Source organism: Mercenaria mercenaria, unplaced genomic scaffold, assembly GCF_021730395.1.
Source record: "Mercenaria mercenaria strain notata unplaced genomic scaffold, MADL_Memer_1 contig_3906, whole genome shotgun sequence".
Lineage (NCBI taxonomy): Eukaryota > Metazoa > Mollusca > Bivalvia > Venerida > Veneridae > Mercenaria > Mercenaria mercenaria.
In genome coordinates, this window is record NW_026462092.1 from 13,019 (window position 1) to 78,762 (window position 65,744).

Sequence of the window (65,744 nt, forward strand, 5' to 3'; positions counted from 1 at the left end):
GCAAGTGAGTGACTGGTTTAATAAGTGGCCCCTGTCCTGCTTTGTCTTGCCTTTATTGGTGTTTTTCTTGATATTCTGGCTTTTGCAAATTCACACAGTACATAACGCGCATACAGTTCGGATTTTTATATTTTTAAAAGAGCATACTTTAGCAATTCACTTGCAGGGAAGAAATTTTATTCTAAATTACACAGTCGTGTAACACAGGAACATGGTAGGGGTTAAAGATCGATGTTTGTTTCTTTTTCAACTGTGTCTCTGTTTTTTTCTTACTTCTCAGCTTTATTGTTTCATCCATGTTTATGTTTGCACGTGCCAAGCCAATATGTTTTTATATACATTTACATGTCGACTTCTAAATGTTTGTGTATGTTCTATGAATGTGTTTTTTCCTACTGGATTTTTGCCCTTGTTTTCTTTAAGTCTAATGCATTTACACCACATACAAAAATATACATAAAAGCATGGTTATGAACGTAATACCAGTCATTGTGATTATAGGCATACACCTATTAAACGGTAATGGAATGTCTTAAGTAGTTATAGACATGCATATATATCTATACTAAGTATAGTCAATACAAGATTTAAGGTCTTTGTTGTAAGTCGTTTAATTAAATGTTTACCATATACCCTTACACAATAACGAGAACGAGATTGTTTCAAATTTAAATCAGTTTATCCTTTTGAATAACGACGTTAAATTGACGTCCCAAACAATAACGTTCCAAAACCGTTATGCACGCTTTCAACTAATTACTTAGGTTATAGGATACTGCTACATACAAATTGTTATTATTCATAATACAATTATTAAATAGCCTGACTTGAGTGATTGTTGGCAATAAAAACTCTTATTTTGGCATGAATGCTAAACCCGAGAGCTTATAAAGTTCTAGGAGAGCCAATATCTACTTAAGATTATATTCCTCAACACCTAAATGGTTACTGAGCACACTTCAAACAAACAAATTCATGGTAATGTTAAAGAAGCAGAAATTTGCAAAGACATTATTTGTAAATAATAAGAATGCTAAACTGAGAACGATATTGAATCACATTAAGTGTATGTGTACATGTTAAAACATCATACTGCTTTGCAGCATTTTATGTATCTTGCCTGTTTTTGGAAGCTTTGATCAGATATACAGAACTTTTATGAAGAAATGAATTAATATTTAAGATTTATTGTATATGTTACGAAATATACACTCAACAAAATTCCTAATCGGTCAGTTTATATTTGTATTACTATTTCGTCAATAATGCAGGTATTTACACGAAATTTCACACGCCGACATTTGAATAGCTACTGCAGCTAATTATTAATTCATTTTTGGTGACTCATGGCCAAAGTAACCGCATTAGGCGTTTTGTCTAATATTGGATATTTTGCACGTGCAGTGCATGTGCACCAACATGCACGTGTTTGTTTACAATTTTGGCAATAATGATGAAAGTCCAACTAGAAAAACACATATTATGGTGAAATTGACAAAAAGGCAATGGGATCGAGCTGTTGGAATGTTGCTAGCTAGGACACATTTACGGCACGTGTGTTATTGTTTTTACAACTTCAATAGAATTTTGATGTTATTTGTTTGTAATTGTAACTTTGATGGTTATTTCCATTTGTAACCTTATTTCCGTTTACAAGAACCTTCATTCATTGGTCATCTACCATCCGCGCTCTTTTTTCGAAATTTAACCAAAGTACAATTCATTGAAATGGCCGATTTTGAATTCTGTTGTATAATTCCGACAGCCCGGGCGCGTTGCTCTTGTGTCAATGTAACGATGATATGTGTTTTTCTAGTAGGACTTTCATCAGTAAAGCCAAAAGTGTTCACTAACACGTACATATTGGTGCACATGCCATGCACGTGCAAAATATGCTAAATTGGCCAAAACGCCTACAGCGGTTACTTTGGCGATGAGTGGGTCAAAAATAAATCAATAATTAGCTGCAATACCTATTTAAGTGTCGGTATGTGAAATTTCGTGTAAATACTTGCATTATTAACGAAATAGTAATACAATAAAATCTGACCGATTAGGAATTTTGTTGAGTGTAGTAACACATTTTCACTGAATTTAAACGAGTATGAGAAGCGTGAGTCTGATATTTGCGTTCTTGTGAGCTGGTATGCCTGATATCGATATCAAGCACATTTCCGAGTGTACGAAAAATCCATAGCACACATACATCCGGTGTTTGAGCACCTGCTGTCCGGAACGATAGACCCATTGCACGTGAAAATGGCGACGCAATTAGCAACCAAGCTAGCTGTAGAGCGTACGTTTGAGTCCGTAGCTAACAGACTTTTATGTCTGGACAGTTTAATTCATCCTCGGTCTGACAAAGAATCACCGAAAAGGAAAACCAAAAGTGACATACAGAGGGTAAGGACATGGCTTGAAACTGTCGGTGAGTCAAAATGTTTGCATGTAATTCCGCCAGACGAATTGCACATCATGTTAGCAAGATTATTCTTAAATATTAAGAAGAAAGATGGTGAAGATTATGAGCCGGAAACCATTAAATGAGTCAGAGTAGATTTCATAGACTCTTGACGGACAAAAGCTAAGGCGGTAATATCCTGAACTATATGGCCTTCAAACACAGCAGAGATGTTATTTGTAGTAAGAGGAGGCTTTTCAAGCAACACGGAAAGAGCAAAAAGCAGAAGAAATGCGATCCATTTACAGATGAAGAACTGAAAATACTAAAAGATCAGGGCCTCTAAGGAGGAGGTAAGAAAAATGTGTTCGTAGACATCCTTACTTCGTCTATAGATTAAGTGACATTAAGTCTTAACTTGTTTTTCAATCCACGACCTAATCAGTGAACTCCATATCCAAAATTTAATTTGATTTAAAATAAAAACATGCGTTATTTATTATTTATTTTAGCTATAAACATCCAACACACAACATGTTTCCTGTTTCCCTGACTTCACTCGAAAAGTGATGTGAACGTTATTGAATACGCACCGTACTGTTAGGATCACTATTTCTATAACACATGGGTTTTCAATAATAACTTTAACTAGCCAAAGATTATACATTACTCTGAAGGTATCAACTGGCGACAGATGGAAGTTTTTAATCTGAAAGATACCCTTTTTGTATAATGTCAAGGTTCTACGAAGTATTTTAAATCCATGATACAAAACACTAAAAGTTGCAATTAATATTATGACTATATTTAGACAATTTGATACGTAAGTCTCTGTAGGCTGGTGGATAGGTCTCATATTTTTTAAACTTACGTATTTTTTATGCGCGGGTTCGAACCTCCCCAGAACCTTTGTTTTCTATTTTCTAAACTTTTAAGATAATATAAATTGTTTTATTGTCGACTTTATCTGAAATTAACACTTTGAAAACAAAATCGGTATTGTAATAAGTTTTTAAGGATTTTCTTTTTCATAAACATCTGATTTTCTTCTTCCCGAGGCACTCTCGTATGCAATGTGGCTAAATAATACCATTTATATCGGACTTAGAGGTCGTCAGGAGCATACGACGATGCTTTTGGGTGATTTTGAGCACCAGTAAACTTCATCCGGAGACGAATACTTGGCCTTCACGGAGAGGCTGACTAAGGCTAGAAACGGCGTGTCAAGCAAACCTAAGACGTTCGCTGATCTTAGTATGTCAATTCTTAACTTGTGTTCATATACGGAAGATGGGTGTTTCATGTAAATCATGAACATTATAAAATCTGAACGTCAATATTACTTAAAACCGCATCTTTGGCTGCTACTTTGTATACTTGTTGTAAAGAATAATTTTTAATTAATTCATTGTGCGCTTTACAGGTGACGACAATTTTCCAGTTATTTTGTATAAACTGTATGCAGAGGAAAGGCCTGTCTCGATATAAGGTTTCATGTAGCTGTAAATCTGCAGTTTGGTAATGGCAAAAAACAAATGAGGATAACAGGTTTATAATTATGCATTTGGAGAAAAATAAGTTAGGACAGATAGGAAATGTAATGAACGAGCAAGCCAACTTACCAGGAAGACGCTCAAGCCACAGTGGAAGAAAAACCTGTATTACGAAATTGTTAAAAAGTAATGTGGCCCCTACTGATGTTGCTCAGTCTTCAGGTCATAGGAATCTGTTACCACTGAACCAGTATAAGACTGTCTCTATAGAGAAGCAGAGAGAAATGTCTACCATTATGCATACGGTCAACACAACAAGTACAAACAATATTTATATCACAGAGGACATGTCAAATTCGTAACTAGTAGCAGCAACACTGGAAATCAAAGAAGCCCTGCATGCTATTAAAAACTACAAACGTAGATCAAACGAAAGATGTTCAACGGATTGACACACCTGTTGTGCACAATCATGACGGTTCTTTGTCTATGCAATGACATTTCGACCCACAACACTTCAGTCTCTGTTAATTGCACATTTAACGGCGCTGTTAGTTTTGTAATGAAGTAATAGGCAGGCTTCGTCACATCGAAGACGTGGAAAATGGTACTAGTAGCTTCCTCGTTTGGTGTTACGCATTAAAAGAATAGTACAGGGACTGGTCAGCTAGCTCGGTGTCAAAACCTCGTAAGGCTGTAACACACTTTGCTGATTAGTCAGAGATTTTATGTTGAATTTTACATCATGGACCCAGAGGACCCAAGCTACCACTGCATTTATAACACATATCAACAGAAGAGATGTAGAAAACAGACGTTGTTAGAATTGCGTCAGTTGGTTGTCATTTAGTAAAACTGCGACCGATCTTATTGCAAATAACATTGTCTTTTTTCTGTCTGCTTCAATTGTAATTTTAATAACAGTTACTGATCATCAAGACAGTAGCTATTAAGTATTTTGTGTTAATATTCAATTCAAATTGGTTTAATTTATGCATTGCTTCAACCGGGAGACAAGTAGTTACATACTTATTTCAATTACTTGTGTTTAATCAGAAGACTTTTTGGTGATAAATTATTTCATTTAATTTCTTGAGAGTAAACAAGAGCAAATATGTTATTCATTCAAGATAAGATTGTTGCACAGAAGGTGTGACATGCAACGTTAAGACCTAAGATTTAGACCTCTTCACAATAATTGCCTGATAAGATTTATAACTTAATTTATGGTCTAAATCTAAGATATTTTGTATTTTCAGTTATCTGCATGATAGTTTAACTACAAAGTAAAAAGTAACGTATATGTTGCGTTATCGGGAACAGAAAGAAGAAAATCACAGTAAGTAAAAAATCAGTTTAATTCGATATAATTATGTGAATGGAAACAAACACATACAGATTGTTTTTTGGTCTTCATATCTGTCGGATAGTGGTTTTTACTGTAGAATGTTAAAGTTGTTTTCACTTCAGGAATTAAGTCACAAAAATATATGATATCTTAACGTTCGCTCTGTAGGAAACGATCCGTCATCAGTTGACAGAATTAAGTCATGTTTATAAAAATAGTCTTTTTATGCACCGAAAACATATTTGCTCACACGGCATTTGTTGAAATTTCATCGTGACATTTACAACCCGGTCCTATAATTAACATACTGCAAAAAGAATTGTATGAATTTGCAAAAGTATAGTATGCGTTATGTGCTGTAAAATTCATAAAATTGTAGCAGATGTTATTAAAACTCTCCTTTGCAGCTACTAATGATTAAAGCCAAATCAGCTATTAAGCATTTCATGTAATGCGATTCATATTTAATTTGTATCGTGTCGTTTCAACATAATTAATCTGTGATGTCACTTCGTAGAACTTAAACTAATCTAAACGAAAATATTATCACCAAGTCGGAACAAATGTTACTTTTAGTGTACAAGCACCAAGGTTATACAGGTAGATGATGATAAGACGCCTTGAGATTTACCCAAAATATCAAAAACTGTACATGCGTTTATCAATTAACTTGTGATAAATAGATAATAATTGAAAACATAGAGAAGTCGGTATGTTCCAATCTTATTGAATGACATTTATACTACAAAGTGAAAAGTAATACGAATTTTGTGTCATTACGGAACAGAAAGGAAAACACACAGTAAGAAAACCCTTAGTTTGCTTGTAGTTATTGTTAAAAAAGAATTAAATAATGTATTACTAGTTTTTTTGAAAGAAACATATTCTTGTATAAATTATTTATATTTTGAGATGAATTGAATTCCTTTAGTGGAAACTAATATTCTAGAAAAACTGTGAATAAACAAACAGTCCATTTACGACCTTTATAAAAAATATCATGGAAAGTAACTTGCCACTAGAATGGTATGCTTAATGTATTAGGTTCTTTATGTAGATCTAGGATGACAACTTAACACTTGTGTGCATAACACAATACCAATGCTATAACCAAACAAACCTTAAATATCCCCAAATAAGTAACTAAGGTATACCTAATAAACGCAGCCTGGATTATCATTATTTAATTTTCTAAGTAGATTACTCTTCTACTTTTTCATGTACTAATAGCCATCTAATGAACCATCCTGTATCTGTAGCAATCTTACTGTCACAATAATGCTATCCACCATTGAAAATGCAAATACCCAAGTTATCAGAAATATAAATTAAGTATCCAGTTATTTATCCTTATTAAAATTTTTAAAAATAATAATAACTGTCGGTTAATGGTTGTTTAACAATTCATTAAAAACCACTGCGGCACTTGGGTGCAGTATTCTTTATGCCAGAGAGCAACTCGTCAGGTTTATAGAAGTCGGTGGTTCTACCAAGGTGCTCGCCCGTGCATTGAAATAATATGTGATATTCCTCTACTGTCAAATGTCGTCATATGACCTAAACTGTTTCGATGTAAATCTAAACTCAACAACATAAATACATATAGTATGGTGGCTGATTTATGCGATTTCGTGTTGGCGCGTTGGCGGGGCGAAAACACGACAACACAAAAACTCGACAAAAACTAATTTGTCGAGTTTTCGGGTTGTCATGTCGGCGGGGCGAAAACACGAAAAATTTTAGGCGAAAACTCGACGTTTAAAGGGCGCCGACAAGACAGATTTATCTGTCGAGTTTTCGTGTTGGCGGTTATAAATATGTCGTGTCGGCGCTCTTTATTTGTCGAGTTTTCGTGTTTTCGCCCTGCCGTCACGAAAACACGAAAACTCGACAAATGTTGTATTTGACGCGTTTTCGTGTTGTCGTGTTTTCGCTCTGCCGACACGACAACATGTAAACACGACAAATTCTTTTCAGACATCTCTTATAAAATATACACTTATTCTGTATGATGGCTGATTTCTGCCATTTCGTTTGTTCGTGTTTGCGGGGCGAAACCCGACAACAAGAAAACTCGACAAAAACCTAACTTGTCGAGTTTTCGTGTTGTCGTGTCGACGCGGCGAAACCACGACAGTTTTTACGCGAAAACTTGACGTTTAAAGGGCGCCGACACGACAAATTTATCTGTCGAGTTTTCGTGTTGGCGGGTATAAATATATCGTGTCGTCACCCTTTATTTGTCGTGTTTTCGTGTTGGTGGGCATAAATACGTCGTGTCGGCGCTCTTTCTTTGTCGAGGTTTCGTGTTTTCGCCCCGCCGACACGAAAACACGAAGAAAACGACAACACGTAAACACGACAAATTCTTTTCAGATTATCCCCCTCCTGACAGTGGAGTCACAGGGTTTTTCCCTTGTCATTGGCATGCGTTTTAGCATTAGGTAAATAACAGACAGTAGCTGCGAAAGTGTGACCGTATACCAGTAACTGCAAACAAAAAAAAGAACTACAAGTGTCAAAAGGTTCTATATTCCATCTTCTTTAAAGAGAATTCCTATAGTTTTTTTCCTTTCATAGAATTTTTTTTAATTCACATATATGATATGAAATTTTGTGCTGAAAACAATGAACAAATAAAAACAATAGGTCACCAGGCTCGTTTTTGTGAAAAATTGTTTTGAACACACCAACTGTTGCTGAAACTGCCAGCGATCTTTCAACATTTTCATAATTTTGTGTTTTTTTTATAAATACCAACCAAAATATACATCAAGACAGCACAATAAGGTTTTTTTCTTTTTACAAATTTTATTATATACTTATTTGATATTATAGCCATATTTGTAATACTCTATCCTTACAGTAATTGGTACAAATGAAAAAAAAAATATTGTTTCATATTTACTTTTGTGAACTTTTTTCAATGAAAAATATCCATAGTGAAGAATATTTTTTTTAAATTTTGAAAAAACTCTTTCATAGAATTTTTTCCTGTTTTTCCCGTGTATAGATAATTGTATTGTGAACATAAAAAATGGCTAAAAATGTATGGGTCACCAGGCTAAATTTTATGTTAAGACCGCTAGAATACAACACCTGTTAGGACGGAAAGTGGCGCGAACCTGGCCAAATTGATTACATGTATGTGCGCTAGAAGTTAAAAAAATGTTTTAAAAATTCTTAATTCTTTCTATAATTGAATACTAAATAATCTGAAAAGTGATACTGACTTATCAGTACTAAGTCAATTATCTTACATTATATGAACAACACTGTCTTTGTACTAAAATGCGATGTGAAACACAACCACAAAAATAGCAAGAGATCTGTCAGGCATGATACTTGTCAATACAACATAAACCGGTATCAACATTTGATTACTGATAAAACTAAGCAAAAAATGTTAATTCATTCAAGAAACCTCATATTTAAGATTGTCTGTAACATGTTTCGACAAATGTTGACCTCAGTTCAGTTTTCCATAGAAAGTGTCGGCTGCGCAGAAAGATGCGCATAAAAAACTATAGGAATTCCCTTTAAGTCGACGGGTACTCTTGTAGAAATTCTAGCACCGTCAGGAAAGTCAATCACTGGAAAGTTTAATACAGGCAAAGTACTGTAAGCCGTGAAAACAAAATAAAACACAAGAAAACATGCGTCAAAAGACTTGTCTTCGTTGCCTATAGTTGATCCATGACAACGCTGCAGCTCATACCAGTGCTAGCGTTCAAAATTTTCTGAGAGATTAAAAAGAGGTACAAGTTATACTACATATCCACCTTGTATACCTGACAGCAACATATGCCCACATGCTATCATCTTAAGGAAATGATGTCTACTGCTACATTATGACTGATTCAGTGGATTGTAGCTTTCATTGTAAAGAAATAGTAATAAAGTAATTATGAACTAAAAATCAGAGTTATTTGATATTGAAGTTGCTGTTGGTGTATATCTATTTCATACAAGAACTGTTTTTATTTTCTGCGACGAAGCAAGTGTGTACTAGTAATTCAACTGTAATTTAGTCAATAAATTAAAAGTTCGAACACTTAATAGCAGCATTCGGCGAGCTATCTTCCCAAATCATTTAACAGGTGTCGCTACGGGCGAATAGGTCCTATCATGCGGTGTACTCTCGGCTCATCCCCGTGTATCAATGCTTAACATTGGGCACGTGAAAGAACCAAACGAACTGCTTTAGTTCATTTGTATCTCAAACTTTCTTCACTAAAATTTTACCAACGCGAGTGAAATGTTGGGCGGACCGATATTTGTACACATAGACTGAAATGAACACACCGAATGTTTACGCGTAGATTGAAATGAACGCGAGTGGGATGTTGGGCGGACCGAAATTTGTACGCGTAGACTGAAATGCACGCGACCAAGATGAAATCATTTCACGATCGCGCAAATTATTTGTGAGCCGTTAAGTCGTTAACAATATTTCCAGATTTTTTCGTTCATTGCTTCCGCGAGTTCATTACTTCCGCGAATCGGCTTGTTATTAGATAAATATATCCGCAAATCGGATTGTTGTAGATAAATGTATCCGCGAATCAGAAATTCTGGAAAGGCTTTTCTTTGGAAAGGGACATTTCCGATGACCGACGCTAACGGTAATATCATAGTGTTAAAAACGTGATTAAATTATTGAAAAAGATAGAATCATGTAATTTATCAATATCATCTATTTAGATAGCTGTTTCTTCTGTTTTTAACATGAAATTTATAGCCTCACTTCAAAATGCTGGCCATTAATATATAACTGAAATAGTGTCGTAGCATTTATTTTTAAGTGAGTCACATTTCTATTTAATTTGTGAGCAAAGCGGGGTTAGCTAATTTAGCTAGTTGAAAATATTGCTAAATTTACCCCTGTATGGATGCTTTGTTTCACACAGACAATGATTAAGTTTGCATAAAATTTCCTATCCATTGGCTGCATACTGATTGTTATCATAAAAATGTGCATGCCATGTGTCCTGTTAACTCTAGGGGGTTAAAGAATATGTCCTTGAAGCAGACTTAACACTTCCTGCTCCCACGTGGGTGTTACATATTGGACAGTCTGATGTTAATGTAATGTGTATAATAAGTTTTCTTAATACTTTTTACACTGATTTGACATAATGTCTAATAAGTCTCACATTTTTTTTTATTTCCAAAGCTCTACAAATTGGTGGTCTGTATATTAAAAATCCTCCGGGTGTTTTTATAATATGTAAAGATTCATATTTTGACATTATTGTAATATTTCTACTTTGTTTTCTATAGTTAAGAAACAAACGTGTCTGTTTTTTTGTTGATTAAAAACATTTCAACTATTTGTTGGGGTGTTATTTCAAGAGGCGATGCTTTAGCCCTGACAAAAATCTGAGATTGAACCAATGACCATTTTATTGGAAGTTTGTATTTCACTTTATGTGGGCAAGTTGCTGTGAATTTGAACTGACTGAAAATTAAAGAGGCAGCACCATAAAATTAAAATTAACACGAGATATGTTAATTTTCAATAGAGATCATTTATGCCTCATGGATGATATTTTCATAAAATATATGAGAAAACAGCTGTAATAATTAACTGGGCTGATGGAAAATTGAAAGGACATCTTATCACAAGGGCATATATTTTAACGTTTTACAATAATTATTATTATAATTTCTATATTATTCAAGACCTCATTGCATTAAGCTGTGTATGCAGATCTTTCCGATTAAATTGTAACTTTAGGAATATATACTGTCTATGCTGATCCTTATTTAAAGAATATATTCTGAATACTTGCAAAATGATAAAAGGATTTTCCAAGGAGGGCATTTAATATTGAAAAAATACTTAAAGCTAATTAAAGCATTTATTGCCACAATTAACAAATATGACAATAATACAGTTCATAAATAAACTGACACACAGAAAAATGCACTTTAAAACAGTCCATACAGCTACTAAGTCTGTTATTTTTCAAGGCATAGAATATCAATAGATATAAATAAAGCTCTTCACTCAAATTTTGCTCAAGTGATTAACAGCTGAACTTTGATGACATTGTCGGATACTTTCCAAATCTACTAATATTTTGAAGTGACAGCGACTGAATAACGATGTAAATAATGCATACAAACTTTTCTAGGACCTATTCGCATGTAGCGCCGCCTATACGCGCACCTGTTTTATCAGGGGAATTAACTGACCGATATCGCCCTTTAAAACCAATCCAATTGTACAGCGAAAAAATTATTATCTTATCAGTTGCAAAATGTGCTGAATATCTCTTTGTATGTACACTGTCAAACCGTCACAATTTTCAAAACATGGTCCGGGGTATATTTATCAGCGTTATCAAAGTCGGTTTATAATCTCATTGAAATGTATTTAATATCTAAACTAAACATTCGTTAAACATTGTGATTTAAAACTATTGTTATTTGCATATGAGTGTCTTTCAAAGGGATAGCTTTCTGTTTTGAAACCGGAAAATAATTCGTTCTACAGTCATTAAAATAGAGGTAAGATTATTGTACATAAAATAGCATTGTGTATGACTCTTTCGTTTGTTATTCGAAAAATTAATCTAAACATGTCGTCGCTGTTCTGTTTTCTCTGGTAAAGGAAAGATTTTAAGTCACCAAACCTTTGATCTAAGACATTTTGTATAGCTACAACAGAAAGAAAAAGAATTTGTCAAAATGTAGCGTTTTAAATTAATTTCAGAAACATTTAACTTAGGATACTATTTAAGTTAAAATATTCCACCAAAACATTACGTGATATGTATTATTTCAATGAATTTGGTAGACCATTTTATATCAACCTTTAACAGAAAGGTTTGATTATCTCCTACACTCGTAAGGAGGTAAGGTTGTATGTGCTTTTTAGAGAATCAAACTCTGTTTTCATATTTGCAAACTAAGGGCTAACTATACTTATACTTTAATAAAAACAAAAACGTTCATTAAATATTTCTGAAAAATATAACAACCTAAAGTATATATTGTATTTGTTTTAGGTCAAAAAGTATTATAGTCATCAGATGCAAGTTATTTACCCATAATGTGTCTTTCGAAATGCATTTACATTGCATATACAGTCGAGCCCACTTAATACGAACTCGCTTGATACGAATTTTTGGCTATAACGAACAAAATCCGGATTCCCCGGCTGAGCCCTTCTATTTCTTTGTAAAATTATTTCGGTAATAGCGAACTCGCTTTATACGAATTTTCGGGAGATACGAACACATTTTGGAAGTCCCAATGAGCTAAAATGTTATAAGTTTCCATTTTTTGATACGAACTAATTTTAGAAGTCGATGACCATTTTTGCTACGCTTGATTTTTTTAACAGTTATAATCTGTACAGTACTGATATTTAATCGAAGTAATTATCACCTGTAATCGATAAATACATAATAAAGAGATTAATACTATGTATGCAGTTTTTTTATTCATTACAATCGAGTCCAAGTAATAATGTCTTCAGCAACTGAGCGATAATCACATTCATTTATACACCTGTCAATAAAAATATAATTTCATTGTATGTTTTAGGGCCATGTAGTGTAGTTTTGGTATCAAAAATGGCTACGCTTAAGTCTGGCATAAAAAGAAAAGCAATTTCTTTCAAACATTGTTCAAAACTAGAGGAATTTGGGATTCAGGAACTAAATAATAGTAAAATTCAACCAAAATCTATCAGTTTTTTTTTTGTTGTTTTTGTTTTTTTCAAGTAAAAAATTGAAATATCATGTGTAAAGTACCTGTTGCGAAAAGGCATTGACGTATAGACGTTACTGTATTCCTATGTATCTATAAGTGCTAGATTTATATGTGCTATAAACACTTGATTCAATACATTTGTACATTAAATTTTATTTTCATACATTTTTACGTGTTAAAGTATGAATTTTGTTGAGTTATTTTATTGTAACATGAATACACTCACTTAATTAGTTTAAAACTCCCAATGAATATCTATTCACTACTGTTTATTGATTCATCGGAAGCTATTCACTGGCGAAACCGGTGATACTGCTCAACTTGCTCGGGAAAATTATCCGGGTGTCATTCATTCGTTAATACGAAGTTCGTTTGATAAGAATACATTTCCCAGGTCCCGAAGAGTTCGTATAAAGCGAGTTTGACTGTATATGTAATAATCATTCACTACAACTACAAATCCAAGTGTATAGTCACAATGAGTTCAGTAGGATCAGACTGTGAACTGAGCTAAGTATTCATACAAATATTACAAAGTTATATGCCATCAAAACTTTGCTGTTCAGTACTTACTGCTATTGAAAACTGATTAACTACCTACATGGATCCCTCACAATATTAATGGGTTACATGTTAAAATACCATTAAAACGCCCATTTTTGACCATGAATTATGCCATTAAAAATTTAGTTTGGTAGCTAAAATAGTTAATGGCTTTGAAAAAATAGTGAAATTCTGTATATTTTGAAATTAACAGGATTATTCATGGTCCTTAAATTTGATTTAATGCCCATTAAATTTTCAGGTTGTGTATGATTTTATTTAAGAGTAAACTTAATGGCCCTTAACAGCAATGTAATGCCCATTAAATCCTACATTCTGTAAAATGTGATTCGTATATATTATCTTATTGGTGTTTATTACTTTGCTCTCTTATTGAATGCTTATAATTCCAGTCTAATATTGTTCTAAAATGAACTTTAATCACAATAAATACATACTACGCAAACATCGTCTATAATATATCATGATGTTATATTTAGTTGCATTAAAGTTATTTCCCCTTGATGCAGTTACGCCATTTTTTTCAAATGTTTGCCAAATTGTGTTCCTACAAAAAATCGGATTTATTTCAATGAAAGTCGGATGAAAACGTATTAGTTTATTTGATAACATCAATCTACAATATTTTGGTAAGGGTAAATACGTATTGATGCATGCCAATTCTTCTGTTCTTTGTTTTACTTTTCCAAATAATCAGCATTTGTATAAGAAAATGGGTGGGGTAAGGAATTTACATTGAAAAATGTGTTCAGACTAGTTTAGATTTTCAAATTTTTCAATCCTTGAGTAGAAACTAAGGTTTATAGAGAAGAAAACAGTACACATAATTGTGAAGATTTACAGTCTGATTTAAATTCATTTGGGACATGGGCAGATCAATTGCTTCTTCGTTTTAATGAATCAAAGAGTGTGGTACGCTTGATTAGAGATGGGAGAAGCTACTTGTGATGCAATCCCTCAAACATTTGCTCTTAGCTGTTTAAGTGCATGCACGTGAGCACAAAGTACTGAAGTAGAGCTAAATTGTGATTGCCCATTGTGCACTGACATTGTCATCAACAGTTGCTTTTTGAATACACCTGATGCCTAATGCTTGTCAATATTATAATGTTGAATAGTTAAAACTACCCACATGGTCACTTGATCTATTAAACCGGTACCTGTAAACCCTTCTCAGTACAACTCAATACAATACAATATCCATTTATTTTCTCATTTCATATGAGCATATGACAGCATAAGGATACAATATAACAAATGTTTGTACGAGGCTGTTACATGTGTTTACATTACAAAATAATAAGAGAAAAAAGAAGAAACAAATATTCTTCTAGCATTTTACAAAACAGTACATATGTATAGATACTATTACATGTGTAGTAATACGCAGTTTAAATCAATACGGCAAATATTGATACGAAGTTGATTATCATAAGATGTCTAATTCTGATGGCAAATTTTCATGGCCCTTAATTTGATAAACAATCAAAATATTATTAAGCCATTAAAATTGAATCTGACATATTTAATGAGACCATTAATCTTTTTTTTAATAATTAACGACCATTAACAGAGTATTAAAACAATTAATGACCCCATTAGTTCTTACTAATTAATGTGGAATTAAGGGGTACTTTTTAATGGCACATTAATTCTATGCCAATTAAAAATGTTCATGGAGTTTTAAGGAGCCTGTTAACTTATTTTAATGGTTTATATTAAACAGTTTTTCATGGGCATCAAAGTCATTTTTAATGTATGGCATTAAAACTATGGTCATGAAAATCCCCTTAAATAGTAAGAAGTAATGGGTGAATTTTAATGGTGACCTGTTAAAACTCTGTTAAAAACGTTTGAAAAAATTAAGGCCAATTTCTTGACCCTTTTAATGGCATGTGCACCCAGTAGCGATAGTAAATCACAGACTTACAACTCCTTTATACTTCTATCTTACAGAACAACAAGTAAAGCAATAAGATGTGGTTTCCACTCCTTGCTGGTAAGTTGCAAACTTTTTATTCGAATTCAATTTAAGGTATTGGACACCTAATAGTAATGTTTAAAAAATGGCATTTGCTTGGTATATTCTTAAAGTTGACCATGTTTCGCACTGTGTTGCAAATTTTATACAACCTTTACCGTGCCGTTTTTTGTAAATTTTGTATAATTTATGGTATTTCCTCAAGCTCAAGTGGAGACAAATTTAAATGTGATGGCCACTATCTAAAACGTTTTTAGAGAATTCATTACAGCATTAATTTTGATAAAAGAAACATCAAAAGAATTATAAAACACAAAATAAAACTGTAAATATCATTTTTTTTCTAGGGTACCTCAAGTAAACAGATTTGATGGGACAGAATTTTAACTCCAACATTGAAAAAATAAGGTCGAATCCTGCGGGTCTGTTTTGGTTTTGGCTCACTTCATTCAAAAATAACCTTTGGGCATAAGTAAAACTTAACTGCATTTCTTCCACAGTATGTAATCTAAAGAATGAAGGCAAAATAGAGAACTTTTACCGCATGTAACTCAGTATTTTCAAAAATTTCTAACTCTATGTGACAGGAAAGGCCGTACCGGCGACAGTAACCATCAGAACAAATCAACACCCTTTACAATATTTACAAATTGATTTACATAAGATGATTATTAACAATGAATAGATATGAAAAGAAAAAAAAACTGATTAGAAGAAAGAAAAAAAAAAGAAAGTTCAGTATCTCTAGATACAAAAGTTCTTATAGTCCATTCTAATCTGACGTGACACAGGTCTTTAATGTAATTGTGAACTTTAAGTAGCACAAACAAAACAGCTTCTAAATTCAAAATACAGTCCCTTTAAACCGTGAATACGTTGATTCCGTATTGGCTCCCTATGGTGGTAGGTGATTGCATCCCTGAGCTGACTTCAGAGGATAACAAAAATCATCGTCTTTGCGGTTTACGGCACAACCATGGGACGAAAGCTCTGCGCTGGGAATATCACATCCAGGCGAGTGAAGACAAGTGAACCTCGGGCATTGTACTTCCGGGTTATGACATCACCAGGAAAATCGTCTGGCGGAAGAAGCTCGATCGAGCATAAATTTCTAGCAAGAAAATAATTCAGACATAGATTCGTCTATAATGTCGGAAGGTGGTGTGCGCAAGGCATATCTAGTCCAGTCTATCTAAAGGGTAATGTCCCGCCAAATACTAGATTTCATGGGATTCACGGCTAAGCCGTGAGCTATGACTATTGTCATTTTCACGGGATTCACGATATAGCCGGGAAATCTAACTACTTTGGCGCGAATTTAAATTGACAATTTGAGGCCCATTATAGTGGTTTTGGGGATAAAAACATAAATTACTGAAGTTTATAAAATATCAACTTTCTTATTACTGAACAGAATTTAATGAAATTTACATGGAAATTTATGTTATGAAATACAGAAAAATATAAGAGGTATTTCATGCGTGAAATCTGACATTTACCTCAATAACTCAAAAATTTACAAGAAGATGATGCAATACCTGCATTTACAATACAGATAAAATAAGGCCCGTATGTCAATTTGTGACACACGTCCCCCCTTAAAAAGAAAATTTATAATTTTCTTAATTGAAAGCAAAATGACATACTGAAAATAGCAAACACAAAAAGAAAACACACACTGTCACTATCTGTACATCATATAATATAGCCACCTGTCTACACTCTACTCAAATAATCTGCGCCTACATTTTCTCTACCAGGAATTGCTCTAATACTGATCCTATATGGCTGCAATGCCAATGCCCATCTCATCAGCCTGGAGTTGCTAAGTTTCGCTTTATTCAAATAAGTGAGCGGCTGATGATCTGTCTCTAATACAAAGTCTTTACCGAACAAATACCGGTGAAACTTAGCTACTGCCCATACTATCGCTAAACACTCCTTCTCTATCACTGAGTACTTTTGCTCCCTAGGTAGCAATTTTCTACTAGCATACGCTACAGGTAATTTTTCTCCATCACTTTCCTGAAGTAATACTGAGCCTAAACCTACATCTGAAGCATCTACTCTCAATGTAAAAGTCTGATCTAAATCTGGCAACTTCAAAATAGGCGGACCCATTAAGCTAGCCTTCAGAGTCTAAAAAGCCTTTTCTTGACTTTCACCCCACTCTACAAGATTTGGGCTGACCCTTTTTCGTCAAATCTGTGAGCGGACTGCAATGGCGCCGACATTGGAGAAAAACTTAAAAAGTATCAATAGAAGTATGCATACAAAATAAATATCTGTCAATACCTTTGAGAAATTGTCAAAACAAATTTTACTACTTCCTGCTTACATTCTACTGGTAACTCCGGATTTATCTCTACTTCTTTGTACTTTCTGTACCCTGCTTTATAGGACACAAACTATTATCCTTTTTCTACTTACTCGAAAACTCATCACTACTTTCATTGGGATCTAATCTTATCATAATCTCTCTGATCCCCCTCTACAATAACTGCCCCAACCCTTACTTAAAATACCTTTATGGTATGACTTACTATCATCCTTCCTTTCACAGTACTGTTTCAGCATGTTGCATGAAACGTTTTCAACTTTTCCGTCTACTCTATCCTGTATCTAGTCTATTTACAAACCTTAGTATTACGTAAGGACCCTTCCAATGTAACAACAACTTATTTGTTTCGTAGGTAACAATCCCAAGTACCTTACTACCTGCCTTAAACCTCCTATCTCTAGCCTTCTATTGTAATACTTCTTGTATCTAGCACTACTTTTTGCTAATGTTGCTGAGCTACTTCCCACGTATCCTCCAACTTTTTTTGCAAATCCAAACAATACTGGTAAGTGGTTTAACCTCATCCATTCCCCGTCTTACCGCCCATAATCTTAGCACAGTTATCGGTCCACGGTTTGGGTTCTGCCGTAAAGTAACTCAAAGGAGAAAAATCCAAAACTTCTTGCGGAACTTCACGGTAAGCAAACAACATACATTCAAATACCTATCCCAATCTCTAGGTCTCTCACTACACATACGCTTCAACATTTGCTTCCAAACTACCGTTAAACTTCTTACTAAACCATTACACATAGGGTGATACGGTGTTGTAGTTAACTGCCTTAATGACATAACCTACTAACTTCTGCCATAAGGTCTGACGTAAACTGCGATCCAAAATCGGTAAGCTTTTCCCTCTGGCACTCCTAATCTACTGTACATATCTACTAATGCCTCTGCTACTCTCTCAGTTTCCAAATACTAGGTAGTGCATAGCTTCTGGATATCTAGTAGCATAATCTACCATGGGTCAAGATGTACCTGTTTTTCCTATAAAGTCATAGGTTCGATCGGACCAACGATATCAAGGGCAACTCTCTTAAACGGAGTATCAATCAAAGGCATTTTTTCCTAACGGAACTTTATTTACTCTACCCTTAGCATAGTACGTTGAAAAATTTACTACATACTGACAGTACTCCAAACCCTCTGCCATTACTCTGGCCAGTAAAATTCGCCTAATACCCTATCACTAGTTTCCTTAAAACCTAAAGGGCCCTGACTACAAATCATGTGCAACTTTCATCACAGTTTCTCTAAGACATTTGGGTTTACAATCAACTGTCTCTTTTGTCTAAATTCTGGGCGTATACTCTCTTATAACAATCTATTCCTTATCCAAACCTAACTGAACCTTTACCTCTACACTGCTTAATCGTACCTTCCTCACCTTCTTTCTACACAGATCTAACGTGCTATCTTTTGTTGCTTTTCTAAGAATTCCTCTCTAGATCATCTAAAATCTGAGCGGAACTTTAAGCTTTACTTGCTTCTTAATTTTGGCTTGCGCCCTAGTTTCTACTGCTGACGCAAAACTACTAAACTGAGGTTCTACAGCTCCCTCTACATTACCAATTATAACATCATTGGTAGGATTATCTAAAACCCAACGCCTCTACGTACCCTTGAAATAGGGACAATCAATATCTATTCTGCTACATCTAGCCTATGTTCAACCCCCAATCTTGTCTTACATCTACGGGTTTTCTCTAAAAACTGACTTGCTTCTACTAAGTCCCGTTTCACTATCACACAGTAAACCTGTATCCCGCATAGCGATTACATCCCTACCATTACAAGTACCGGGTTTGTAGGACATGTACTTACACTAAGCATACCTAACTCCTCAACATCACTTAGTTCTATAATGCTATTCCCTCTTGACTACTTGACTTACTCCTATCTCTATCTCTATTTTTCCTCTCCCTCTACTCCTAGATCGTCACGGCCTCTACCTCTATTTCTACTTTCCTACTATTTCTATTCTCCCCTTTACTACTTTCCTGTTCCTGCTCTATTCAAAATCGGCTGTTTGCATAGCACTTTTTACCGCCGTACTTTCCCTCCTACAGTAATATGAACTATCCCCTATTCGACCACACTTATAACACTTCAGTACACCAAAGGGTTGATAACCTCTACCTCTATTAGCAACATTGCTACTACCTCTATTATAGTGCCTACATTACGATAATGGATACTGTCTCTGAGGTGTTTCATAGGTTTATGGCTCCGGTCCTTATTGGTTCGATTCAGGGACATACTTGGGACCTCCACGATCTTTGCAAACAAATCTGCATCTCTGCTACATCCCTAGCTTTAACTAACTTCTTACTACTCAAATTCTGGTATATTTTCCCTATTAAACATCTAAAAATTGGTCCCTAAGAATAAAATCTAACAATCCTTCGTACTTTTTATCTACCTTACTCAATCTAAGCCAACCATCTAAATATCTACTTATTCTGGCTAGAAACATCACAAAGGTCTCATTATCCCGAGCCTCTCAGTTCTAAACTTTTATTATAGCCATCGTCAGTGAGTTCGAACTGACGTAGCAAAGCGGCTTCAGTTTTTTTCATAACCCTTTCCTATTTTCCAACGGAAGCCTATCAAAAACTTCTCTTGCCGTACCTTTAGAAGGAACGGTAAGTTTAAGCGACCATATCTCTTTATCCCAACCCTGCGCAACAGCGTACGTTTCGTACCATTCAAGTACGCATCCTGGAATCAATTTTTCATAAAAAGGGAGACATCTTAACCTTTACCTTTTTCTTACTCATCTTTTCTAAGTCTTTTCTTAAACTTATGCTCTGTTTCTAATTCCTACTTTCTCTTCCTCCTTTTCTGTTTCTAACTTCCTAGCTAACATTAATTTTCTCCTTTTCCATTTCTAACTTATCTAGTTCTAACTTACGTTCTAACTCTAACTTTTCCTTCTCAGCCTCTAAGCTACTACGTCTTTCATATTCTATCTTTTCCTTCTGCAACCTAACTTCTAACTCTAATCTTTCCCCTATCGCTTCTAACCTTTCCTTCTCTCTTTCTCTCTCTGTTTCTACTTTTTATCTCTTGCTTCTAAACTACTTTGTTTTTCATTTTCTATCTTTTCTTTCTGAAAACCTAGCTTCTTAACTCTAATCTATCTTTCTCTGCTTCTAACCTATCTTTCTCCCCTCTGCTCTTAATTTCTCTGCCTCTAATCTATCTTTCTCTGCCTCAAATCTATCTTTCTCTGCCTCTAATCTACTATGTCTCTCTCACGTTCCCTAGCTGCTCTTCCTTAACAAAGTTAGTAACTCCTCTCCTTCAAAACCAAACTCTTTTCCTACCTTCGTTAACTCTACTACACTGGTCATGATACACTACTTTAAACACTATAAACACTACAGTACAACAGCTACTTAACAACCTGAGACACTAGTTAAACAACGTGAGGAAAAATAGACTACACTAGTTTACACTAAGGCTCTAACAGTTACCACTGAAGCCAAAACAAAGTACTATACCTACGTATATACTACACAAAACGTCCTCCCCTAAAATAATACCTAAGTTGTGCAACAGTACTATGTGTCAATCAAGGTTGCATAGGCAACAATCAACAAAGGACAGTGATAGTAGGCGCAAACAAACCCTAGCCTTATCAAATATCAATCAACTGTAACTGGTGTTAACACTTTAGTGTAACAAATAAAACAAATATAAATCAAAGTGTTTTATCCCAATATTTAAGTTAGGTAAACACAACGTGTAGCACTAAAACTTAAAAGTAGGTAAAAAGTATATGCAAGTAAAAAAAGCTTGCTAAAACACCAAATTTAAAAAAAATTACTGTATCTGGTATGTATACAGTAACTAATACAAAATAGGATCACTGGGGGAAGTAGGGCGACGCACAATTAAGAGTGAGTAGGATAACCCCTCCTTGTCAAGGGGATCACTCTCAGCACAGATATATGGTGGCTTAATCATAGAGTGACACAAAATAACCAAAAGAAAAATAAAAGGAACGAACTCACCCCCGAATCTAAGTGTCGTATGCAACTGTCTATCAGTCTGTGACCACCTAAAGTGGTTAGCGAAGCAATGGATCGTCTTGTCTTGTCTTGTCTGAGGTAAGACTCACTCTGAAAAATGAATAAAAATATTATATGTGTACCAAAAGAACAAAAAAAAGAGGAATCTTTACAAATATTGCTGCAGTTAAATGGGTGTTCATAATGTTCGAATAGCTACTGGGGTCTGGTCGACCAATCCCACTTTGGGCACCCATTTTGACAGGAAAGGCCGTACCGGCGACAGTAACCATCAAACAATCAACACCCTTTACAATATTTACAAATTAAAATTTCTAGATGATTATTAACAATGATAGATATGAAAAGAAAAAAAAAACTGATTAGAAGAAAGAAAAAAAAAGAAAGTTCAGTATCTCTAGATACAAAGTTCTTATAGTCCATTCTAATCTGACGTGACACAGGTCTTAATGTAATTGTGAACTTTAAGTGCACAAAAAAAACAGCTTCTAAATTCAAAATCAGTCCCTTTAAACCGTGAATCGTTGATCCGTATTGGTCCCTATGGTGGTAGGTGATTGCATCCCTGAGCTGACTTCAGAGGATAACAAAAATCATCGTCTTTTGCGGTTTACGGCACAACCATGGGACGAAAGCTCTGCGCTGGGAATATCACATCCAGGCGAGTGAAGACAAGTGAACCTCGGGCATTGTACTTCCCGGGTTTTGACATCACCAGGAAAATCGTCTGGCGGAAGAAGCTCGATCGAGCATAAATTTTTAAACAAGAAAAAAATTCAGACATAGATCGTCTATAAAGTCGGAAGGTGGTGTGCGCCAAGGGTATCTAGTCCAGTCTATCTAAAGGGTAAGTCCGCCAAATACTAGATTCATGGGATTCACGGCTAAGCCGTGAGCTATGACTATTGTCATTTTCACGGGATTCACGATATAGCCGGGAACATCTAACTACTTTGGCGCGAATTAAATTGACAATTTGAGGCCCATTATAGTGGTTTGGGGATAAAAACATAATTACTGAAGTTTAAAATATCACTTTCTTATTCTGAACAGAATTAATGAAATTTTCATGGAATTTTGTTATGAAATACGAAAAATATAAGAGGGATTTCATGCGTAAATCTGACATTTACCTCAATAACTCAAAATTTACAAAAAGATGATGCAAAACCTGCATTTCAATACGATAAAATAGGCCCGTATGTCCAATTTGTGACCTCTACCCTCTTGTTCAGAGGTAATTTACTTTTGAACGCAAGAAAATCGCTTATAAAATGATTTTTTTCCTTTTTGTACAATACATCCATATAAGTCTTGAAAGAAGTAAAACTTCCCAGAAAAAAAGGAAATATGGAGAAAAAAATTTGGTTCCCAGTGGGGCTTGATCACGCCCCCTAAAATTGGAAATCAAGTAAGTTTTGGTAGGGAAATTTAATCTCTTCAGAAGGGAGGTACTCTATTACGGGTCCAATACCTTAACAGTATAACTAAACATTCTGTAATTGAAAGTGACCAAAAATATTATAGACAGATCCATTTTTTATATTCTGTTTTCGAAATACATTGCACATTTGGTCAGTATTGTAAGACAGAGTAATCAATATCGTAAACAAACATTATTCACGGAAATTAATTAACTTTACTGGGCAAAGCAATAAAAATGTATTTGTCAATTTTAATGTAAGAGACTGAATATAACCTGTCACTTTAGACCGTTCAGAAGTGTATGTTTTACATTATTTTGAACTTCATAATTATGGTGAGCACAGTAGTTGGTGATATCGTCATTCAATAAAATAACACAATGCAAGCATAAACATATCTTAGTATTGCTTAGTACACAACAGTGGTAAACTGGTTTTACACCAAATACAAGAGTTGTATTGTCAGTTGTATAAATTAATTGTGTGTATGTGTCTCTAAATCAAATTTTCATTCGACACAGTTTCACGTAACGAAACACCATTATGTCTTGAAAGATCCGTAAACAGCCTGAGTTAGTTAAAACAAGAAAATAGTTTGCCTTCATGTAAATCCCATCAGCCCTATACCACCTTGTTATCCGGATAATCGAAATGATGTGATAATTTCCAAAATGCTACATACTGGAGGAAATGTCAAAATTGGTATGGACAAATTTTTTTTGGTCAATGTTTTCTTATTACTCATTCTGACTGTTTTTTAAAATATTATAACTGATTCAACATGGTTTAGAAGCTGTACCATTTGCACTAACAAATTTTAATTTGGGACTTATTGTTCGTATGGAGAGCCCCCAATAATGTGTACATTTGCTTTGAGAATGAGTTTGGCGATTCAAGCGTTGTCAACCTCATTAATGGACTTTCGGTAATGAATATTATTTGTATTATTCAGTTATTATATAAACAATGATATGAACATGTTCAAAGTTTTTTATTTTAGTCAAATAACCCACATTGACAAATTATAAGCATATGTACAGTCGATGGATACTGAAACCCCAAATGTTCATAGAAAATTTCGAAGGTAAAGCCCGAAATGTTATGAGGATAATAGCCAATATTGTAGTTTTTAAATTTTGCATATGCGGGTTTTAAAGGTACCGATTGGTTGTAATTGAAGAAATTATACTCATAAATGTGGTAACCAATGGCTGTAGCATGCCCAAGGTAATGTTTTATGTCAGTACCAGATGTTCCTGAAGATTTATCAAAAGGGTAAAAGTCTATATCTTTTTAAAATTCTGTTTTAAAACTTAAGTCCGCTGTCAGAAAGGTTCTAAAGCTAAAACGGGCCCGTATCTTTTCTGCTAGATTTTGGTGAAAAATTCAAAAAGCCAGAACAGTAAATTCAACACCTGAATCTAAATGTGCTGAGATTCCACAGGGGGAGCGGGTACACCCATATTTGAAATTAAGTATGCTAGGGGTATGTTAGCATTTTAAGAGTGTGAAAATAATGGGACTTAACAGGTCAGTTTTGCTGGAATATGTTGAATACTGCTGTGAATTCATAGAAGTACAGTTTTTAATCCCTTATTAACTTTTCCATATAAAGTTGTCCCCCTACAAAAAATTCATCTGCAATACAAGACTCACATGCATTTCTATACTGAAATATAAAGAGTTGGTCCAAGTGTATAGGATAAGATCTACGTTCATAAACTTAATATTTGTTCAATATCCCCTTCCCTCTTTTTCTGTAAGTTAAATACATTATTTTTTTTTTGCTTTGGGCTATAATAACCATGCTATTTTGACTGCTGTTCAAAATCTGTGGTATGTTTTGTAGTGTTGAAAATCCTGGGCATTTTTGAAGACAGTATTATACGTCTCGTAGATCTTGGTAGGTTTAAGATAACCTCCAGCCAAACTCCAAAAGCCATTTCTAAAGGAGCCAACTATCTGTAAAGGTTGACTGTCGGGTACCCCCACTAGCACTGAACCAAGCGCCAATATATGGCCATATCTTGTCGGCATTCTTTATCGGGTCTTTATCCAAAGTCATCATTCGGACTATCTCTGTAATTGTAAGAATTAAATTCATGGGAAGCGAGTGTTAAAATTTCTTTCCGATTACATTTGAGGCAAAAACTATTAATCTGCGATGGTTTTCATATGCTCTACTTATTAGGTTGCTGTGCCTGCTACCAGTATAACAAGAGCTGTCGGAGGACAGCAACGCTCGACTATTCAACAGCCTTGTCAACTGAATGAATACAAAAGTCGAAAAGGGGGCATAATTTTGTTAAAATGGGAAAGAGGGTTATGGAACCTTCACAGTGCTTATCAGCTCATGACTGATACTCATGACTGAGTGTGTGAAGTTTCAATCCTTTCCCATTAGTGGATACTGAAATGTCAGCTTACATACAAACAATTTAAACAAACAACTGCTAAGTTGAAAAGGGGTATAATTTAAAAAAAATGCAAAATAGAGTTATGGGACCTGCACAGTGCATGTCAAATCATGACAGTGAACAAGTGTGTGAAGTTTCAATCCATTCCCATTAGTGAAAACTGAGATACCAGCTTACATACAAAACCTTAACCAAGAATTTCTAAGTCGAAAAGGGGGCATAATTTTGTAAAAAAGCAAAATAGAGTTTTGAAACCTGTGCAGTGTAGGTCAGTTTATCACAGTGAATAAGTGTGTGAAGTTTCAATCCATTCCCACAAGTGGTTACTGAGATACCAGCTTACATACAAAACCTTAACCAAATCGGGACGCCGACGCATGGGTGAGTCCAATAGCTCTACTATTCTTTGTCGTTAACAAGTTCATATCGATATCATCATCTTGATACAAACTCATTCACCAAACGTGTACACACACACAAAACTTGTCAATGTGTAATGGTATGTAAATGAAAGAAGTCAATGACGACTATTATCCACTTTCAAAGACAACACATGTAGGGCATTATCCATGGTCATTTTCGGCTATTATCTATTATCTACACAAGGACCAATATAAATGGTTTTGACATAAAAACGGCAAACGTAAACAACTTACTCTAAACTATGTCAGACAGTGAAATGGTAGAGCTGTATATACAGTGAATTACAAGCATAAAAAACAATTCTAATTTTTTTTATGAATTTTCAAACTAAACTTTCATGGATATTGTAAACTATTTAACATATTGTGTATTGTCTTCACAAAAATAAAGTAAAATAGTTGACTTCCATGGAAACAAATCACCATTCGTTCTTTTTGCAACATCTGGTGGTTAAAATCCACAGCAATCTACAGAAAACCTGAAATTTTCAGAAGCGTCCATCTGTCATTTTGTAGAATTTTGGAATTATCACAGCATTTCGTATTATCCGGATAACAAGGGTGTGTACTGTCTCGCCTGATTCTAGTACTGACTATGTCAAAGTTGTGGATATCTAAACGTACCGTTAAGGAACACGTAATCTGCGAATTTTAAGCAGTTTATTACTATCTTAAGATAACACAATCATACAGTACACATGTGTTTCGTGTGTTCCATAAATATGAACGATTTATCTAATACTGAAAAGTATGGAAGCGTCCTGGTGCCAGCAGGGAGATTTAAATTTGTCTTACGTAGGACTTACTATCTCCTACGTAGAAGTTTGTATTTCCTATGTAGTACTTAGTATCTCATACGTAGGACTTACTATCTCCTACGTAGGACTTACTATCTCCTACGTAGGACGTAGGACTTAGTATCTCCTACGTAGGGCATAGTATCTCCTACGTAGTACTTAATATATCCTACATAAGACTTCGTATCTCCTACGTAGGACATAGTATCTCCTACGTAGGACTAAGTAACTCATACGTAAGGATTTCTATTTTACGTCGCTGCAACTTTCTGTGGTCCTACTTAATTGCGTTTCCAGTACATGTGTTAATTGAACATTGCTGGTTGACTTTTTATTTGCGTCCTGATAAAAGGCATTTATTGCAATATTTAATATATTTTCTAAACTATTTATAATTTTGTATTTTATGTTTTATCTCGAAAAGGGGCTTAAATAAATAAGTTCATTGAATTCAGTGAACAAAGAATGATTTTATAAAGACCTGATTCTATACGTTTCTTTAGTAAGTTTCAACTAGCCAGTTATTCTTTTATCTTGTCTCTCTGATCAAACAAAATTGTAAAGGTTATTTCGCGTGAAATTAGCTCTAATATTAAAAGAAGTAGTAGCCTCTACTGTGAAGAGCAATAAAGGGGAATAAATCATGTTTACCAAGCTACTCATCCTTATTTTTTTTTCTCTAGCCATAAAACAAAACAAAGGATAAACAGATTCGATGACTGAAACATACGAATTTGCCGTGATATTCGGTAATTAAAAGATTGTACTGCCGAAAAATGCTTCACTTTATTTAAATACTATTCTATTCGTCCACTTTTTCACAGCACAATATATAGAAGATACACACTCCATGTAGATGAAAACAAAAAACGTCTGCCCACAAGTTCATTTGACATAAGATTTTAGGACCACTATCATTGAGTGTATTCTCGGGAATAGATCACAAACTTCAGTAGTAAAAAATATATAAAAATTAGCTCAATATAGTACTGTATTTAAGAGAAAATATATAGTATTCAACACTCAGAGAGTGAGAGAGAAAGAGGAGAGAGAGAGAGAGAGAGAGAGAGAGAGAGAGAGAGAGACGAATATTTGAATTTCATATGAATAATGAGACATGTGCAAGACCCACACACCTAGCTGAAAGGTCAAGGTCACTTTCAGCCGAGACAGAACTATTTTTGTCTGTTCTAGATCGGTATTTAACCACTCGGGTGTTCATTTCATACGCATCTAAAATCTGTCAGGGTTCCCACGGTCAGGGAAAAGTCTGATTTTTGTAATTAGTCAGGGAAATTTGGACTTTGAAGTCAGGGAAAAGTCAGGGAAATTTGGAATTGTAGGTCGAAGGTTTAGGAATCAGTTTGTAAAAAATCAGAAAGGATGTAGTAAAAGGCTATAGCAGTTCCTTAAATTTTCGTCTTCACTTAGCACTTTTACAAATATTTCTGTTAGCACAATAATGTATTCTGTATTTCATATCCAAAAATTATAGTCTATCATTAGGTCTATTTAACAAAACTAGAATAGAATTTTAACAGAAAAATCAAGACTGTAGAACATAATTTTGTAAAGCAAGCTTACATTCCTTCTGTTTGCTTTGCATAGTATAATGTTCTACGAACACTATTCTACAAAAATTAATGCTATGAAAGGTTTAGTCCTTCATGGTTGAAAAGGTATTTCATCGTAAAGTGTACCGACATAAACTAAAGCAGTTGCTGTTCTTTTAAAATGTATGCTTACATGGGAATATTACTGAGGAATGGTCATTACACATCATTCTTAAAGTTTGATACTTATTTATTATTTTTTTCTACTGCTTATAAACATCAGCATCTTAATTTTACCCTGTCATACTGTAGAATTCAAAAAAAAAATGAAGAACTGTAAGATTAAAAGAGGTGAACTGATACTTAGGGTTGAATGAATATAAGGACAATTATTCGACATCATGACTTCAAATAATGTAAAGGGAAAATTAAACAAAAATTAATCAAAACACTGCTACTCTCTTGTATATACAAAAAGTGTAAGTAAAGTTCTTTCCAATTTGAATAGTAACTCAACATTAGAAATAGTCGAAAACTAAGTCATATATAGTTTTTAATCATATTAGATGATGATATGTTTGCATATTGCATTTGCAGCAGTTTGGTTAATTTCAGATTTTGTTTTTGGTGAAAATATTATTTATTCTATACACTATTTTTTAACTTTTGAAATAAACAGGCAAGTCTTCTTTAATTGATTTCATGACTGATTTTATTATTATTGTGAAAATGCAAACTGAACTGCTGTTACAGTAATGAAAAACAAATCAAATTTCTTCTAAATATATTGCAGCATATATGACTGTGTTTTAAAGATGCAAGGGGCCTACCAAAGTAACATTTAAATTTAGTGAGAAAATGCTATTTTCGATAAAAATCATGTCTGAATAAGAACAAATTTTCACAGAATGCCATACATTCGTCTGAACTTATGTAGTAGTAAACCCAAAACATGATCATAGGTAGTCTTTCAGTGACCTTTCTTATTGTTTGTTACATCTAACTAAAATAATACAGCAATTTGTTTAACTGAAACAAACTTTCTTACAGCAAAGAAGGTGGTAAAATGAAATTGAGGCCAACATTTATTGTTCTATGACCAGCTAAGCTTCTGTGAATGCGGAGCATTTTGGTTATTGAAAATTGGACTTTGGTCTTGGCAAAGTCAGGGAATTTTATTTTGGTTATTGCATAGAATCATTTTGAATTATTCCAAATGCACCTCCTTCACGTAAAAGAACTACAATGTACTTGAAATCTAGTTATATATCTTTAAGTATTAAAGGAATTTATAACACTACAGTTATAAAATCTTAGACTAGATGTATATTGGGTCGTTTTGAAGATAATGCTTTGTGAAAAAGTGACATATCTTTATGTGTCTAGCGCTTACAGATAAAGAGAGGTCTCTTTAATTGTAAGAGATGACATTAGCTTAAAAGATCTATCAGTGTTTTAAAGCTACGGTACCTCTGTGGGCAAAATTGCTAGCACCTTATTTGAAAGATATAGCTTGTAAACCTTAGCTTAGGGTTAACCCTCAGACTGCACTGCCTGGTGGCTACTTTTGTGGCCCGACTAATTAGCGTACTTAAATTGACAGAGGTCCACATCTTGAGTAAAAACTAGATCACTAGTTAATATCATAGAAAATGCTTGTTTAAACTCAAGAGATCACATTTTTGGTCCAATCATAATGAAAATTAGCCAAAATATTTGTTTCCATAAATCACTAGGTCACATAAAAATTATGTTTACACTGTTATGTTGTGTTTCTCAGGTGAGCGACCTAGGGCCATCTTGGCCCTCTTGTCATAAACAGTTACTAGTATATTACGTTTTATTTTCTCTGGTTTTTTGTCCCATAGGAACCAATATATGTGTAATTATTTCTTCAATAATTGTTATGACTGGATTTGGTAGAACTGAAAAAACGTAAACACGTTTTTGTAATGTGAATGTTTTAACGACTGTTACTTTACCTAGAAGTGTAAGGTTATGTTGCTGCCATTGTTGTAGGCAATTTTAGAATTCTAAAAGTTCAGTCTCAAGGTTTAATCTATTAGTAAGTTCAAGATCTGTATAGATTGTCCTTCTAAGGGATTTTTGCACAATCATTCGGATGTCCAAATAAAATGGTTGTATTTGGAAGTCACTGTGTTTGAGTTTTTTAATGTTCCTGCTCTTAAAACTATAGATTTTGTTGTGTTAAGTTGGAGGCCGGATTCACAACCAAATTCAGCAGGGCCGGATCTAGACATTTTTGTCTGGGGGACTCCAGTCTTGAACGTAGACGTCACCGCAGAGGGGCATAGCAAGGTTTTGAGGGGTGCCGTTACCAATGTTAGGGGATTTAGTGTGGGGGGGGGGAAAGGGGGCTCCCCCTGGATTTTTTTGTAAATACAAGTATGAATGATATCCTCAGGGTGCATTTATTGGTGGGTGTACTCCCCTCACATTAGGGAGGTCAGCGGGCACTCCACCTAGAAATTTTCAAATTACAGGCTTGAAATGGTGGCCTCTCGTGCATTTGAGGTATACGTTTGGAGATAATGGAGGGGTACGTTACTACCCTCTTGATTGGGGTGTCGTGGGGGGGGGGGGGGGGGGGGGGCTCTGATCCTGGAAAATTTTGACATACAGGTATTAATGGTGACCACTGGTGTGTTTCTGGTCTAAATTTTGAGAAATATTCCTTGGCCAAAATAGTATGGTGCATCTTTGATAAGTATAGGTCACTTCTCAGCCAACATGGGGCGGGGCACGGGCATGTTCAGAGATGATTTTAATGAGACTTTCAAAAGAAGAAACAGTTATATGCGAAGAAACAGTTCTATCATATTTGAATTAAATTTTACAATATACATATTAGAACCGGAATAGTTCGTTGCAAAGCTGTGTTTGAACACTATACACTCCGCAGATTATATGTCGTTCGAAAACATTTCTCGGTATACGCCTCGTAAAATTGTTACGCTCGGCGTATATAAATAGTGTTGAAACACGGTTTTGCTATAAATCATTTCTTATAACTCGCGACGGAGCCAGCCCTACATCGACGCCTGGACTGAGTACAATAGCCCTCCTTATTCTTCGAATAGTCTAGTTAAAATGTTTATATTGGCGTCCGTTAATATCAAAGATATAACTAATATCCATGTACTTTTGGATCAATTCTCGCGCATGAGCAAAGGGTTACACTAGATGCGTTTACTGGTTCTTTTAATTGTTAAACATTGAAATTGTTTCTGCTTTACTAATACTGAGATTAACAATGAATTGATTTAAAGACACTATTTAATATGTTTACAACAATCAGTTAACAGTTATATGTCACTTTCATGTTTTACAAACGAACATGGTCAGCTTGTTTAAATAAACTTGTAAATAACGGAGTAGGGTAAGACAATGAATAATAGCCTTTGCGTTGACAGACTACGTCTTATATTGGTTGGTCTTGCATTTAGGCCTAGTCCTGGTGAAGTTCGTTTCATATTTCCCGTCGGAGAAATTGGTAAAGCAGTGCAGCATCGTCTGCTGTTTTGGCAGACATCAGATTATGGTCAGACATGATGATGGTACACAGTTCAAATACCGTTTCGTCACATGTAACATGTCCCTTTTGAATACTTTCCTCAACACACAAGTTCACCTGTGCTTCAGACGTACGACAAAGGTTATCCTGACAACCGAATATACCAGGACAATGATACATCAAAAATAGTCTTCCGTATGGCTGGTTTGGATTGCTTGTTGGTCTTACATGATGGTTATTCCACAGTTTAACTATAGAGTTAAGTTATTCCTGAAAAAATATAAAGATAAAAGTAGGGGAGACCGGGGATAGTTGTTACATTTTTTATATTTTATATTGTATCGGATGAATTATTTAACCGATTTTGTCCAGCTTACTATCTTTGTAAAGCCCATTCATTGCAATTTTCAAATTTGTACTATTAATTCTAAAACGAAGAATATTACTATCCGATAAAGATAGTTGTACCATGTTGGTGAAATGTAACAACTTACCCCACCGTTGGGGTAAATTGTTACAGCGTCTGGGGCAAATTGTTACAATAAGCAATTTTACAATTTTACAAAGAATTTACATTTTTACAACACAACAGTAAACATACAATGCTTTCCAATCTGTTTATAATATGTATAACACAGCATTTTCATTTCACAAATGAATCATTTCACCGAGTTGTAGTAGAGCCTTGGAAGTTAAACAAAACCTTGCGAATTTCAAACCGTACAGGTCCATACTCTATTTTTTCAGCATTAATGCAAGCCTGAACAATGCTATAGGCCCCTACTATTTACTGAAACTGCTTCTTGTATTTTTTTTGTATCTGTTTGCATGTATATATGCAATACAATATGGTTAAATCAAAACATCTCTTCCATTTCTCCATCATATCCACAATGATGACAAATAGGACGATGTTTACATCTGTTTACATTTTCTTTTGTTTTGTTGCTTTCTGTTCTTTAGTTCTGAGCACTTGTTTTGCTCATTTTTAGCAAATTTTCCACAGTTTCATGGTGAATTCTTATTTTACTATGTTAGCACTCTTTTTGGGCGTATCTGTCAGAAGAGCTCTTTTACATTCTTTCGCCATCCAGCAGTCATTCTAAATTGGCATTTCTTATCTGGAGAAAACGCAGGCCTGTTGTAGTTGTTCGCTGCTCTTAGTGCACTATTAGATTTTATTTCATTTCTATTCACACCAATCAGGACAAGATATTTATTTCTCCACTGAATACGACATCTTCATAGACAAATTGCAATAATGTTTGTATCGCCGGAGGAGCTCTGATGATTTAAAATGGCAGAGGTGCCAATGCAGCTACACAAAGTTGACAATATAAGGTAGCGCTTAATATCGTCAGTTACATTTTGGCCATTTGAAAAAATCTATATAGTAACTTGCATGGTCATTTCACTTCATTTTCAGTAGTATGCGCATGGGGTAGTTGTCATCTCTGCTATTCAATGTAACTACAGCATAGAGCCAACAATGTCCATCCCCATATGCAGCTTCCTGGTTCAATCGGGCATTTACTATAACAAAAGTAGTGTTCTGGTTTCCCTTGTCTCAAACAGGAAGGTCTAATACGGTTGTTCCAGTCTCAAATAAAGGTTCTCTTGTGAATCTTCTCTTTGGGGTCAACTGGTAGTATGTATCAACGTGCCCCGCACTAATTGTAACAACATGCCCCGACCCCACAACACGTGACAATATCTAAGGTAGACAACTCGGAGAAAGCATGTAACCTCTTGAGATTTTACGATTTTTAGCACAATTCCTTGCTTAGTCCAACAACATTTTTAAAGTTTTATATATATTTCAAGTGTGCACGTGAACCGAAAATATATGAAAAACTCGAAAATTTACTTACGTGGCCCAAAATCTAGCTCTTTGTTCTATTTTTCAAATAACTGTCACCAAGTTAAACAACGCATACGTAAAAGATGGCGACTTTTAAAACTAACAAACACACATAATCTGTGACTTTATATGATGCGTCATCACTTCGATATTTGCAGTGTAACAACCTACCCCATGTAACAACTATCCCCGGTCTCCCCTATAATGGCAAAAGAAAGTAATTCAGGTGCACGCTACATATAGGCCTGTATTTACACTTTTTAAGACTTCGCACACACTAATAAACGTATTTGTTAACACTCGTTTTAAAGCTCTATTAAGTTTGTGGAATCTGAAATGTTAATGTTTTTCCATATTGACGTTCAAATTTCATACCGGGTGTGTGACGCCAGTTTCAGGTATTTCGTCACGTTTAAGTTCTATAGCTATGATATATTTTCAGCTTCGCTCATGCTTCATAAAAAGATGTGTACCATGTATCTAATAATTATAAGTGAGGTATGCGTACGTAATAAAAATACTACTGTATTAGATTTACATAGGAAAATATTAATTTGTTTCTTTGCGGAATGATATTGCGCTCCAAAAGTCGACCACTATTTCCGTTGCAGAACTCGTGCATTAGGAACTTTATTTCATACATATCTACACGTATAATGTAAATATGCAAAGATAATAACCTTTTTATTACATGCATATCTACATGTATAAACAAAATGTGAATATTATAAATTTGTTTAATAGTCTGATTAAGACTGACAGTACTGAAATAAATAAAATAATTAATGCAACGGCACGCTGTAAATTACGTTACGCACCCGATATGAAATTCAGGCGTCAGTGTATTGAAAAATATTTAAGTTTCTGTTACCATTGTAACTTACTGGGAAATAGAAACGAGTACGTAATAATAGTGCGTTATTAGACTTGGATCGAGAAATATGTACGAGTTCTGCATGAGAAATAGATCTATCGTGTGAGTTTAGGAGCGCAATATTATCCCATGAAAGAACGTGTGCAGATTTCTCGAAATGTAAATTATCTAATACAGAAGAGCAGGATATTGCAAAAATACTTCAGTTGATGTTATAAGCATCAAATTTACAGGACAGTAACTACCTGGCATGCGCTTTAAATTTTACATAAGATCAAGGGCCACTTGAAATAATGTCGTTTTCAAGATGGCCGCCGCGAAAACAAAATGGCCGCCATTTTGTATTTACTTTTCAGTACTTTATTTGAGGCAAGCATGTAATACATTAAAACGATAGCATTTTATTCCCCCAGCATCTACTGATGCCGGAGACATATAGTGATTATCCAGTCCGTCCGTCCTTTCGTTCTTCTGTCCGTCCGTTCGTCCACACGAGGTTAACCAAATGGGACCGTTTCGACTTGCATCAATACCCCTTACTAGAATGATTTGATACTAATACAGATGTAACCTGTGACAATTCCTCATCTTCAGACATCACCTGACCTCAGTTTGACCTTGACCTTGACCTCATTTTGGACTTAGGTTGCTTTATATGGGCCATCTTTTGGTTAACCAAATGGGACCGTTTCGTCTAGCATTAATACCCCTTACAAGAATGAATTGATACAGATACAGATGTAGACTGTGACCATTCCTCATCTTCAAACATCACCTGACCTCAGTTTGACCATGACCTCGTTTAGGACTCAGGTGCAAAATCTACCGACAAGGATGCCACTGGGGGCATCAAGCGTTTATTGAACGCAGCTCCTTGGTTTTATTTATACACTTTCGTTTCAGTTTAGAATATCAATCTGTAGTATTCATATTCTTTTAATTTGTAATCAATTTTGTATGACTAAGCTCATGGCTTAGACATCTCAATACTTAAGTTTTTATAACTTGCAGTTTTGTTTTCGAACAATGGTAAAATCTGGAGCACACCAACCAATATAAGTTTTATATACATTACACTCAGATTACATTCAATGCAATAAATTAACATCGTTAAAAAATGCGTCTTATAAACCACGAGGGGATAAAGAAATAGGACAGCGTGAGCACTTGCCAGTCAAGAGCAACATTTTCTTATAAAGTAAACCTTAAGAAACTATTTCTGTTGATTTACTATACCCATGAAACTACACACATCGGAAATAATGCATTTAGTCATTTTCGTAACAGTGGCAACATCAAATTGCTGTGCATAACAGACCTAAGTGGTGGCACTTGCAATTTCCAGTACAGGAAGTCCTTTTGCAGCCATAGTTTTGAAGGACCTGGAAGCATTCAGATATAAACGACAATTCCAACCGATAAGGGATCCACACATTGTTCTGCTTCAGCCAGTTTGACGGAGGCGGCAGTTGCTGCATGGTAACAGCTGCTTTACCCCAGACATGGCCTGCCTGAAAAAATGCTCGCTTGATGAATTGTTTCAGAGCACCTTTTGTTGGTGGAATCGCATTATACGCTCTTTGTTTCCGGGCAAATAAATCAAGTCGAGCTTCATCCATCTTGCATGTCGTGTTTGATCGAGCATACAATATAACTAAAATTTTTTCCTACTCAGTTATTATATATTTGGCAACACTGAGACTATGAAATACTTTGAACTATAGCTATTTCACAAACATTCCATTCTTGCCCTTGTCGACAAATGCAGAAACAGTGTCGCAACGGGTAAAAGCAAGAAACAATGGCAATGCCTCTGAGTGAGGACCAAGTAAGCAAGCCACAGAACATCAATACACTGCCATAGCAAGAACTAACTAATAATTGTAATTGTTCGGTTTCCTGTCAATGAGGCATGCTTTGCATGAACAAATATACGATTATCGGCTTCTTCGTGATTACAAGGAGCAAGCGCATTTCTGTTTATATATAACTTGCAAACAATATCGGCACCTTTTGTTACTATGATCATATATATATGGAAAAAATGTCCGCGCTACTTATCAGTCATAGTATGCCTTTTAAGATATTGCCATAAAACTCGAACCACTTGTACAGTTTTGAACAAACAAACAGACCTTGAACTTGACCTACTTTCTTCTTTTTAAGGTACAGCCGTGAAGTATTTAGATCTTATACAGTTTTGCACACCATTTTTTGTGCGTCTTTGTACATTTTCTCCCTGTACAATATACAAATCAATGTATCATATTTTCAATAACCCTGTTCCTCTGACAATAAGCTGATATCTGGGGGTATTCATCACCATTAGTGATACGTCCTGTTTTATCCGCACGAAAACTAAATAGTTTAGTATTATTTTCAACGCATCTAAGAAAGCTATTCCATAGTTTAGGAGGTCTGCTATTAAATTCTTTTCAACATTATCCAGAGTTTGAAATAGAACATAAACAAAAGCACAGATACTTAAACTTACAATGATATATTCAAATTTGGTATCTCTTCATACAAAGTATGTACTATTATACTTTGAAGGCCAAGGGACTATCCTTTTACCGCCTTCAATATATGAGCCGTGCCATGAGAAAATCAACATAGTGGGTTTGCGACCAGCATGGATCCAGACCAGCCTGCGCATCCGCGCAGTCTGGTCAGGCTCCATGCTGTTCGCTGACAGTTTCTCCAGTTCAAATAGGCTTTAAAAGCGAACAGCATGGAGCCTGACCAGACTGCGCGGATGCGCAGGCTGGTCTGGATCCATGCTGGTCGCAAACCCACAATGTTGGTTTTCTCATGGCACGGCTCATATATTTTAACATTTTGCTGTATGGGATACGACTTTTTTTTATATATATACGTATTAAAGTTGTCACTGAACCCCATGCTGAGTAACATGACATTATGAACTATATCAGTGTGCCGTTGTAGTGTTTGTAGTTCATTCTTTAGAATCATTACACATATCATTTAATTAAAGATTTCGTTTCAGCTAATTAGCAATAGTTCAGTATTGTCATGATTTTGAGACTGTTTCTCAGTGAAACAAAGCAAGAAATGAAGGATAGAACAGAGAAGAGATTGAAAAGAAGAGACGTCCATATAAACCATATTAGCTTTTTTCAGGCCAGTATCATAATAATATGCTTTCAGGTTTATCTGGGACAAGGATCTAATCAATAGTCGATGGTTATAGCGCTGAAAGTAGAAGACTCATACTTGGCCGTGATAAGAACGTTATCTAATAGTCTGGTGGTCATTTTAAAGATGGCGACCTTCTTAAATGGGTCGATATTTGGAAAAGGCAACATTAAAAATAAAACTATCAGCTTATGGGAACAAATTGATAGGGAAAAACATGTTACATCCCAACAAATATGATATTTTAGAAACTTAGAGATCCTGATTATATGAAAAATGTCTCAATTCTGGCAGCCATTTTGAAATTTGGAGGCCATCTTGAAAATGGATGAATTTTAGATGGCCCTTGATCATTTTTGAATTTGGGCCATATGATGAACATTTAGTGTAAATTTCATACTTGTATCATCAAGTGAAGTATTTCCTTAGATTTTCACACTAAGCTGCTCCACTATGTAGCTTACGTTGGGATGGGTAAGATGCAACGTAATTAAAACATGTGTGCAGAACTTGTCCTTAACAGCAGGAAATTGGACAGCTCAAGACAAGCATTGCATAGCTTACATTGGTTGCCGGTGAAAGCAGGCTTGGAGTTTAAGATCCTTTCTTTCGTGTTTAGCTGTCGCATTGGCAGAGCACCTATGTATTTAACAGAACTGCCAACTAGTCTAGTCCCATTTTGCAGATGCAATGTATCAGCTTATTTAAGAAGTTAAAAGCATTATGCGATTTCCAAGTCAGAACACTTAATGAGTTTTCCACGTGTATTCAGAGAGGCAGAAAGTGCACAATCACGCTTTAGCGCTATTCCGGAAAAAATAATGAGTTTACCACATGAACTCAGAGATGCAGGAAGTGCACTTTCACGCCTGAGTGCCAAATGGAGAATTTAATGATATTTTCATCCGGTACAAATTTACGCATGAATACCAAAGCTCAACCATCAAAGACTCGTTTGATTAATGAGCATCGCTATGGGTATACAGTACCTAATAATAATTGCACCGAGGTCGGAAGTTCATTCTAAAATTAGACTATGAGTTCATTCGAATGACGTCTTGTTAAAACAGATACATGGTCATTTACTTAGTGGACGCCGAGGGGTACACATCGTCGACAAAAAAGTAATCGTCAGTAAATCTTGCTTTTTAAACATGTATTTACCTTAAACAATGCTTAATGTTTTAGTTTTAATGTAATAAATATTTCGATTTGGATCAGTAATGTTCTTTGCTTTTTAATATAATCTGTTTTAATTTAAAACAAGGGGGCCATGAAGGCCCTGTATCGCTCACCTGACCTATTGACCTAAAGACCATCAAGATTAACATTCTGACCAAGATTCATTAAGATATGGTCATAAATGTGGCCTCTAGAGTGTTAACTTGCTTTTCATTTGATTTGACCCCGTGACCTAGTTTTTGACTCGACATGACCCAGATTTGAACTTGACCTAAAGATGAATAAGTTTAACATTCTGACTAACTTTCATGAAGATACAGTCATAAGTGTGGCATCTAGAGTGGTAACAATATTTTCCTTTGATTTGACCTAGTGACCTAGTTTTTGACCCACCTGACCCAGATTTAAACTTCACCTAAAGATCAAGATTAACATTCTGACCAAGTTTCAATAAGATATGGTCATAAATGTGGCCTCTAAAGTGTTAACTAGTTTTGCCTTTGATTTGACCCGGTGACCTAGTTTTTGACCCGACATGACCCAGATTCGAACTTGTCCCAAAGATCAAGTTTAACATTCTGACTAGGTTCCAAGAAGATACAGTCATAAATGTGGCCTCTAGAGTGTTAATAACCTTTTCCTTTGATTTGACCTAGTGACCAAGTTTGTGACCCCACCTGACCCAGATTTTGACTTGACCTATAGATCATCATCAAGATTAACATTTTGACCAAGTTTCATTAAGATATGATCATAAATGTGGCCTCTATTAAGATCATCACGATTAACATTATGACCAAGTTTCATGAAGATACAGTCATAAATGTGGCCTATACAGTGTTAACAAACTTTTCCGTTGATTTGATCTGGTGAGCTAGTTTTTAACCCCAGATAACCCAATATCGAAATCATGCAAGATTTTATTAAGGGTAACATTCTGACCAAGTTTCATTAAGATTGGGCCAAAAATGTGACCTTTAGAGTGTTAGCAAACTTTTTCATTTGATTTGACCTGGTGACCTAGTTTTTGACCCCAGATAACCCAGTATCTAATTTGTCCAAGATTTTATTGTAGGTAACATTCTGACCAAGTTTCATTAAGATTGGATCAAAACTGTGACCTCTAGAGTGTTAACAATCTTTTCCTTTGATTTAACGTGGTGACCCAGTTTTTAACCCAAGATGACCCAATATTGATCTCATCAAAGATTTTATTGAGGGAAACATTCTGACCAAGTTTCATTAAAATTGAGCTAAAAATGTGACATCTAGAGTGTTAACCGTCAAATTGTTGACGACGGACGACGGACGGACGGACGACGGACACAGGGTGATCACAAAAGCTCACCTTTGAGCACTTCATGCCCAGGTGAGCTAAAAATGTATTTGTTCATTTAGGTCTAAGATGAATTTATATGGTTAAATATAATTAGTATTCTGTTTGATTTTCTTGTAATATTTTGCATTCATGTTATCTCCCCGTCTAGGGATGAGCACCTGACCCTCAATGTGCGCGACCACGCCCTAGATAGGTATACGAGTCAGCTCCGTATACTTCTGGCAGACATTTTCTATTCATAATACATAAAGTCTTTTTCAGTATGACAGTCATAAAATAGATTTATAACGATCGTTTCTATTTATAACGTTGTGAAGTCATTCTTAAAATAGATTAAAAATGGCCGCCGCGCATGCGTACTGAATTCATTTCTTATATGCAAATGAATTACTATTTATAGTAACTAGGTCATCCAAGATGGCGCCCGTTTGTTTACACACAAAGAGGCCCCTATACTATTTCTGACTTGAAGCTTAACAGCATCAAGGCATAACATTTCTAAAACAGTGTACTGAATCAACATAAAAAAAAAACTTAGAGGTTATTCTAACTATGAAGCCATTAGTAGAATTGAAAAAAGTAAATGTAAATGACAAAATACATTGCCATAGGAAAAAACTTTTGTAACTCTTCAGTCAAGCCTCCAGAAAAAATCAGATAAAGCTGCATCCTCATAAATCTTATCATATACTCCAGCAAGGAGATGGTTAAACCAATAAATTGCGAAATAAGTATGTTCCTTCAAGACAAAAAAAAATGAAAAACTCTTTAACATAACTACCTTCCAAGTCAGTGATAGTATTTTAAAGGACGCTAACCTTGATAGCACAATGCGATTGCGACTGACTGCTGTCAACGACCGTGTCACGGTACGGACTTGGCCACATAAAGGGAGATTATGTGTCAGACAGCCGGTTAGCTCAGTCGGTAGAGCACTCGCCTTGTAAGCGAGGGGTCCCGGGTTCGAGCCCCGGACTGACTGCACATTTGTCTCACCCTGTGACATTTGGCGCCCAACGTGGGGCCGTGGCATGCTTGCTTGGTCAGTCTAACAACGCTTGCATTATTATGTACCTCCGGAATTCGAGGACGAATTTCCAATTTGTGGGGTGTAATGTCGCGGTACGGACTTGGTCACATAAAGGGAGATTATGTGTCAGGCAGCCGGTTAGCTCAGTCGGTAGAGCACTCGCCCTGTAAGCGAGGGGTCCCGGGTTCGAGCCCAGGACTGACTGCACATTTTTCTCACCCTGTGACATCCGCATAGCTGCAGAGGGCAAATTTCATAACAAATATTTAAATTCTTTTAGATACGGAGTTCGCAAAACCAAGTTAGACAACACAAATACAGATCTTACCATGATCATTCTTACACATGAGTTTGAGAATGCTTCATCAAAATCGCAAATACTGCAACTTTCAGACATTTGGAACAGATACCGCATAAATGCTGAAAGGACTTCTTCAACAATTCCTTTGTCATGTAATTCAAGAAGATCATCATTCAAAGAAGCCCTACAACTGAGAAACTAGGTAACCAATTTCAGTTTGTAACTCCAGTACATAGAGCTTCTGATGAAAGGAATACACATCTTGTTCCATATGGATGTGCTGTGTCAATGCCCATTATAATACTACTGACAATAAAGTGATGAACGGCTGAAATACTGAAATATAATTCCAGTGACGATTTCTTGTCATTTGTACACGTTGCACTTAAATTAAGGGATGATCTGTTCTCTCGCCATGCTGTTCACTGCAGTAAACGATCAAATTGTAATACTCTTGTTGTTTCTGCCAGAGATACTGATTTTTGTGGCTTTTACTTTACCGCCTGCTTGAACTGCATGAACTAAATGCAACAGTATGGTTGATGGCTCGAACAGTGAAAAAGAAAAACGAAAATACATTCAAGTCAAGACAGTGTCAGTCATCAATATCTGAAGTTGCATAAAAATATTTGCCTTTCATGCCTTTCATGCACTTACTGGCTCTGACACAACATCATATTTCTGTGGCATCTCTAAAAATCTGCATTGAAAGTTTTTACAACCAATGTAAAACTGATAGAAGGTCTTAGATAGTGACAACTGTCCGATGAAGTAATGAAAAGCTGTGAATATTTTATTTGCAAAATGTATGGCCAATATACTGTAAGTACTGACAGTGCTCAAAATGTTACGTTTGGCAGGTCTACAAGTCTAGAACACATGCCGCCAACCAGTGATGCTTGCTCATTTCACATAAGAGGAGCTCATTATCAAGCTCTGGTATGGCACAAATCAACTGTTCCCAATCCAGACCTGCCTGCACCTACTGACATGGGATGAAAGGTGGCAGATGACACATTTAATCCACAAATTTGTACCCGTGATCCAGTTCCTCAAGCTTGTATGGAGTTCATTGCTTGCTGGTGTACATCTGGGTGCAGGACCCATAGATGTAAATGTAAAACGACTGGGCTCTTATGCAAAGATATATGTAAATGTGATAAAAACATTACCAGCTGTATGAAATCGTGGCAGTAAATTAATATATCAAATTGGACTGTAAAGGCGTACCTTAAGGTTCAAATATTACAATCCATATTATTTTGAAATAATTATAAATATGATAAACAGTTTATGGATTTGCCTTCTGTCCTGTAAACTGATTCCAAATATAAAATTACTGTACTGTGTTCAACAATAGCTTTGCAATTATAACCAGCGTGAATGACCATGTTTTTGTCGAAACTGTCAATTCAGAGTGGTTTTTAATTTTTTTCTCTCTTACCGGAGCATACATTTAGATTAAAAGTTATTTATCTGTGACAAAAGATGTTGTTTATTTAATCTGTTACTATGTTACACATTACTTTGATCAAGAAAATCACATATTTTTGGATAATAGCAATACTATTACATATTTATATTAGAAATATTTTAATTTTGGCGGCCATTTCGTTTTCCGCCATCTTTACCAATAAAAATCATTTTTCAGATGGCCAACAGATATTTTTGAATTCAGCTAAATTGTATTGTACTGAAAAATATATAGGACCAAATACTAACAAATTTGAAAAACCCATACCTCTCACATTTATTGAGATCTGGACTACTCTATACATAGTATGTTCCTAGTAGACAATGTTTGAGATCATCAGAAAAATCTGAAGATCGTATTTATGGTGGCATATTTCTGCCACGAGATAGCTATCACGATAATTTGTAAACTTTTCAGAAAATGTATGCATTTTTTCTTGAAAACATTTCAGCAATAAATGATTATTTTCTCGATATTTTTATTCATTTCACGAAAATGTTTTAGCGCAAAATTTCGGCTTAATGCTTGGGACTGTCACAAAATGCTATAAAAGCATTTTTTTTAAAGCATTAGCACATTTGAGATTATGTAAAAACAGCCACACTTTTCAACGTCACACTTTCAATCAATACCTCGTATGTTTGCTGTGCGCAATAATAACTCCTCGACAACATGATGTATCTCTGAATGACACCTTTTGCGATATTCTGCCACTTTACAAGTATTTTTATTAGAAAAAACTGAAGTCTTATTTCATTGTTTTTATTTCCTTTTAGTAATAACTAATAAATAAACGTTCTTTCTGAATTTCGAAACTATTAATAAATTTCAATTTTATTGACTGAACATTTTCCTATTATCACTTCCGAAGAGGTACTTTCTCACATTTGAAAGAAGTGCTTGTTTGACATGTAACAGCAGCTTTTTGAAACTCCGTTTTCATATTACATTAAACGTCTCTCGTACTTGTGCAGAACGTATTCAAACTTGTGTAACTGTTTTGACTTACAAGTATTTTTACAAGAAAGAAGAATGGATTTTGTTTTTGAGAAAAAATATTTATATCTCCGTCAAAGATGCTGGGCATCTTGAATTCTGTCATTTGCCCTTCAACTAACTGTTGTCCATGTATTTATCTCGGTGTTATATCTTATTACAAGTACGAGTATTTTATGTTTTTGATTTATGTTTCATTTTATACATGTAACACTGCAACAGCCTCGTCCGCAGACCAGGTCGTTAAGAGTTATTTCGGCTAAGAATAACCAATCACAATAAATAAAGAGCAAGGTCTTATTTGCATCGTGGTCCGTAGCATTAGCGGTACGACATAGAGAGGCAATTATTAAAATATTATTAATTTATTCTAAGAAAAGTTACATCTTTATCACTAATTGAAATTATCAAATACTTGTAAACCATATATTCTCTAACATTTGCTTGCAATGTGATATAACAAAACAACATTAAAACAGTTTTTAGCATTTAAGTCATTCTCACAACTACTACGTGTAGCTCACTAGTTCAAATCAATTTATTATCCAATTCTATCAAGTAAATATAAGACTAAGAAATAGCATGTTAGAATGGCGGGTCACGGTTCGTGATTTTGAGAAGAATTTAACAGTTTGAGAAAATAAAATAAAAAGTAAAACAACATATAACTGCTAATATAATGCAGAATACAGAAATATCCTAAGGATAATATTCGTTGATAAAAGGGGACCTGTAAACATACTTAATAATACTGAACATTTTAAAGCAAAATGCAAACCTATCTAAAAATACATACAGAGAAAGTTTTATAGATTAAAGAATACCAAGCGAAAAGAATTTTGGATCCCACAGAAAAAGTATTCAAATAAAGATAAAAATATATATAGTACTTTTTGGTCCGTGATATTGTTACACCTGACACTTATTTCCCTGTAATCAGGAACGTCAGATTTTCATAGTTAAACTGTAATGTTTTGTATTACTCATAAAAGTAAAAATAGAAGATATTGTTAAGAAAATTTTATTCATTTTCTAGTTATACTTCTGTCAAAGTAACCTTAATATTACAGCTGAAATTTAAAATATCTTACTAAATGTCTTTCAGTAGCAATATGAATCATCTTCATTTTTTATTCCAGTCGTCATCGTCGCGATATCAGTACCAAGTCAAGCTGCAGAAAAACGTGATTTACATGGTGCAGCTAACGGAACGACTACTAGAACGATTACTATCGAACCTAACGGAACAGCTACTATCGAACCTAACGGAACAGCTACTATCGAACGTAACGGAACAATGACTATCGAACCTAACGGAACAATTACTATCGAAACTAACGGAACAGCTACTTTCGAACCTAACGGAACAGCTACTATCGAAGCTAACGGAACAGCTACTATCGAACCTAACGGAACAGCTACTATCGAACCTAACGGAACAATTACTATCGAACCTAACGGAACAGCTACTATCGAACCTAACGGAACAGCTTCTATCGAACCTAACGGAACAGCTACTATCGAACCTAACGGAACAGCTGCTATCGAACCTAACGGAACAGCTACTATCGAACCTAACGGAACAGCTACTATCGAACCTAACGGAACAGCTACTATCGAACCTAACAAAACAGCTACTATCGAACCTAACGGAACAGCTACTATCGAACCTAACGGAACAGCTATTATCAAAGCTAACGGAACAATTACTATCGAACCTAACGGAACAGCTACTATCGAACCTAACAAAACAGCTACTATCGAACCTAACAAAACAGCTACTATCGAACCTAACGGAACAGCTACTATCGAACCTAACGGAACAATTACTATCGAACCTAACGGAACAGCTACTATCGAACCTAACGGAACAGCTACTATCGAACCAAACGGAACAGCTACTATCAAACCTAACGGAACAGCTACTATCGAACCTAACGGAACAGCTACTATCGAACCTAACGGAACAGCTACTATCGAACCTAACGGAACAGCCACTATCGAAGCTAACGGAACAATTACTATCGAACCTAACGGAACAGCTACTATCGAACCTAACAAAACAGCTACTATCGAACCTAACAAAACAGCTACTATCGAACCTAACGGAACAGCTATTATCGAACCTAACGGAACAATTACTATCGAACCTAACGGAACAGCTACTATCGAACCTAACGGAACAATTACTATCGAACCTAACGGAACAGCTACTATCGAACCAAACGGAACAGCTACTATCGAACCAAACGGAACAGCTACTATCGAGCCTAACGGAACAGCTACTATCGAACCTAACGGAACAGCTACTACCGAACCTTACGGAACAGGTACTATCGAACCTAACAGAACGACTATTATTAAACCTAATGGAACAATATCTTTAAAACCTAACGGAACGACAGCGATCAAACCTAACGGAACGACAACTATCAAACCTAACCGAACGACTACTATCAAATCTAATGTAACAACTACTTCCAAACCTAACGTAACGACTGCTGTAAAACCTTACACAACAGCTGCTCCAGCCAAACCGGAACCAGGTGTTACAGCAAAACCGGAACCTGCCATTATTAAGTTAGGTAAGTTCACTCAAATCTGGTTATGTGGAAATCATTATCCATTTGATAAAATTCCGGCTTAAGGCTAGGAAATAAAATGCCATTAGGACAAACTTGTAAACTCCAATTTATTCATGTATTCATTTATTGTTTTAGGTTGACACATCGACAAAGTTTAAGACATATTGCGATTTTCCAGTTTTAATGGTGAAGGAAGACCCTAGGTCAAGCGGAGCATTATGCATACTTTACATCCGCATTTAGAGCATTTTGCTAAAAATAAAACGCAGACGACACTATTTCAGCTAGTCAACAATATTTTGCATGCTTTTTCCTCATTAGATAAAAATCAAGGTCAAACTCACAAACAAGCATATTATCATCATTATCAAACTTAATGTTGAAAGATGAATAAATTACTGATAACACGTTAGAGCTATTTTCAATTAGTAAGAATGCAACGTTACCAAACGGCGGCAGCGTCAATGGGTCGCATTTTGCATGTCTGAACTTCATTTCTGAAATATCAGTTATCATAATGATATGGAATAAAACTTGAAACTATATTCACATGGTCAATTAGAAATAGCAAACTTTCCTGACTGATATAGCTAATTTAAAATTTGCAACAGAAAAGGAACTTTCAAATAGTTCTCACGCACTTTTTATTGCATACCTCAGTATTCAAATATGCTTATACAAGATGTGATTTGGATGCCAGTAAAAAGGACTTCTGCAATTTAATACCAAAATTAGCTCACCGACAGAAGCAGATGATATGATCCTAGTACTGTTTTCCAAACATGAACTCACTGAAATGTTGTTAATTTGTTACAAATACTCGGTACGGTGGCGATTTGAGTGTAATGGTTACCGTGTTTAATGAAAACAGCGTTGGAAACTGGCAAAGAAAATGGACACTTGGTTCGCAGAAAATTAAAAAATTAGATGATTACATCCATCTTGGAATTAGTTGTAACAGTTTCCTAACCGTGCAGACGTCCAGACACGACGGATGTGTGAAACTGCGTGGAACCTACCTAAGTGTTGCAAACAGTGGCCTCCATCCGAACTTCGTAATCCACTAACATCAAAAACTATGTACAATTCAATTGTTCCTAATACATTATATGTATGTGTGCTTTGGTTTAACTGTACAGAAAACGATATGTTTAAACTTGAAAAAGCGCATCGGTTTTTGTGCGACAGCTATTCAGCAATTTTAAAATTAACATATGTATAGACTTTACACTTGCGTCACTAAATATAAACTCAGTGGACAATGGAACATATAGTGCACTGTAAACATAACGTTCCTAGGACAGCTATGTCGACTGCCATGTAAAAACCTGGCTAAGAGTGTGTTTGTAAACCGTCTAGTCAGTTTTCTGAGGAACGATATACAGTTTCTGGGATTTATACCAGATTTCTACAAACAGAGCAGAGCTCGTTGCAGAATCAGAGGAATTTTTTTTTGTAAACACTGGTGTATTTCCATCGAAAGTAGTTTGGAGAAAGAAATTGAATAGACAAATCATTTCCCCAGCAAAGCAAGAAAGGGCCGAGAAAATATATCGGTACAGAACGTCTGCATTGAGTTATCTGCCTACGGTCGATAACCTGTCTTACCTTTGGTCTCTTGCTTTAACAAAAAAAGATTTTCGTTGCTTGTGTTATATCGCTATTTCTGTAATGTAGGCATTAACTTCAAGCAGGCAGTATCTATTTCAGATATATATGTAGCTAACTGTATCAAAGTACACAGTCTGAAAAAATATTTAAGATATCGTTTTCTGAAAAAAAAAAGAGTTATTTAAGCTGACAAAAATGACCCTGGGTACAATATCTGGAAAAAATGGAGACAACTCCACTAAAATTTTAATGTAGGCTTAGGTGGCTATGTACATAGTACCTTATGCTGACAATACACATTTTACCTTTAAGCACGAAAGAATCATGCATAATTACTGTAAAGCTCAGCATTTTGAAAAGAAAAATGTGTAAAGAGAAAATCATTTAATGCCCTGGGGGAAAGTGTGACATTTTTATGGTGGAATTTGTCAACAAACAGACCCGAAATATGAGAAAATCAAAGAAAACAATTTCAGGACTGTCAGATGTATGACTGTGTTATCCTCATTGCAGGTAACATAAATAGCTTACTTTTCCATTGCACTTAGATAACATTGACAGGATTATAATTGACAAACGGTGTTTACTCAACAATTTCACTCTGTTACCAGACTGTCTCCCTTGCGTAAAGAGGACTTAGGGTAAGTCTATATGTAATGGGTAAAGTTCTATCGAGGAAATTTAACAAACACTGTCAAGAATGCTTTATCTTATGTGAAAATCTGATAAATCATATGATGAACTTCTGTCAGGCAGCATATACAGTACGAAAGTCACTGTGGAGCTATATCATAAACGTTCGCGGAATTGTTTGCTACAACGAATGGATATTATTTACACGTGATAAACAAACTAGGTTAGAATAGATGTTATGTTTTATAACTGTTTGATTAAATGCATTGGATGGTAAATATTCGACCCTATAGGGAAGAGCTTATTAAAATGTGATTTCCTTTTAGTGACCATCTCCTGCACTCAAGTGGAACCATTTGGAAAAATAAAACAGTTCTACATAAGAATAATATGAAATAAATCAGTTGTATGTCAATGAGGTTCTAACGCAAAAATGTAAAAATTAAAACATTCCCAAGCAGAGAGTAGTAGACGTACCAATTAATAAATTGAGAGAAAAACTTTGTAAGTCTTTCTATAGATACTGATATTCATATTTACAAACTACGCTGAAGTGGCCAGATGAGAGTATGACACAAAACGTTTGCTGATGGAACCGTCACTTTCTTTAATGAGGGAACGGTAAAACTTCACATTTAACTGACTGTAATAGTACGTTCTTATGAACACTACATGTACAGGGATATAGTAATGGTATGTCCATCAATGATAGGTTTTCTTCGTGAAAAGTCATTGCCCATTACGTCTTGATTTTATCAATCATTGTTCCCCGTCGCCTGGACTAGGGGATAGCATATAAAAGGAGACGTGGGTAGTGTAAAAGGCTAGTAATCATAATCCATAAAAAGCAAACACTACGGAGGTAATTGTGATACACTGAGGAAGGAAGGTTCGTGTGAAAACGTCATGTATCATATAAACGACGGTATCTACATGCAGCAGTGAACCCAAATTTATTGCGCTGCGTCCCTTGAATATCTAAATTTATCATCTTAACGCTAAGCACCAAGAGAGTGAGCTACTTGTTTCATTTTTAATCTCTATGGTATGGGTATAACGTGACCAGGGAGCGAACCCACGGCCTCCGGCACTCGAATACAGCGCTGCACCACATTGCTACCGAGACAATATCAGAAAGAAGAAGATATTATTAGCAACACTCACAGGCACTTTACAAGGTGTTTATAACCTCTTTTATGAAACAAAAAAACAAAACTACTAAAAGAATGTCGGATCAAATAAAAGCAGATACAATGTACGGAAGTTATATCAAAATAGTTCTGTCTGGTACCTAAAAAATCTTCAGTGATTTAGTCGTTAAAGTTTTTATGAGAAACTACACAGAACATTGGAGGACTCATTTTGGCTTTACTTTTGATTGATTTGCAAATGATGTTTTCTTTATTGTCGCTTCAAATATTATCACCGCTTTGCAACTGCATCAACTAAATTCAGCAAAAATGATAACAAATACATCTGAAAAACGAAATTTAAGTAGAATTGTAAACAACTCGGAGCGCTTTGAAACAACGGCGGTCTGGCGCGCTAAATACAAGTACTCGCAATGATCATCGTACATCAGAGATTTCGACGAATATGTAACTTTTTTGTGATGTCGTTCAAATGTTGAAACAAGTCAAACATTAGGATCGCCCATCGTTCTATCTTACATGTAAAATGTTTGCAATAATTTTGGTAGTTAACGATAATGCTGATTCTTTAAATGGACTACTTGTATTTTAGTGCTATGTCTTAGTTTAAGTTCATTATTATGGGAAATATGCAGTGCTAAACATTTGAATTAAGAAAAAATCTTGTTTATGTGTTCATGTGCTATTTACTTTTCAGATTCTCTGAACATAAAAATTGACTTGGAAATAAAACTAGATAAAGCAAATTTTAATGACAGTTTAAAAGATAAATCGTCAGAACATTACAAACATTACGAAGCAGCTTTCAAGAAAAGGGTATGATTTTTTGCTTTTAGTTCTTGAGAATGTAAGCTAAAACATATTATAATTAACAATTATAATTAACTTTAAACGTGTTTCTATGTTTTAATACATAATAAAGAATGAAATGCATATTATGTCAGTAAACTAAAGACGTCCCAGTGTTATTATTATTTTATTTTGCTCTGTTTCTCAGCGAGGGTCTCGTTGCATATTAAATATTGATTAATTATTGACCACATATTTCTACATGCATACTGAAAAGTATTTAATGTTAATTCGTTTATACATCTTTTTTATTTAATATACATGTGGACGTTTGTATATTTGTAATATACATGTAGACGTTTGCATATTTGTTATATGCATGTAAACGTTTGTTTATTTGTATCTGGTTGTTACTAATAATAGTATATCAATTGTATTTTTGCAATTTAGCTCCATGACCAGTACAAAAATATCGAAGGTTTTGATCACGTGCGCATCAATGGATTCAGGTAAATATTGATTATATGTTTTTTTCTCAACCGTCGCGTTAAAATGTTTATCTAGTTGTCTAGTTATGCTGTCCCTACAGTACATTTCATACAAACGGCATTTAAATATACAATGTATTCATTTCCAGCAAATTTCAAAACTTTGTCTGTAAAAGCACATGACATGCAATATAATGTTGATAATGTATATGCTGCATTGGTTTTCAGAAATGGTAGTATTGTATGCAACTATACCATCGTTATGAAAGCTGACACGAATATCTCTTCCGTACAAAATGACATCGTAGATCAGTCAAAATCATTACGAAACATGACACTAAATATAGAAGGAGAGAAAACAGCCTTTTCTTTGACGATGAATATTTCAACAGTGAACACAATCATTGCACAAGGTAACAATTTTACCAGATACTTCAATGTTTCAAATTGGTAGAACTCGCGACGGTTCGTGGGCTTTCAAGACATGGCACATGATTGAAACGGGTTCAACCTTTGCATATGTACTCAAACTTCTCTTACCATGCTTCGCAAATCAGAAGTGACATTTAAGTAGTTTGAACTTACTGGGAACAGAGAACCTACATTCTCTGAAAAATGTGTTGACTTTTGCACATTACAACTTATAACAGATTATAACGCTTAAATGAGAATAATGATAGGGAAAAAATAGATCTACAAATATCTGTAAAATATGCTTACATTTTTTTGATGTTGTAATAAAACATTATTCTATCAATATTTCTCAAAAGAAAATACACTGATGTAGCTTATACATAACGGTTGTTGTTAAACAGAGTCTTGATAACTAAATTCAAAGTATTAAAATCATTCTCATTAACTGTCATTCTCCTTTCTTTTATTAAATATTTATGAACTATTCCAAAATATGTATGACATCCTGTTTTATGAATTTGAGTATTCTTTGACTCTGGTATTATAAACATGTTTTTATTTATTGAAATTCCACGAGTAAATTAACATATTTACCATTTCTTGTACGACAAACAGTGGTAAAAGATCAGAGTAAGAATATTTGCAAACTCCTTGACAAACCATGTGACGCAAGTAAAGACTGTGAATCTTCAAGAAATGCAATAAAATGTGTACATAAATGCGAGCAATCACGATATAAAGATAAATGCTTTAATGGTGGAACTTGTTATTTCGACATACGGCTAAAAGAACCTACATGCAAGTAAGTTTATTTGTGGATACAGCTGTATGGCTTCTTATTGCTAGACATATCTCAGATATATTATTCATTCTAACACGACCAGTGAATAACCTACGAGGGGTGTTCCAAAAGTAATGTCACTTGCATCGGTTCTCCTATACTGCAAATGTTCTGATCATTTTAACTTGCTCTGTCCTTCAAAATACTCTCCGTCAGCCTGAATACATCTTTTGAGCCGGTCAGTCCTCTTTGGAAGCATTGTTCATACTCTTCTATGGGAACACCCATCAGATACTGATAAACAGCAGATCCAAGGGCATTTCTCGATTTATATCTCTTTCCAGACAGATGATATTTAAGTTTGAGAAACAGAAAATAGTCGCAGGGGGGGCAGGTCTGGCGAAAACGGAGGGTGTGGAAGGACGGTAACCTTCTCTGTCTCCAAAAACTCGGTCACAGTGCGTGCCTTGTGAGCGGGTGCATTATCATGCGAAAGTCGGAGGTACTTAAGTCCTGTTTTGGGGCGGCGACTTTTGTAGTAGTTCTTCAATTTTCTTAGAACAACTTTTTTATAGAATTTTCCTATGACCGTACTGCCTTTTGGTACCGGAATTTAAATGGTTGGACCCTTATGAGTGAAAAAATACATACAAAACCTTCTTCGCCGTTCGTATTCGTTTGGCAATACTTGGGCGTCTCGCATTTTTGGTGACCCAAATTCGGTTGGAATACTTCCGCGTTGGTTCAAAATAATAAAACCAGGTTTCATTACCAGTAACTATATTATCAAAAACCTTTTTGCTGTATTTTAGGTACATGTTCTGAAGTTTTTTTGCCATTGTTACACGGGTCTTCTTTTGTTCATCTGTTAACAAATGGGGTATCCATCTTGTATTTTTTTAAGTTTTAGGTGTTTCTTCAAAATTCCATGAACTCGTGCTAACGACAAGTTTGTCATTTGGGCCAGTTGCCTTAAGGTGAATCGGGCATCCTTTTTTAGCAAATTGAGGATTTTTCGATGTTACCTTTCGACGTAGTTGTTGTAGGACGATCTGTGCGAGCAGCATCTTTGAGTTGCTGCTGTCCGGTTTTAAGTTTAGCTACCCACCTACAAATAGTCCTGTGAGACATTTGACCCTCCCCATAAATGTCGCACACCTCACGGTGAATATCTACAAGCTTCATGCCGAGTAGCGACCTACCTTTTATGTAGGCCCTAATTTCAAGCACATTTTCAGCTCTTTTCCCAGTCATTTTGTGTAAAGTGTAATGAATACGCTATAAAGCAATGTACACTGTACCAAGGTCAGTGAACGTGTGAGCGCGATATTTACCTATGTTACGATTCAGTGATCATTCTATCGACACGAGGTGGTTTTGTGTACACATGACACGATTTCCGCGAAATAAAACACAAATGACATTATTTTTGGAACATTCCTCGTACGTACATGCAGAGCAAAATCTGGTTATTCTGCAATAAATTTTTCGGGTGAAAAATCGTCATCCGATCCAGGTGTGTAGCACGGTCGTAAAAAGTAGTTACCATTTTTTCTAACTCTGTTGATACTAGTATTTCGTGTTAGAATAGAAATAAAAAGTTCCCAAGTGTGACTTATCGTATAATAATCCTAGCTTTTCGTTCTTATGCGAAACAATATATGACTCTAGCCTACGGCCTTCGTGATATATTCTTACGCATAAGAACTCAAAACACGGGTTATTCTACGATAAACCAAACATAGGAACTTATTATTCCTTAATTAACACAATGTGAAAGAATGTGCAACTCTACATAACAATAATGCATGCATTCGGAATGTCCAATAATGGAGTAAAAATTCATAATGAAAACATGACCAAATACTACATAATTATAGTTTGTGTATACATAAAAATTAACATGTTTACTTGTATAGATTGTACTTTGCATTAAGCCCGCCCGCTTAGCTCAGTAGGTAAGAACGTTGGTCTACGGATCGCGGGGTCGTGAGTTCGATCCTCGGGCGGGGCGTATGTTCTCCGTGACTATTTGATAAACGACATTGTGTCTGTCATTAGTCCTCAACCTCTGATTCATGTGGGGATGTTGGCAGTTACTTGCGGAGAACAGGTTTGTACTGGTACAGAATCCAGGAAAACTGGTTAGGTGAACTGCCCGCCGTTACATAACTGAAATACTGTTGAAAAATGGCGTTAAACCCCCCAAAAAAAACAAACAAAACTTTGCATTAGGTTAAAATAGTACGCGCTATATACATGTATTGCTGAAAAAGTATAAACATGGGTGCTACCACTATAACAAATAGGTTTTATTTTTTATGTAGTCGGCTATTACATTTTGTACTCACGAATGTAGCTCTACAAATGCATTTAATTTATATATCAAGTAAAGGTAAATATATTTGAGGAGGATTTAACACATTTGAAATAAATGTCTAAATATAAAATATTTACTGAAAGATAGCCATTGGATATTTATAATATATCGATAGTGTAACTGTGTAAGACTATTATATAAAATGAACTTTAAATACTACTAATATTATCTCGAACATAGCATATGTATAGTCCCATTTTTTCTATCATTTTCAGATGTAAAAGCGACGACAGTGATTACGTATATTATGGGCCTACCTGCATAAAGAAAACCGAAAATCTTGCCTTGGCTAAAAGTGATATCATTGGAATAGGAGCTGGGTGCGGAGGAGGTGTGTTGCTGATACTTATTGTTGTGATTGTTGTTTTATTGAGAAGAAATGGAAAGGGACATAAACAAAGGTATATATTAAGATCACAAGATATATTTGTTTGCCGCACAAAAAAAAGCTGAATGCATTTTAATCGATAATAAATAATATAGCCCAGAGAATCTATTAAGCGAGTGCCACTTAAGCTCCGAAAATGATTTATTTATGGTTTAAACCGTCTTACTAAAACATTTTAGATAATGCTATATCTATTTTAGAAATTTATAATTCAAGGTGATGTCACGTTTTGAATTTCCGGTGAATAACAAAAAAGCAAAGAATATTCAGTTCTTTCCAAAAACCGTTATGTTGTGATTCAACCAAATAGTTTCCTTTGTCTACCAGAAAGGGGCAATTCTTATATCTTGATATTGAGATTTGGTACCTTTATAACAGACAATACAGTTTTTAACTAAAATGATAGAAATTCATACGTGACTTCGGTGAGCTCAACAAAGCAATTTCAAGCCCAAATTATTATTAATGTGAAATGTAATGTAAGTTACACAGTACAATATCCGACCACGATACTTACAAAAACAATGCATCTGCAGAATAGAGAGATAAAAAATGATTTTGACAGCTCATGAAAACTAATGACAAATTTTGACAGGTATATGATGACCCATGACCTAATTAAATGTTTTCTGTTATTTCTAACTTCCAGTTTGATTTTCATAAAATTGGATATTCTATATTGTAGCTTACAATTCATAAATTAAAACAGTAAAAGAATATATTGTTATCTCACTTTCGTTTTGTCTATCCATGTCACGTACGAATTCCTATTGTTTCAGTCATTTGTCACTAAATAGAGCAACTCACTGTGTTGCAATTGTACAGACACATCCTTTTTTCACATAGATATTGAGGATTTATCTAATGAGCACATGTATTAGAGACACAATTTTAATACCGATGGTGTATTGCAATAATGCTAAACTATCTCGGCCGACACCAAACGATATTCTGTAACTCTGACAACATAAATATCGTAAAGCCAATAAGTAATACCAGTTTTTCAAGAAATTATTCGACATTATAGTCTCACTCAAGTGGGCAATAGCCCAACATACAAAAATCAATTAAAGACTTTTTCTCATAGTTGGTCTAAACCAAATAGAAACATATCGTTGCATATTGGAGTGTATCAAAGACTTTGTCCATACTTTAAACTCAGTATGAGCAGACGACCTCTTTTGGAATAATATCCGCGCTTCAACAGTTTAAATGTAAGACGAAATTGAATGATTATAGCATGTTAAGTATGTATTATCATTTTTGTCTATGGTTAAGAATTTGTTCATAATCTGTAAGCTTGAAAATCTTTAGTTTCTAAGACAAATAAGAGAAGAAAAAGCACAGGTCGTGGAACTCGTTTTGATTTTATATGGCATTTTCTTCCCCCTCTGTTTAAGCATTTCTGAAATTTTGCAAAATTGAAAAAAATGCAGGTTCTTTATGAACATATGATATCCCACTAAATATTATAGGGACTTCAGGTCTTATTGGTTTTTGTGAATGCAAGGTGATATCAGTATTATATAAGCATAATTGTCCCTAACAAATGTCTTTCATTTTTACATGCTAACATAATTACCCCACCTACTTTATTTTAAATGGAATAAACGTAATACAAATCTACAAAAAAAGTCTTAAGATTTTAAAAATAGTTTGCACCTTTAATGACACCCAAAATGCTTCAAAACGGAAAGAAAAAAGTTAGGGTCACCGTGCATTTTAGATATTTATTAAGAAAAAAAGGTTTAAAAACTGGTCAATTTTGTATCTTTAGTTTTTTTTTTTTTTTTTGCTGTTTTAATTTATATTTCCTAGAACATACAAAGTGCATGTTGAAAACTTATATTTCAGTTGAAGCTTATCATAATTGTTATATATCAAAACCAAATCTGATCTATTTTCACAGATATTTGAAATTACCGACCCTTAACCCATTGTACACCTTACATCAAATCTAGGCAAATATCAGTCAGAAAAATATCAAAACCAAATCTGATCTATTTTCATAGATATTTAAAATTACCGACCATTACCCCATTGTACTCCTTACATCAAATTAAGGCAAATATCAGTCAGAAAAATATCAAAACAAAATCTGATCTATTTTCATAGATATTCGAAATTACCGACCATTACCCCATTGTACTCCTTACATCAATTTTAGGTAAATATCAGTCAGAAAAATATCAAAGCCAAATCTGATCTATTTTCATAGATATTTGAAATTACCGACCCGTACCCCATTGTACACCTTACATCAAATTTAGGCAAATGCCAGCCAAAATAAAGGATGATAAAGTCACAACAAGTAGAATGTCTTTGGTAAAATGGCACATTATTAGCCATATTTTAATTATTTAGCATTACGTTTCATACTCAGGTATGAGATCCTGGATATTGTAGTTCATTTTTTGTAATTATATTAAAAAATCCTTTATCTCGATCCCCTTTGAATACCACTGGACTACCGGACCACCTGCTTTATAATGTAAATGCAAAACGATATGATATATATTTGTATATAATCTGCAGTTTATAAATTGAAATGAAGAAAAAGTATAAACACTGAATTAAAACAAGAAGTTTCTTTTAGCGAACCAAAGGCAGATTATTCAAAATCTGTAAGCATGGACGACCTTCGTTTCGACAAGATGGACGATTCACGTTCATCAAATGGTTTCTTTCATCGTTCGGGTGGACGTGCACGTGAAAATCAGTACGAGTCGGGACTACCTGACACAAAATATGTACAGGGACGGGAGCATAAAGTGATGAAAGACAGAACAGGAGAAGAGGTACTAAATGTTCTAAATTCAATTTGAAGATAACCAGTCTAAAATTCAGTTCCAAACAACAGCACACTAATGTATACATACGTGATCTATCATTTAAAACAATAACACCATACATGAAAGGTATTGATAAAAAGTTTCAGGCAAAATTAAATAGTAAACATGATAAATCTAATCGGCAGGAAATTGTTTGAAGATCAAACAGACGTTCAAAAGTTGATCTAGTACACCTGCATTTCTGTCTCTCCCTCTCTAAAGTCAAAATAATGATTATACCTGTTAAAATAGCTTAAATATTAATATAAAGTTTGCTAGTTTGCATAGAAGAACTGAATTATAATGAGCGAATAAACATATATTTCTGTTAACTTTCACTTATTTTTGAGTATCTTTACTTTACAGACTTACATTTATCAGCCTTCAAATTATATTAGTCCTGTGTCAAGGTCACGGAATGGATCGACATACAGCCACACTACATCTGTCCCGTCTGTTTATGACTACATTGACACGGAATCAAAGGTATCATATACAACAGAAAAAAATAAAATTAGTTAGTAAATTAGTCTGATATATTATGCGCAAAAGTTTAGTTATTCTGCAATTTCGTTCAATTGAGCTATTTCATTTGATATCGAATATGTGTGACTTCCTAATTTGAATCACCTGAATGTCATGTCAGTCACATTGCAAGTGCTGTTAGAATTTGTACATTTCTAGAATGAAGTACCAAAACGACCTTACTGGAAACAGCACAGTTTTATAGGAAACAAATTTAATGCGACTGCTTAATATATAATTAATGCCAGCTACCCCTCATTTACATTTCAGTTTGAAATTCAACGGCCAAACATTCGTCTCGGACATATGAACAAATATTAGTAGAAGCTGACAGTCGTCTATCACTATCGCTTCATTCTGTGAAAGACTGGGGGAAGGAAGCCAATAAAAATCCAATATTCAATTCTATTAGCTGGTAGAGTACTTGAGTTCTTCCACAACAGAACAACAGAATGTGTCGTGATTCTGTTTTAATTTTGTGTTAATAGACATAAGGCGAGTTACTAGCGTGCTGTATCTACACAGTTTTTAAGAAAATCAGCAAACTGACTACAAAAATAAACATGTATATTGATATGGTTATGTAAAATCCAGTTTGATTTATTAATATCATAATGCTAAATTAATTGTCATATGTTTTTGTAAATGCATCTTTAGTGACACATTAAATTTTCATACTGTGTGTATTGATACAAATTTGTCAGTATGTAGAATAGTATAGCTTACACATTGAGCTATTTATATAAGCAGACATATTTTGAATACTTATATACTAGACACAGTGGAGTAACTGTTCATGTTATTGAATATGAAACTAAAGCATAATATATCTTTAACTGAACTTGTAAAAGCGCAATACCTCTTACAAGTCATTCTTATGAGAAGATTTAGTTATCTTTATTTTAATATAATACTTTGAGATGTTTTTCTTTGGAATACAGAGAATCGAAAAATATGTATATAATGTGACAATCACTATTATTACATGACTCAATACATAAATCGCTGGTCCATCGGTTTTGATATATTGCCGGTACATATTCAACACGTGTTTGTTCGGCTAATACATCAAAAAATTCAAAATGAAACTGAAAATGAACTTCGTTTGTCCTGTAATAAAACTCATATTGAATGATTGTTGGTCAATAGTCAAAATTATTATAGGACTCGTTATATAATTCGCCAGCCCAGAGTTTTTGCGAATGACCGGGCTGTAGTTCAACACTAAATTTTGCTGGACTAAAGAAGAAGAATACGAAATATTATTTTTATGTCATGTTATTGAACACTTATTAAATGAATTTGGTTCTCAATCAATGGTTTTGATTATTGACCGGAAAGCCATTCAATATGTATATACTATAGAGCCTCGGTCCTTTGGACCTCGGGCAGTGATTTTGCCTATTGTCATTAAATAAATGTATGTCACAAAGAATAAATTTTCAAATTAATGTTTAAGATATTTTCTATATTAATCGGAGAGTTTCATATAATATGTAAGTGATGTTTATTTTGTAATACACGCTGTAACAAAGTTTTTATTTTCATTTTATTGTAACTAATTTTGTTTTTATAACAATGCCCCGCTGAATAAAAATTGTAGTATAGGTATCCCTTTTGTCAAAATAGAGGATTTTATACTGTTGAAATATTTGTACTGAAATGTGTGCATGTCCTCTTTTGAAGAAATGGGGTGTATTGTTTGATCAAGTTGGTCTGTCGGCTGGTCGGTCCGTCCAACTGTTCAGATCTATAACTGGAAAAACATTTGATATACAGTAGTCAGACTTTACAGGATAATAGTCTGTGGTTAGTAGATGATCATTATTGTTCTTTTGCGTCAGTACATCATAGGCCAGGTCCAAGTGACATTTAGAACGAAATTAGTTACTTCTTTATATCTAAAGGCAGTTTGACCTTACAGTTGTCAAACAGCACGACCGACCGACGTTGGCTAGTGGACTAACCTTATTGTTTTGGTTAACAGTAGGTCAAGGTCACACTGAAAATAGTGTCCACTCAATATCTAGAAAACTCTTGACCCTACAGTAGCGAGACTTCACGTGATGACTGCCTGTATTCAGTAGATGACCTCTCAGTAGGTCAAAGGTCATATTGACCTACATAATATAAAAGACAATTTCCAATCAATAAACGGAGAAAGTTTAAGCTTAATTACAGACTAAATTACCTCAGTCTAAAAGGCCATCTTTGGTGGTCGGAGCATATGTGTTATACAAACGACTGTTGTTCAGCAAACGAATCAAATGTGCAGATTCTAGTGATAGTGTAATCTTTCATAAGACATTAAATGCTGTATATCCATGTTTGTCAAATTAAGAAATTTCTCTGTGTTGAAACTACAACTTGGTGATAGAACTGTAATACGTTTTAAGCTTTCATAATTTATCATGATTATTATATATCTTTAAGATCTGTTTTGTACTTGTAAATATATCTTAAAAATTATATAATAATATAAATATAAATACATTTAAACCAGTTGTGAGAAAAAACTTACAAAATGTAAAACATTTCAACAATTAAAGCAAGATTTTGAAACAAAAGTATTTAGTACATTGATAGAGGATAAAAATGACAAAAGTTTTGCGCAGAAACATGATTATCACCTCTTCTTTGAAATGTCAAAACACTTCCATACTATAGAGAACGGGGCGTTTGTTCTCCGTGACGATTTGATAAAAGACATTGTGTCTGAAATCATTCGTCCTCCACCTCTGATTCATGTGGGGAAGTTGGCAGTTACTTGCGGAGAACAGGTTTGTACTCGTACAGAATCCAGGAACACTGGTAAGGATAACTGCCCGCCGTTGCATGACTGAAATACTGTTTAAAAACGGCGTTAAACCCAACAAAAAATACTATGGAGAACTGCACCTTTCAATTTTATCGACAGCAAGAAGTAAGTAGTTAAAACTAATAACTTTTCTTCAGGCAAATGAATTATTTTTTGTATTATCGTTTTAGAAAGACACGTACATATTTGGTGAGTAAATTTAATTAGAAAAAAAAAATAAAACCAAAAACAAGAATAAACATTAAAATCCTGGTTTTCTTGTTTTTTATCATTTTAAATTCATTTGACCTTTGTGCGAAAAAAAGCAGGAGCTGAAACTTTGTTGTTAACGAGTCTAAAATATATAAATATTTAAGACACTAACCTAATATTCTCTGTTTATTTGACAATGTTTACATATTTTGTTGTAGATACAATAACGATGTCATTTTAGTGACGTTGTGTATTTTATTTTATTTTATTTACGAGAAAAGAAAAACAGTTACGGTTGTGTCCATGTCTTTGCTTTAAGTTTACATTTCCTATACATGTGCTGTAAATATGCATGTCTACTCCAGGTCTACTCAATGTTGTTTTAATGTACTACTTCCCATACTTTTTATTATATTCTCTTAACAAGTTTCTTTCAAAAATACGAGCTGTACTTTATATGGTCCGTGCTGTAGTCGAAATTTTAGAGGAATACTAAACATTCTGTAGTCAAGGTTTCAGAAAATACATTGTTACATTATCAGTTTGACACAAGTTTTTTCAAATGTAGATCGTTTAAAACTTAATGTAAATTTCTACAAATTTCAGGTTGTATGACAGTTGTTGAATAAATAAGTTAGTGTTTAATTTTGTTGAAATATTCCTGATCTTATAATGTTGATAATACTTTACTCTGGGCATTAGGTAACCTATTAAACTACGGTACCATAACTGAACTTTTTATATAATTTTTATACTTCATTATAGCTACTCTTCTTTCTGATATACTATAACACTTACTGTTTCAACGAGACAGCACCGATGCTTATTGAGTTACAGCTTAATCCCATTGAATGTATCTTAGTTATGTTAACGTACACACATTCTTCGGTTTATCTTATTTAGTATGATTATGTAGTAACTTTCTTTCCTCTAATAGAAAGTTTTAAGTTACCGAAAGTTTGTTCAGAAATTAGCTTGTTACCAAAAACATGTTTTGGTGTACTATTTTCAAGTGTTTTTGTTTATCAATATTCTGCTGTCAGAATAATTTGTAGAATTGATGTATTGATTACGTAACATAAGAGCACAGATAGTGCTCGACTCCATTTTCATGCTATCTTTGCTATAATTATTGTTGAATTGCTGTTAATAATAGAATTTGGGTCATTTATGGCTGATTTGGGTTTATTATATGGATGACTGGGTCCCTGCTTCGCACATTGTCATATACAAAAGTTAAAAGGGAACCAGATAGTTAATAGAGCAGGTACTCGTTGTAAGACGTTGTGTTTAAATTTGAACCAATCAGAAACAAGTTCTAAAAATAGCACGTCTAAAAATAGCACGTCTGCTGGGGTATAAATAGGTAGATGGATGACAGAGAGCTCGTTCGGTATCCAGCGGTTAAAGAAGACACATCGAGGATTCAACTTATAATTTATCCCAGTACCTTGAGAAGGAGACTATTGCAGTCACCCTGTCAGGGCGGATAAATTATTAAAAAAAAGGCTTTGGAAGTTCTTTGACTAAAGAAGAGTAGCAGAATTTCGGTAAGGTTTCGAGCTATAGGGCCAGCGCAAAGGAGTTTTACCTTAAAGGTAATTGAATGCTATAGACGATAGCACATATAGGCTGAGCATCGGGAAGCTGAGACAGAGACCCAGAGTTTGGTAATCTACTGAGATAGTAGGAGAGTTCCAGCTATAGACGGTTCAGCATTATTGGCGAAGTACAGCCAAGGCATCGGGGATAATACCTATATGGTAGTTGAATGCTACATATGATAGCATATAGGCGCTGAGCATCCAGGAGTCAGGGCAATCATATAGAGTTTGAGAGGACAGAGGCCGAGCATCTATGCGGTAGGACTCGTATGTTGTTGATTCAAAGACATTGTCTGACGGGAACTTCAACAAAAAGACCAGTCAAGTATAGAGTCTCCAGCCTATAGGAGTTTGAGCTAATCATTTTTAATTAAAGATTGTTAGTTTGAAACATTTAGTGATTTGCCTGATCCCTGAAATTGTCTAGCTCATAAAAGAAATCACTTACGAATCATTGGTACACGAATCATTTAGGCAAGGTAGCCAGAGGAAAATTCTATATCTGAGATATTTGGTCTCACCAGCTTTACGTTTAAACAAAGGACATTCTACATTCGTTTGTCAGCTAGTCTAAGACATAGTCACCTTAGTGATTGGACCCAAACCATTGTTCAAGATACTAAAGGCGTAGGCACTTCCCTGGGTCATATAACGAGTATCCTGACAATTTGGGGGCTCGTCCGGGATCTATATCCAAGGAGGTACAGAGACTAGTGGTTTAAACGGTCTGTGGGTGTACCAGAAGGCGCTGTGACTGAAGGTAGTCTGAGTCACATATAGTTGAATTTTAGAGTTAGTTCCATCCTAAAGCTTAAAGATGAACTACGATAAATGGGTTGAGATTGGTGAACGTATGGGTCTCTCAGGTTCAGAGCTCATAGATTTGTAGATAGGAAAGAAAAGGAATATACGGAACGTGAGGAGCGTATGCTGAGACGAGATGAGGAAAGGCGGCGTCATGATGATGAGCAACGTAGGTTCGAGGCTCAGGAAGCTGAGAAGAAACGACTTTTTGAGCTTGAACAGGCCGAGAAGTTGCGGCATATGAGGAACAACAGGCAAAAGAGAAAAGGTTATTTGAGTTGGAACGTTTAGAAAAGGAACGAGCTTTGAAAGAGGAAGAACGAGTTTTGAAAGCGCAGGAATTTGAAATGTTAAAACTAAAGGCTGAAGCCGGAGCTTTAGGAGCTGATAAAGGTGCTGAGCACTTCAGCAGTAAAACATTGCGGCCAAGGCTACCGAAGTTCGAGGAAAGTAAAGATGATATGGATGCATACCTCGAACGATTTGAGCGGTTTGCGAAAAGCCAGGGATGGAAAGAAGAGACATGGGCTGTCAGCCTCAGCTCATTACTCACAGGAAAAGGCCTGGACGTATACACAAGCATGCCTCCAGACCAAGCTAATGACTATACGGCATTAAAGAAAGCAGTTTTGAAGCGTTATCAGTTAACAGAAGAAGGTTTTAGATTGAAGTTCCGGGAATGCAAGCCAGAGCGTGGTGAAACTGTTTTTCAGTTTATGGCAAGGCTGGACAGGTATTTCAGTCGATGGACAGAAATGGCAGAAGTTGACAATACGTTTGAAATGCTGAAAGACCTTATGATCAGAGAACAGTTCATCCAAACTTGTTCCAAGGACCTTGCTTTATTCTTAAAGGAAAGAGTTGCAAAGTCGAGAGCTGAGATTACACAGTTGGCAGAACAATATATTGAAGCTCATGGTGGCTCTATCACATCTAACCGGTTGAATAGAAGTAATTTGTCATGCAGCAAAGAGCCAGAGCCTTCGACCGAGGTTCAGCCAGTGTCCCAGCCTACACAAAGAGAAAAGCCAGCTTTTAAGAAGCCAATATGTTTCATATGTAATAAGGAAGGTCATATAGCTAGAGAATGCAGAGACCTATCCAAGAGGAAAATAAGCGGTGCAGCTTTAGCTAGTAGGGGATCCTACGAGGAAAGACAGAGAAATAGGCATGGAACGCAAGAGTCTACACTCACAAACTGGAGAAAGGAAGGTCAACCACAGAAAGACAGAAAGGTTGATGACAGAAAAGTTTCAGCTTCATGCATAGCTGTACCATTATATGACAAAAAAGTAAAAGACAACATAGAAGATGGACGACTTATATTAAGAGATGGACAATCCGTTTCGGTCATAGCAAGCACCTGTACCATTCAGTCAGCAACAGGTAAAAGGAACTTGGTATTGAAGAAAGGATATATAGGTGATAAAGAAGTTCAGGTGTTGAGAGACACAGGCTGTGAGTTAGCGGCTGTCAGGAAAGGCCTTGTGTCTGAG

The 65,744-nt window shown here is 35.0% G+C and overlaps 1 protein-coding gene and 1 non-coding gene across 2 annotated transcripts; both read left to right on the forward strand.

Annotated features, from left to right (window-relative positions):
* The first annotated feature begins 5,132 nt into the window (after positions 1-5,132).
* LOC123537974 (proteoglycan 4-like) lies at positions 5,133-59,698 on the forward strand. The gene is made up of 11 exons (XM_053534688.1): positions 5,133-5,233; positions 15,488-15,530; positions 45,394-46,839; positions 50,932-51,050; positions 51,474-51,532; positions 51,740-51,924; positions 52,541-52,727; positions 55,302-55,487; positions 58,071-58,272; positions 58,672-58,791; positions 59,101-59,698. The coding sequence occupies exons 2-11, from the start codon at positions 15,509-15,511 to the stop codon at positions 59,149-59,151; spliced, it is 2,577 nt and encodes an 858-aa protein (XP_053390663.1). The 5' UTR covers positions 5,133-5,233; positions 15,488-15,508; the 3' UTR covers positions 59,152-59,698.
* Trnat-ugu (transfer RNA threonine (anticodon UGU)) lies at positions 41,363-41,435 on the forward strand. The gene has a single exon. It is a non-coding gene; the product is annotated as a tRNA-Thr (tRNA).
* Positions 59,699-65,744: the final 6,046 nt, after the last annotated feature.

What these genes read in the sequence shown, in the direction of transcription:
- LOC123537974 (XM_053534688.1), top strand. Translation starts at nt 15,509, where the DNA reads ATGTGGTTTCCACTCCTTGCTG. An exon ending in ACCTGCCATTATTAAGTTAG is followed by an intron (nt 46,840 to 50,931) that starts GTAAGTTCACTC and finishes TTTACTTTTCAG; the next exon opens with ATTCTCTGAACATAAAAATT. An exon ending in AAGCAGCTTTCAAGAAAAGG is followed by an intron (nt 51,051 to 51,473) that starts GTATGATTTTTT and finishes TTTGCAATTTAG; the next exon opens with CTCCATGACCAGTACAAAAA.